Source organism: Helianthus annuus, chromosome 13 (genome assembly GCF_002127325.2).
Source record: "Helianthus annuus cultivar XRQ/B chromosome 13, HanXRQr2.0-SUNRISE, whole genome shotgun sequence".
NCBI classification, from domain to species: Eukaryota; Viridiplantae; Streptophyta; class Magnoliopsida; order Asterales; family Asteraceae; genus Helianthus; species Helianthus annuus.
In genome coordinates this window covers 88,937,979-89,010,067 of record NC_035445.2, presented here as the reverse complement: position 1 = coordinate 89,010,067, position 72,089 = coordinate 88,937,979, and the positions used below count along the sequence as shown (strand labels likewise).

Sequence of the window (72,089 nt, the reverse complement as noted above, 5' to 3'; positions counted from 1 at the left end):
AGTTACAAGTCTTATAAATTGACTAAAGGGTAAAATTGACTAGTAAGTCAAGAACACGTTAGAACAACTGATCTAAATTGAAAATTATTGACTTGATGAAGTCAAAAATAATTTTGGATCCAACAACCAGTGGGTTGATAAGAGATCAGGTTGTGGAATGAGACTGAAGTCCATGGAAAAAGGGACATGAGGGAAACCTAACCTAGTTGACTGGAGATCCCAAGATCTAGGTTCAATAGGACATCTTAATCATGAACCAAAGGGTAGTCACTGTGGGGGCATAGCTAATATATATGTTTATATATAAGCTAGTGTATATGTTCATATATCCCCCTAAAACTATAAAAGGGTGTTTAAATACGTCCTAGTCCATTCCTATAATATTCAGTGACATTGTTGTGAGGCTAAGCATAATATATGGTTAATTGATTTGTGAAAATCATAGTAAGCCATAATGCTTTTAATGATTCAAAGGAATCACCTATGCGAGAGAGAAGTCGGGTCGCTTCGAATGGCTTTATGGGGTGCGTAATCCTAGAGCTCTAGCAGAACCAGGCTAGTGTTCCAGGACCTTAATAGGACACGATAGTGAGGGGATGGCCCAGCTAGGGAAAGTATTGTGTGAATGTATATTGTCATTTACACAAATGGGGGGTTGTTCAAGGACATCACGTCTACAAAACCCTAGTAGGCTAAGTATGCTTCACAAAGGAAGGTTCAAAGGCAAAACCTACCTATCCTAAAATACTCGACTGTCGAGGTTTCATCGGGGAATTTTGTATGTTTATCGATCTCCATTCATGTGGGGGATTGTTGGAAATTTAGTGAAAATGAGTTTTTTACTAAATATTTGGACATCAATAATATTTATATATGTGTTGTATAAAATAATTATTTATGGGTTTGTGTTCAAACTATGTCCAAATAGAGCTAAGATGAATGAGATATCGAAGCTTGAAGTTGTATGTTTGGAACAAACAAAGATGAGAAAAATGGATTGAGATTTGTCACCTTGTCCCACATAGGTGGAATGACAAAACTTAAAGTGGTATATAAGGAGGAGCACTCCTTGAAGGCAAACACTAGTGCGGACCCAAAGGGTGCATCGCACCTGCACACATGCGTGCGTGACATGGGCTATAAGCCCAATGTGGTGCGTTTTGAACTTTGCACACCGCCTTTATATTTTTACCCATGTGCGCGTGGTCAGATACATGGCTGGTCCGCGTATGGCGCACCTTTGGGTGGCGTAGGCGGATGACATAGCCATGGCGCATGACGATTGGATTTGGCGAAGACTGCAAATGGCGTGCGAGTATGGATAGCGCATGACCAGGTGGCGTCCTGGTATGCGTAGTGGCGTCCTTGTGGTGCGCGACTCCATATTACGTGGCGTGAGATCCTTGAAGCGTGGCGCGCGGACTGACAGACCAGTTCAAGCGCACACAGGTCTGCTATAGTAACTAGGCGCACTGGTCTGCATACCGTGTGCATACGCGGGTTCCATAGAGTGTGGCGCACGGACTTAAGAGCCACTTCAGGCGCGCGTGCATGTCTACAACGGTAACAGAGCAATTGGTTGGACCTGGTCAAACTAGCTGTTACAACTCGTTTAATTCGTGTCATAAATGAAAATGACAGTTTTGACTGAACCACTAAAATCCATTTATGTAGAGATTTAAACCCGTTTATTACAAAATTAATGATCTTGTTTAATTGTCTAATTCACGACAATAATAATTGGGGTTTAATGGCTTCTTTATGTGTGTGGGTATAAGAAGAGGATGATGGTTCATTCTAGAGTTTATCGAAAAAGATAGAGAAACACACACACATGAAAGAACATTTGTTCCATGGAAATTTAGAGAAGAGTATTCTCAAAATTTTCCTTTTACATAACTCAATATTTTCCTACAAAATGATGAACACCAAAGTACCCGGTGTAACCTCGGGCACGAGTGCCATCTCCGGCAGTACAACTATTGCTTCGGTTGTTGTACCCTGGGAGACAGAACCGTCTAAGAGGAGGCGCAGAATCTGTTTTAAGGGAAGCGTGTTGAACACGTGCCTCAACCAAAACCGTCAACGATTTTGCTTGTCTTGCAGCGGAGTTTCGATCTGGAAGGTGTAGTTGAAGTTTCCAAAGACGTTTGCTTGAATCAAGATTGGTATATTTATATTGTATTTTATATTCGTTTATTTAGTTTTTGTAACCGGTATTGTACTAGTCGAATTTCCCACAAATAACGAGAGTCTCGTTATTATTTATTATTAGTTTTGTAATATTTTTTTTAATAAAAAGTGAACCTAGTTCCTACACCATGTATCATCTTCGACCTACAAGCGTCCTAATTCGTTAAGACACCTAGGTCTAATGGCATGTTTGGTGTACAAGTCTACCACCAATTCTTGTTAATATCGTTTGTTTCGTTTGGAAAACCCTTGTTCGTTTTAACTCGTTGGTGGGTGGTTATCCGAATGACCATATATGTATATTATAACATATACACGTATATTCCTATGCACACTTGTTTGTATAATATCCGGGGCCTAGCTCCTTTGTATAAACTCGTGTCCCACATGATTGTTTTTAGTGAAAATGATATATTTTGATGTCTAAAAACATATTCGTGTATTATCGTTTTACTAAATTGATGGTTAATCCATATATATTTATCCTTAAACATAAATATATTTCCCTGGTTAGATACTTGTTAGAAAAATAATATTCTTAACATTATCCTTGTTAACTTGTAGTAACTCGTTTGTTGTCACCATTGCTTGTTTACTTCCCTCGTATATGTGTAAATGTATACATACTTATGTATACTTTAGAATTCCTTCATGTGTCACGTATACATATACACGTGTACATGTATTCTACTCTTAACCACGTATTTTACTAAGTGTGTTAAGATATACATAGACATGTATATGTACGTGTGTATATACATACATTTATCCTTTAATTAGTTCACACTTAATATCTTGTCAGTTTTCCGGAAAATATATTTTAGGAAATTATATTCTTATGATTACATAAAAATAATATATTTTTGTGATGGGTTGTAATATATATAGGAGAAGGATCCTTAACGAACTACCCTTTATTACAAGAACCGCGACAAACAATGTGAACACAACCAAAAATACCTAAAAAATCTAAAGAACACAATTTTTTTAATATTTTGAAACAAAAATTGCTACTTATCGTTTACTAAATGTAGCGATTTTTGAAGACTAAAATTAGCGATTTTTGTTAAAAATATTTAATTTATTTTGTGTGTTTTTTAGATTTTTTAATGTTTTTTTAGGTTTTTTTTTAGGGTTTAGCTTTATGGTTTAGTTTTTAGCATTTAGCTTGGGTGGGGGGAGGGGGGTGTTTAGGTTTGTTTTGAGGGGGGGGGGGAGGGGTTTAGTTTTTTTTTTGGGTTGGGGGGGGGGAGGGGTTTGGTTTTTTTTGGGTGGTGTAGTGGGTTTATTTTATTGTGTTCACATTGGTTCTCGCAATATAAATGAGGTTCTCGCATGAACCCTTCCATATATATATATATATATATATATATATATATATATATATATATATATATATATATATATATATATATATATATATATATATATATATATATATATATATATATATGGGTGGGAGTTGGCTACAAAGTCCATTTTTCCTACAAAGTGTAAAAAGTAACACCATAATATCAACCATAAAACATACTCAAAACTCACAAATAACAAAGTGAAGATTACAAAAACACAGTTTTTGTGGGTTTTTGTGTTGTGTTTTGGATGACAAGGCTTTGATTATCGAATGACTAACATTAGTGTGTTTTATGTTAATTATCATGTTGTGTTTTATATTCATAGTTCTACAATGGTGTGTTTGAAGTTTTTATGGAATGTTAAGGTTTAGATATTGTGCTTTAGTGATTTTCACTCTGTTATTTGTAGGTTTTGAGTGTGTTTTATGGCTAAAATTGTGGTGTTTTATGACTTTGTACACTTCTTAGGAAAAATAGACTTTGTAGCCGAACCCCACCCATATATATATAGGAACATGATCAGGAGAAAACGCCTTAATAGTACGAGAACAGTGAGAACAACAATTCTCAGCCACAAGATCTTAGTGGTTTGTGGCTGAGATTGATGCGGTGACACTTTTGTAAATACTTGGGGTCTTGGAACTACCATGAGGGGTAAACTAGGAAGATACAAAAAATGGTGCACATGCTAATCACATGTCATTTCCCCCGATAATATTTAAACGCCAATAACATTTTTATACGTGATTATTTTTTCAAAAAAATCACACTATAAAATTCAGTGTTTTTTTATCTTTCCAACGAGTATATTATTGGTATATTTTTCGAAAAAAAATGAAGTGTGTTTTTTATGGCGTTTTAAACTTTGTTTTTTTACGGCGTTTTCAACTGGGTTTTTATGGCGTTTTTCTGAAGTGGTGTTTTTATAGTGTTTTTCAACCAGTTTTTTATAGCGTTTTCTGAACTAAGTGTTTTTATGGCAGTTTTTATGGCGTTTTCTGAACTAAGTGTTTTTTATGGTGTTTTTATGGTGGAATATGCATGTGAGTGGCATGTGCATGGTCTTTTTGACAATATTACCCTTAGTGTAAGTTAGCACCAACGACACATGTCAACACCAAAATCGTTCTCACACTTTTAGGCATTTTCCCTAAATCCTAACCCTATATATATATATATATATGTATATGATAAGGATACGTTAGGAACCATCCTTTATTGTGAGAACCGCGAGAACCAGTGTGAACACAAACAGTAATACCTAAAAAAAATCTAAAAAACACCCCAAATTTTTTTCTTTTACTATTTTTTTTTTTGGAAAAATCGCTATATTTCTTCAATAATAAAAAAAATTCAAATAAATATTTTTATTTTTGAGTAACAGTTATCCATGCACATGTGCATATGTATCATTTCTTTGACAAATTCCGTAATTCATTACAAATATTAGACAATTGCACTTTCATTTACATTAACACGTGTAATACACTACTCTTTACGTTAACAATATTAGAAATGCACATGTACATCTAGATGTATCAACATGAAATGTCACACCCCCAAAACCCACATGCGGAATGCCACCGCCTGGGGGCGTGACTGACCAGGATCAAGCCACCAATTATACTGAGCAATTTAATTAATACCATAAGTAGTATTCACCAACCACAGGGTTAGCAAATATCATAACCAAAGTTCAAAATATTTAGATTCAAATAGCAGTTTAGGTAAGTAGCGGAAGCATAGACAAAATAGTTTAAAACAAGGTTCTTAGTTCAAGTTTGTTTAGAACCCAACACACGGGTTAGACGACCACTACACATCCACAAGCTGCAAGCTCCTGAGTCACTGGGTACCTGCAGAGCACGCAGTAGGGTATCAACATAATCAGTGGCGGATCTTGCCCGTTGAACCTGCCAGGGCCGAAAGACACGGGCACTAAAATTAGTACTACGGCCGAAAAACTTGCCAGGGCCGAACATAGTATATATACAAAATTTGGATCGAAATGCGGAAAATTAGCACTACGGCCGAAAAACTTGCCAGGGCCGTGGCCCTGCCACTAGTCCACTAAGATCCGCCCTTGAACATAATGTTGGCGAGTTCACGAGGTGTCCAGTTTTAGTTTTCGAAAACGTAAGTTTTTTAGATAAAGCATTTATAATCACGTCATCGGGAGCTACCCCATCTGTAAGCTCACTAAACTGTCGATACCGAAACTGTTGACGTAAAGTTGTTGTGCCCCTAGTCAATGTCTATCATCATTGACCAAGATGCAAGGTCTACTAGTTCACGCCCGATCCCCCCAGTCACGGTGTGAGGTTGTCAAACCTAATAGCGCTATCAACTAATAACCCGTTCGCCCCCGGCGATTAATCGGTACAGTAAGCAGGGACTTAATGTGATAGAGTTTCGTTTAGTTTTGCTAGTTGTGATTTATAAATAGTATCCAAACGTATCTCCCCCGGAGATAGTGAATTAAAAGTACCCATTCATATTTTCCCCCAGAAGTATTAGTTTGGAAGTATTCTTCCCAAAGATGTCAGTTTGTCCGTGTCCCTCCCTGGGACGCATGCTTTTAGTGTGTGAACTCACCTTGGGTTGCTCGGCAGATTAGGTTACTTGGTCAAGCACGCTGGTCACCACGTCCTAGCATGGTTACCAGTATAGGTCAGGTTTGGGTACAAACAAGTCACGTATATCTTACACATTTCTAACACATAACATGCATATTGTACTAGCATTTCCTAGTGTTGGGTCGGTTCTGGATTAAGCAGTAGCAGTTAACACATAGCATGCAATTAACACACAATACATAATTCATTCAAGGTTATTGGGCCTGCCCTCTCGTGCTAGCAATTCATGCAGGAAACTATTAGTACTTAGTTAACACGAGAAGCAGCCCACTAAACCAAGTATGGCCCAATAGCAGCACAGCCCCACTCGAAACCACCTAGAAGTGGTCTCGAGTCGCAACCATGATGTAGAAATGGACAGGGGTTTCAAGTGCCTTCCACTGCTGACTGTGGTCTCGAGTTGCAACCGCTGGTCTCGAGTTATGCATATGTGTTGCAACCAGGCCGTGTCTCGACTCGCAACCACTAGCGATCTCGAGTCGCAACACTGATGGGCCACTAGCTGACTCAAGACCTCTAACGAAGCCACTGATGAAACAGTTGTTCTCGAGTCGCAACCGCTGATCTCGAGTTGTCTCCTTGATGGTCTCGAGTCGAAACCAGGAGTCTCGACTCCCATCACCTGTTGATTCTAGAACAACTGCAACAGGGTACTCATCCAATAGAATTTCGATTTCATGATGTTTATGTACTATCCAACCACAATGCTCAAACATGTTTCCTTGTCTAATATTGATTCAAAATAGATCAAACATACAATTTTTAAATGTTCAACACATATTCAAACAATTCATCATTTTAGGGTTTTCTCATTCGTCTCCATATTCATTCGGTTCATCAAGTATGATTTTTAAGACATAACAATAAGCCTACAATACCACCACACACACATGATGTACATTTCATAAGCAATCCATGTATTAATTCATAAGCCAAAATCATGTGATGTCTCATAAAAATCTTCATGTGTAGAGACTAGTAAAATATCATGATAGCATCATCATTTCATCTCATCATTGTACAAAGTGCACATTTTCGAGTATATATCTATAGCTTTTAAACTATACTACAACACTAACCTATATCATCACAAATCAACACCTTTATCATGTATGTCATTTACCAACCAAGCATTGTAATATCTAGAAACATAAAACACTAACCGGTGGTGTTTGGATTTGAAGAATCAATGAACCAACTGCCGATTGATGATCCCGAGCTTGATCCGACAGTTTTGGTGCTACCGGTTGAATCCGAGAGAGAGAGGAGAGGAGGTTTGTGGTGGTGTTCTAGGGTTTTAGTGAGAGAGAGAGAGAGAGAGAGAGAGAGAGAGAGAGTGAGTGTAAGGGAAATGTGGATGATGGCATGGGTTTATATATCAAGTGGTGCTCCCTAATGGGTTCCGAGTGGACCAAAGGAGGTCCATGGCCCAACCGGCCCACTGTTTTACTGTTCACTCGAGACCGGGTGGTCTCGAGTCGTGGTCTCGGTTCGCTACTAGTTATACACACACATATATATATTTATTACATACACATTATCAACACATAGCACATCAAGATAATTCACATCTTTCATTTAATATTTCATACGTACACACTGTTAATACAAGAGGGTTATTCGGGAAAACCTAGAGTGTCACATTATCCCCAAGTTTTGAGAACTTTCGTCCCGAAAGTTAAGGCAGCCACTGACAAGCTAGTGAGAACGTTTCAACGGGGTGTTACATCATCCCCCCGTTAGCTTGGAATTTCGTCCCGAAATTCTGTTGTAGCTTCAGTGCTGGGAGTTTCGTTTGGGAACAACTGGGGGTACTTGCGCTTCATCTGGTCTTCCCGTTCCCAGGTAAACTCCGGGCCGCGTCGCGAGTTCCAACGAACTCGCACGAGAGGTATTTGGCTACGTTTGAGGGTTTTGATTTCTCGATCCGTGATCTCAACCGGTTCCTCAGTAAAGTTTAGTCGTTCATCAATGGTGTGTTCCTTGAAAGGAATGATGAGTGTTTCATCTGACAGACACTTCTTCAGATTAGACACGTGGAAGACGTTGTGCACCGCACTCAGCTCTTCTGGCAGGTTCAACCTATAAGCAACCTTACCGATCCTCTCGGTAATTTCGAATGGTCCCACATATCGCGGATTCAGCTTGCCCCGTTTTCCAAAACGAACCACACCTTTCCAGGGTGAGACTTTAAGTAGAACCCGGTCCCCGACCTAGAATTCTAGCGGTTTCCTACGCTTATCAGCGTAGCTTTTCTGACGGTCTAGAGTTGCCGCCATGCGTTGTCTGATCTGGGCAATCCTTTCCGTTGTGTCTACCACCAATTCTGGGCCTGTGACCTGGCTGTCACCAACTTCCGCCCAACAAAGAGGTGATCGGCATTTACGACCGTATAATGCCTCGAAGGGTGCTGCCTGAATGCTGGTGTGGTAGCTGTTATTATACGAGAATTCCACTAGCGGTAGATGCTTCTCCTAATTCTTGCCAAAATCGATCACACATGCCCTAAGCATGTCTTCCAGGGTTTGGATGGTGCGTTCAGACTGCCCATCTGTTTGTGGGTGATAAGCGGTGCTCATGTCCAAACGTGAGCCAAAGGATTTGTGCATAGCTTGCCACAACTCAGAAGTAAACATGCGTCTCGATCTGAAATAATGGAGGTTGGCACCCCGTGCCTCGAAACCATTTCCTTTAAGTAAACGTCTGCCAAGGTAGAAAACTTGTCTGTTTCTTTAATAGCCAAAAAGTGTGCAGACTTGGTCAATTGATCTACTATCACCCAAATAGTGTCATTCACGCGTTGGGATCTAGGTAGGCCAGTGAAGAAATCCATGGAAATTTGCTCCCATTTCCATTTCGGGATTTCTGGTTGTTGGAGTAGGCTCGCTGGTTTCTGATACTCAGTCTTGACTCTCGCGCAAGTCAAACATTTGCTGACATATGTTGCTATGTGGGCTTTCATGCCAGGCCACCAATATGTAGTCCTTAAGTCGTGGTACATCTTATCCGAACTAGGATGTACTGAGTAACAGGACTTATGAGCTTCGTCCATTACAAGTTCACGTAGATCTCCATAGAGTGGAACCCAAATGCGCTCTGTCACATAGTAAGCGTCGTCTTCTTTTTGTTCTAATTGCTGCCTCGATCCTCGCAGGGACTCAGCCCTGATGTTCTCTGGTTTCAGTGCTTCAACCTGAGCATTTCGAATCTGAGTAGGGAGGTTAGACTGGATGGTAAGTTGTAGCGCTCGCACGCGCTTGGGTGTAGTGTCCTTTCGGCTGAGGGCGTCTGCCACAACATTGGCCTTGCCTGGATGGTACTTGATTGCACATTCGTAATCATTCAAGAGTTCGACCCATCGACGTTGTCGCATGTTTAATTCCTTTTGCTTGAAGATATGCTCGAGACTCCTGTGATCGGTGTAAATGGTACACTTGGTACCGTACAGGTAATGTCTCCATATCTTAAGAGCAAAAACCACTGCTCCCAGTTCCAAGTCGTGCGTAGTGTAGTTCCTTTCGTGAGTCTTAAGTTGTCGAGAAGCGTATGCAATAACTTTCTCGCGTTGCATTAAGACGCAACTGAGCCCATTAATAGACGCATCGCAGTAAACCACAAAGTCATCGGTACCTTCGGGTAACGTGAGAATAGGAGCACTACAGAGGTTATCCTTTAGCTTCTGGAATGCGGACTCCTGAGCTTCATTCCATTTGTAAGCAATGCCCTTCTGGGTGAGAGTCGTGAGGGGCTGAGCGATCTTCGAAAATCCCTTGACAAATCTACGATAGTATCCTGCCAATCCCAAGAATTGGCAAACTTCGGTCGGAGATTTAGGTGTAGGCCAGTTATTTACAGAGTCGATCTTAGCTGGGTCGACGTGAATTCCGTCCTTATTGACCACGTGCCCAAGGAAATGGACCTCTCGAAGCCAGAAGTCACATTTCGAGAACTTGGCGTATAGTTGTTCATTGCGAAGGAGTTCGAGAATAAGACGCAGGTGTTGTTCATGCTCCTCTTGACTTTTCGAGTAGATCAGGATGTCGTCAATAAACACAATTACGAATTTGCCGAGGTAAGGCTTGCACACTCGGTTCATGAGATCCATGAAAACCGCAGGTGTGTTAGTCATTCTAAAGGGCATGACAAGGAATTCGTAATGACCATAACGAGTTCTGAATGCAGTCTTGGAGATGTCTTCGTCGCAGACTCTTAGCTGATGATAACCTGATCGCAGGTCAATCTTGGAGTAGTAGCTTGATCCTTACAACTGATCGAATAGGTCGTCAATACGTGGGAGAGGGTAGTGATTCTTGATGGTAACCTTGTTCAGCTCACGATAGTCGATGCACATTCGGAATGTGCCATCCTTCTTCTTAACAAAGAGCACTGGTGCTCCCCAGGGTGACGAACTAGGACGGATAACTCCTTTATCCAATAATTCATGTAGTTGCGTAGAGAGTTCCGTCAGTTCTGCGGGGGCTAGTCGATAAGGCGCATGAGCTATAGGTGCTGCTCTGGGAGCTAGCTCGATTTGGAACTCGACCTGACGGTGGGGAGGGAGTCCAGGCAGTTCTTCAGGAAATACCTCGGGGTAGTCGCGTACCACTGGAAAATCTTCAATCCTCTTTTCCTGTTCCTGTGTGTTGGTGACAAGTGCTAAGATAGCGGTGTGCCCCTTTCGTAAACACTTCTGGGCTTTTAAGAACGAGATGATGCCTGTGACTTCTCTGCCTTTGTCACCTTGTACGATGAGGGGTTTGCCAGAACAGCGAGGGATGCGAACCTTTTTCTCTTGACAGAGGATTTCAGCGCGATGTTTGGATAACCAATCCATACCGATGACGACGTCGAAGCTTCCAAGAACGATAGGGAAAAGATCGATGCTATAGGTCTGACCAGACAGTACTAGTTTGCAGTTGCTGATAACATGTGAGGCCTCGATGTTTCTACCATTAGCTAACTCGACGATATGCTTAGAACTTAGTAACATAGGTGAGTGCTTAAGCTTCTTACTAATACGTAGGGATACACAACTAGCATCGGCTCCAGAATCAAATAATATGGAAACATAACGATCATCGAGTAGGAACTTACCCGCCACGACGTTGGGGTCATTCCTTGCTTCTCCAGCTCCAATCACAAAAGCCCTTCCTCTTGCACCATTCTCGGCATTGTTGTTGTTTTGATCGTTGTTTCCAGCTCCCTGATTGTTGTTGCGGTTCTGGTTCAGTTCAGGGCAATTCCTCTTAATGTGTCCCTCAGCTCCACACTGGAAACAACCCTTGACATTCCCATGATGTTGCTACTGCTGTTGTTGGTTCTGCCCTACGGGGCGTGGACTCCTGCAGTCCTTGGCCTCATGCCCCATCTTATTACATCGTTGACACTGACCTTTCCCACAAGGCCCGCTGTGGTGTCGGTTGCACTTGTTGCACTTGGGGTGGTTTCCGCGATAGCCACCCTGTTGTTGAGGGCCCTTCTTGTTTTCAGTTTTCCTTTGCTGGGTTGGAGCCTGAGTGGGGTTAGCATCCTTGCTTTGATTTCCTTCCCACTTACGCTTGTTGTCACTAGAAGTTCCAGCAGTAGCACTGATCCTTTTGGGCAGCTTGCCCTGTTCCACAGCCTGATTAGTGAGTTTGTGAGTAAGACGAACGACTGGCTGAATGGTATTGAGGTTGGTTGCGGTCACATGGCTCCGGATTTCCGGGGCCAAACCCTTGATGTACAATTCGATCCTTCGATACATAGGTCGAGACATGTTTGGGCAAATAGCAGCATAGTCGTTGGACTGTTTGGTGTATGTCTCGATCTCTGATCCAACCATCTTGAGCTCAAAGTACTCGTTTTCGAGCTTGTGTATGTCTTCCCTGTGACAATACTCTTCCTTAATCATGTCCTTGAAATCTTCCCACGCGGTAGCATTAGCAGTTTCCAAACCAAACATCTGAATTTGCGCCTTCCACCAGGAAAGCGCGTTCCCTTCGAGCGTACCAGTAGCAAACTTCACCCAATTCGCAGAGGGACACTCACAAACAGCAAAGACGGCTTCGACTTTCTCAATCCAGTGTAGGAGACCTATGGCACCCTCAGTGCCATTGAAAGGGAGAGGCTTGCAATCCATGAAGGTTTTGAAAGTACAAACATGTGGTTGCGCAGGCGCATGATGACCTGTTGTGAGAAGCGAAGCGAATAGGTTTAGAGGTGAAAAGACGAGGCGGCGGTAGGATCTAAACATCCTAAAATAATGAGTTTATCTCCAGGGTGAGCTGCGAAAGCTGCAGCCACCGTGTTAAGCAGGTTAGTGAATTGAGCCTGAGACATGTTGATGTTTCCTCTTCCACGTCCACTCATTGTCTTCATAATCATAAAACATAGTATGAGTGTGATGTTGTAATGTAGCGAGAATGAGATAGAAGAGGGAGGTGTATCTATCTAACTAGGCACACTAGTACGTATAGCAGAACAAAATGCATAAAGCAAGCAAGCAAGTAATACTAGTCCGAGCTATGAGGTCTAATGTGTTGAGTCTTGCACTTGGAGTGTAGTGTCGTCACGAGTCACGGGTTATAGTCTAGTTTTTCTCAAAAAGGTTTCCCCTTTTTAAAACAAAGTTCACTATAACCAATGGCTCTGATACCAATCTGTCACACCCTCAAAATCCACATGCGGAATGCAACCGCCTGGGGGCCTGACTGACCAGGATCCAGCCACCAATTATACTGAGCAATTTAATTAATACCATAAGTAGTATTCACCAACCACAGGGTTAGCAAATATCATAACCAAAGTTCAAAAGATTTAGATTCAAATAGTAGTTTAGGTAAGTAGCGGAAGCATAGACAAAATAGTTTAAAACAAGGTTCTTAGTTCAAGTTTGTTTAGAACCCAACACACGGGTTAGACGACCACTACACATCCACAAGCTGCAAGCTCCTGAGTCACTGGGTACCTGCAAAGCATGCAGTAGGGTATCAACATAATGTTGGCGAGTTCACGAGGTGTCCAGTTTTAGTTTTCGAAAACGTAAGTTGTTTAGATAAAGCATTTATAATCACGTCATGGGGAGCTACCCCATCTGTAAGCTCACTAAACTGTCGATACCGAAACTGTTGACGTAAAGTTGTTGTGCCCCGAGTCAATATCTATCCTCATTGACCAAGATGCAAGGTCTACTAGTTCACGCCCGATCCCCCCGGTCACGGTGTGAGGTTGTCAAACCTAATAGCGCTATCAACTAATAACCCGTTCGCCCCCGGCGATTAATCAGTACAGTAAGCAGGGACTTAATGTGATAGAGTTTCGTTTAGTTTTGCTAGTTGTGATTTATAAATAGTATCCAAACGTATCTCCCCCGGAGATAGTGAATTAAAAGTACCCGTTCGTATTTTCCCCCGGAAGTATTAGTTTGGAAGTATTCTTCCCAAAGATGTCAGTTTGTCCGTGTCCCTCCCTGGGATGCATGGTTTTAGTGTGTGAACTCACCTTGGGTTGCTCGGCAGATTAGGTTACTTGGTCAAGCACGCTGGTCACCACGTCCTAGCATGGTTACCAGTATAGGTCAGGTTTGGGTACAAACAAGTCACGTATATCTTACGCATTTCTAACACATAACATGCATATTGTACTAGCATTTCCTAGTGTCGGGTCGGTTCTGGATTAAGCAGTAGCAGTTAACACATAGCATGCAATTAACACACAATACATAATTCATTCAAGGTTATTGGGCCTGCCCTCTCGTGCTAGCAATTTATGCAGGAAACTATTAGTACTTAGTTAACACGACGGCAGCCCACTAAACCAAGTATGGCCCAATACCAGCACAGCCCCACTCGAAACCACCGAGAAGTGGTCTCGAGTCACAACCATGATGTAGACATGGACAGGGGTTTCAAGTGCCTTCCACTGCTGACTGTGGTCTCGAGTTGCAACCGCTGGTCTCGAGTTATGCATATGTGTTGCAACCAGGCCGTGTCTCGACTCGCAACCACTAGCGATCTCGAGTCGCAACACTGATGGGCCACTAGCTGAGTCGAGACCTCTAACGAAGCCACTGATGAAACAGTTGTTCTCGAGTCACAACCGCTGATCTCGAGTTGTCTTTTTGATTGTCTCGAGTCGAAACCAGGAGTCTCGACTCCCATCACCTGCTGATTCTAGAACAACTGCAACAACAGTGTACTCTTCCAATAGAATTTCGATTTCATGATGTTTATGTACTATCTAACCACAATGCTCAAACATGTTTCCTTGTCTAATATTGATTCAAAATAGATCAAACATACAATTTTCAAATGTTCAACACATATTCAAATAGTTCATCATTTTAGGGTTTTCTCATTCGTCTCCATATTCATTCGGTTCATCAAGTATGATTTTTAAGACATAACAATAAGCCTACACCACCACCACACACACATGATGTACATTTCATAAGCAATCCATGTATTAATTCGTAAGCCAAAATCATGTGATGTCTCATAAAAATCTTCATGTGTAGAGACTAGTAAAATATCATGATAGCATCATCATTTCATCTCATCATTGTACAAAGTGCACATTTTCGAGTATATATCTATAGCTTTTAAACTATACTACAACACTAACCTATATCATCACAAATCAACACCTTTATCATGTATGTCATTTACCAACCAAGCATTGTAATATCTAGAAACATAAAACACTAACCGGATGGTGTTCGGATTTGAAGAATCAATGAACCAACTGCCGATTGATGATCCTGAACTTGATCCGACAGTTTTGGTGCTACCGGTTGAATCCGAGAGAGAGAGGAGAGGAGGTTTGTGGTGGTGTTCTAGGCTTTTAGTGAGAGAAAGAGAGAGAGAGAGAGAGAGAGAGAGAGAGAGAGAGTGAGTGTAAGGGAAATGTGGATGATGGCATGGGTTTATATATCAAGTGGTGCTCCCTAATGGGTTCCGAGTGGACCAAAGGAGGTCCATGGCCCAACTGGCCCACTGTTTTACTGTTCGCTCGAGATCGGGTGGTCTCGAGTTGTGGTCTCGGTTCGCTACTACTTATACACACACACATATATATATATATATATATATATATATATATATATATATATATATATTTATTACATACACGTTATCAACACATAGCACATCAAGATAATTCACATCTTTTATTTAATATTTCATACGTACACACTGTTAATACAAGAGGGTTATTCGGGAAAACCTAGAGTGTCACATTAAATAAGGTGTTTTGGTACACAACATTGAATACACTTTCTCTTTCATCTATCATCCCATCCATAATACACAATTATGCACATGTGCATTTTTGTCATTTCTTTGACAAATTCCATAATTCATTACAAATATTAGACAATTGTACTTTCATTTACACTCCATATGTAATATACTACTTTTTACATTACCAATATTAGAAATGTACATGTGCATCTATATGTATCAACATGAAATAAGGTGTTTTGGTACACTACTTTGAATACACTTTCCCTTTCATCTATCATACCATCCATAATACACTACCATTACCTCCTACCATCCATAATACAATACCATTACCAATATTTTCACTTTATTACATGTATATAAACACCATTTAAACTATCCAATCAACATATTACATCATAAATTGACAACTATAACCAAACCATCAACCACTAGATATAACTAACCAAAAAACATGTATATGGGCCTGCTTCTCCATTCAAAATCACAAAGTTTTTGTACCAAAACACGTTATATCATGGTTATACATAATGATACACATGTGCATTTTGAATATTGGTAATGTAAAAAGTAGGGTATTACACGTTATATCATGGTCATACATAATGATACACATGTGCATTTTGTATTGGTTATGTAAAAAGTAGTGTATTACGGATGATATTGTAAATTAAAGTGCAATTGTCTATTACTGATAATGTATTACGGAATTTGTTGAAGTAATGATACATATGCATATGTGCATGGATAACTCTTACTCAAATTTTTTTTTTGTAACGAAATATAGCGATTTTTAAAAAAATATTAAAAAAAATTTTTGAGTGCTTTTTTTATTTTTTTTAGATTTTATTTTGTGTTCACATTGGTTCTCGCGGTTCTCACAATAAACGTGGTTCTCAAATTAAAACCTTACCCTAAATCCTGATCCTATATATATATATATATATATATATATATATATATATATATATATATATATATATATATATATATATATATATATATATATATATATATAGGGGGCTGCTAGAATGAGAACCACCTCGAGTTGTAAGAACCGCGAGAACTACACCCCACGGGTGGGCGTTCAGCATGATTTTTTTTTACAACTAGATGTGTGTATTATAAACACAGCCGTAAAAAAAAAAAAAAATTTAAACGCCGCGGCCGAGGGGGTAGTTTTTTACACCACAAGTTTGGTGTTTTTAATTTTTTTTCTTTTTTCTTTTTTTTTTCACCAAACTTGTGGTGTAAAAAACTACCCCCTCGGCCGCGACGTTTAAATTTTTTTTTTTTTACGGCTGTGTTTATAATACACACATCTAGTTGTAAAAAAAAATCATGGTGAACGCCCACCCGTGGGGTGTAGTTCTCGCGGTTCTTACAACTTGGGGTGGTTTTCATTCTAGCGGCTCTATATATATATGTATATATATAGGGGAGGGTTCAAGCGAAAACTCATTTTATTGTGAAAACTTGAAAACTAACTAAAAAAACCCCTAAAAACCATACCAATTTTTTTTTACAATTTCTTATAAATTTTCTCTATTTTTTATATATAAAAAACAAAAATTTTAAAAAAAATGTACTGCACTACACATATAATGTACATGTGCAGTAAAACTTTTTTTGAAGTTTATATATATATATATATATATATATATGGAGAGAGAGAAAGGTTAACATACAAAAGGGCTTATCATACTTCACGTACGCGACACTGGTAACCGTCAGATCAGGGCTATAATCACGCATGGAACAAATAATACGCATGGGATCAGTTATTTGGTGATAATCACGCATGGGACCATACCTAATCACGCATGGGAGCCTAATAACGCATGGAAATGTAATCACGCAAGTTGTTTTTCTGTCGCATACGTTAATGTATGTTAAGCCCTTTTGTACATTATACTTTCTCTCTCTCTCTCTCTCTCTCTCTATATATATATATATATAAGTTAGCGAAAATATGTAAAAAATTGGTTTGTTTTTAGGTTTTTTTTAGTTAGTTTTCAGGTTTTCACTTTAATTAGTGGTTTTTAATTGAACCGTCCCCTATATATATATATATATATATATATATATATATATATATATATATATATATATATATATATATATATATAAGGGAAGATTTAAATGAGAACGCTAAATATTGTGAGAACCGAGAGAACAAATAAAAAACGCGAGAACTTGGTCAAAAACAATTCAAATTCAAAATTCTTTTCTACACTTATTATTCGAATACAATGTTAGAAATTTAATTTACATGTTTAAATTTACGTGAATTCGTAAATAAAGAAAATTTACACAGGTGTAAGTTTGCCATTTACACATGTGTAAATCTGTTATATTTACACATGTGTAAAAAATATAAAAAGCGTGATCTTGAAAGGAGAAATGAATTACTTGATGTTGTAAATTCTTTTTTTTTTTATGTTGTATCTTAATTACAATGAGGTTTGTATTAAAAAAATTGGTTTTGGTTGGTTTTTTCATTTGTTCTCACGGTTCTCGCAATATTTAGCGTTCTCAAGATAACCCTCCCATATATATATGTATATATATATATTTATATATAGAAAAAGTATATCGTACATTATTGCTTAACGTACTTCACGTACAACAACGTGCGTGATTAATGTTTTCAATATGCGTGATTATTGTGTTTCAACATGTGTGATTTTGGATTTTTGAGTTATAACGTGCATGATTTTAAAATGAACGTGCAGTATATTTTTTTAAAGTTTATATATATAGGATAAGGATCATTACACAACACTAATTATTGCGAGAACAAAAAGAACAACTCTAAATCACTAAATATTGGGATTTAAGGTTTATATTTCTTAAATTTTATGTTTCTTACATTCATATGTGTATTATATATACATAAAAAATCATATATTTTTCCCTACACATAGTCTATATACATGTAGGTAATTTAGCCTATACAAAACCTACATGTATGTAGGTTATTTAAAAACTGAAGATTTTTCATATTTTGTTTTAAATTCTAGTGTGAGAAACTATAAATCTTATATTTATAACATTTTCATTTACTTTTTAGGTTTTTAGGATTGAAAAAATGAGTGATTCATTTTGTTCTGCGTGTTCTCGCAATATTTAGTGTTCTGCATAGAACCTTCCCCTATATATATATATATATATATATATATATATATAGGTTAACATACAAAAGGGCTTATCATACTTCACGTACGCGACACTGGTAACCGTCAGATCAGGGCTATAATCACGCATGGAACAAATAATAACGCATGGGATCAGTTATTTGGTGATAATCACGCATGGGAGCATACCTAATCACGCATGGGAGCCTAATAACGCATGGAAACGTAATCACGCAAGTTGTTTTTCTGTCGCGTACGTTAACGTATATATATATATATATATATATATATATATATATATATATATATATATATATATATATATATATATACTTTCTCTCTCTCTCTCTCTCTATATATATATATATATATATATATATATATATATATATATATATATATATATATATATATATATATATATATATATATAATTAGCGTACGTTAAGCCCTTTTATACATTATACTTTCTCTCTCTCTCTCTCTCTCTCTCTCTATATATATATATATATATATATATATATATATATATATATATATATATATATATATATATATATAATTAGCAAAAATTTGTAAAAAAATTGGTATGTTTTTAGGCTTTTTAGTTAGTTTTCAGGTTTTCACTTTAATTAGTGGTTTTTAATTGAACCGTCCCATATATATATATATATATATATATATATATATATATATATATATATATATATATATATATATATATATATATATATAGGGGAATGCTAAAATGAGAACCACCTCGAGTTGTAAGAACCGTGAGAACTACACCGTAGGGGGCGCGGTGGACCAATTTTTTTTTCATGGACGTAGATGCATGTATATAAACACCATTTGTAAAAAAAATTCAAAAAAAATGTCGTGTGTGTAGATTTGAGCGCCACAAGTTTGTGTTTACGGGACCCGTAAATCTGGTAGGAAAATTTACGGGTCCTGTAAACACAAACTTGTGTTGCTCAAAACTACACCCACGACATTTTTTTTGAATTTTTTTTTTACAAATGTTGTTTTTATACATGCATCTACGTTTCTGAAAAAAAAAATTTGGTCCACCAAGGCCCGGATCAAAAAGTTCTCGCGTTTCTTACAACTCGAGTTGGTTCTTATTTTAGCGCAATTCTATATATATATAGGACAAAGATCCGTTAGGAACCACCCCTTATTGCGAGAACCGCGAGAACCAGTGTGAACACAAACAGTAATTCCTAAAAAAATCTAAAAAAACACCCAAAAAAAATTTTTTAAATTTTTTTACTATTTTTTTTGAAAAAATCGCTATATTTTGTTAATAAAAAAAATAAAAAAAAATTTCAAAAAAAAAAAAAAAATTTCGAGTAACAGTTATCCATGCACATGTGCATATGTGTCGTTTCTTTGTCAAATTCCGTAATTCATTACAAATAATAGTCAATTGCACTTTCATTTACACTACTACGTGTAATACACTATCTTTTACATTACCAATGTTAGAAATGCACATGTGCATCTATATGTATCAACAGGAAATAAGGTGTTTTGGTACACTACTTTCTCTTTCATCTATCATTCCATCCATAATACACAAGCATGCACATGTGCATTTCTGTCATTTCTTTGACAAATTCCATAATTCATTACATATATTAGACAATTGCACTTTCATTTACACTACCATATGTAATACACTACTTTTGACATTACCAATATTAGAAATGCACATGTGCATTATATGTATCAACATGAAATAAGGTGTTTTGGTACACCACTTTGAATACACTTTCCCTTTCATCTATCATACCATCCATAATACACTACCATTACTTCCTACCATCCATAATACAATACCATTACCTCCTACCATCCATAATACAATACCATTAACAATATTTTCACTTTATTACATGTATGTAAACACCATTTATACCATCCAATCAACATATTACATAAAAAATTGACAACTATAACCAAACCATCAACCATTAGATATAACTAACCAAAAAATATGTATATGGGTCTACTTCTCTATTCAAAATCACAAACTTTTTGTATCAAAACACGTTATATCATGGTTATACCTAATTATGCACATGTGCATTTTGAATATTGGTAATGTAAAAAGTAGTGTATTACTAATGGTATTGTAAATTAAAGTGCAATTGTCTATTCCTGATAATGTATTACCGAATTTGTTGAAGTAATGATACATATGCACATGTGCATGGATAACTGTTACTCGAAAAAAAAAGTTTTTTTTTTTTTTTTTTTTTTTTTTTTTATGGAACGAAATATAGCGATTTTTTGTTAAAAAATATTAAAAAAAATAAAAAAAAATTTTTGAGTGCTTTTTTGATTTTTTTTAGATTTTATTTTGTGTTCACATTGGTTCTCGCGGTTCTCGCAATAAGGGTGGTTCTCGCATGAACCTTACCCTATATATATATATATATATATATAGGGGATGGTTATCTTGAGAACTCTAAATATTGTGAGAACCGTGAGAACGAATGAAAAAAACAATCAAAACCGAATTTTTTAATACAAACCTCAATTTAATTAAAATACAACATCAAAAAAGAATCCACAACATCAAATAATTCATTTCTCCTCTCAAAATCACTCTTACTAGATTTTTTACACATGTGTAAATATAACAAATTTACACGTGTAAATAAAAAACTTACACATGTGTAAATTTTTGTTATCTACGAATTCACGTAAATTTAAACGTGTAAATTAAATTTCTAACATTGTATTCGAATAATAATGATAAGTGTAGAAAAGAATTTTGAATTTGAATTGTTTTTGGCAATGTTCTCGTGGTTTTTTTATTCGTTCTCACGGTTCTCGTGATATTTAGCGTTCTCATTTAAACCCTTCCCTATATATATATATATATATATATATATATATATATATATATATATATATATACATATATATATATATATATACATATATATATATATATACATATATATATATATATATATATATATATAGGACAATGCTAGACAGAAAACCCTCATTTAGGTAGAAAACTCTGAAAACCCAAATCTCCACCCATTTTTACCCAACCTCCCGACATTTTTTTTTGAAAAAAATAACACATGTAATATACATGTTTTAGAGTGTTTTGGGCAAAAAAAAAAAAGCGACGAAGGGATTTTAAAAAAAAAATAAACAAATTTCAGTGCCTAACATGTGTTAGGCAAAAAAGACAGAAATTGCTGAAATTTTTTTTTTTAAATTATCCCTTCGGCGCTTTTTTGATTTTTTTGGCCCAAAAGTCTTAAAAACATGTATATTACATGTGTTATTTTTTTCCAAAAAAAAAATGTCGGGAGGTTGGGTTTTCTATGGTTTTTTATATAGATAGGGTTTTCTATATAGCCCAACCCTGTATATATATATATATATATATAGGGTAGGGTTCCAGCGTGAACAACCTCCCAAGAGTGAACTGCGTGAACAAATCTGGACCCTTCATTTCCTTTTTAGTTGTTAAGGGTAGGATTGTAATTATATAAAAAAATTAGATTTAAATCATTATTTTAATAATTGAATTTAGTTACCTCTTTCCTAATTTAAATTCATTATCTACATTATGTTTTATTTATTAAAAAGATAATTATCAAAACAAACAATAAATCACCATATTTCAATTTTAATTGTTATTTCAAATTTCATCATCAGAATTCAAATTTTGATTTTTAAGATCCACGTAACCTTCATATTTCAACGATATACGCATGTGTACTTGGATATAAATAGAACAGTACACATGTGTACTCAACATCGTACATATGTGTAATTAGCTACATAATACATACATAGAAACAATACCTGTAAAACTATTTTATATTTAACAAATTACAAGTTCCATAATGTTTTCCAAACCAAACAAAAAAACAAATAATTACAAGTTCCAGTTTCGTAAAAACAATAAACTCAACATAATCGAAAAAACAAAAGACATAATCTTTTACAACTATTCGTCACGTTGTATGCTGAAGCATCCTTATCAACCTCATACGTGAATCATCCTTATCGACCTTCAATCTTCACTTTTCTCGTTAACGACATCTCCTATAATAGCACAAAAAAATTCAGCAACTAATACTTTGCATAATTCACAAGTGTACATCAACAACTTCACACATTCAATACACAAAAAAAAAAATGAAATATCACAAACGCAGACGCTATACACATGTGTACATTAGGTTAAAATTAGAGCAAAATCAGAATACACATGTGTACATCGCAATAAAACAGAGCAAAATCAGAATACACATGTGTACATCGCGTTAAAAACAGAGCAAAATCAAAGAATTGAACAAAAAAACTCAGCAACTAATACTTTGCATAATTCACAAGTGTACATCAACTACTTTACACATTCAATACACAAATAAAAACTGAGATATCACAAAAAACAGACACTATACACATGTGTACCTCTTGGAGACGGGGGCACCATTTTACACACCTAAATACCGTCGTTCCGCTAGAGGGTCAAAAGGGTAAAATAAAAGAAAAAATAGCTTAAAAGAAAAGGCGTCGACAAGTTGAAAGTCACCTAAAGTTTATCTTTGATAAACAACACATCTTAAATCATCTTATAAAAAGGATTATTACTTAACTAAAACAATTTTGGTAATCATATTTGACACAGTATACTATATGTTTTATTTTAATTTTTTTAGAAAGAAAACATTTTGACCCTTTACTCAACTCACAAAACATTACCCGTTCTGACCCATTACTCAACCCACCCGGCCCGCTCAACCCTTTTTATTCTAATCTAAACTATAACCACATATGATATGCTCCAAAGTCTTTTTTTTTTCTTTGCAGTCATAGCACTTAAATAACTAAAGTTATTTTAGCCTTTCTAAAATTGTATTCTATTTAATATTTTGTAAAAGAAAGACCAAAAATGACCGCCATTGCATCTTCAGATTTTCTTATCCCTGTAATATTTGTGCACTGCATAGATTAAGATACTGGTACCAGATGTAAGAACCAGGCCCATACAGAAGGAACCCATAAGAAGCCATTTGCAGGGCTCGGAGCCAATTATGGTCCAGCAGACTCCATGTGACATCCTGATAATAATACATTACATCCACTTTTAAATCTCAAAAGCGAAAAAGTCAAATTACAAATTCAAACGTTCATGAGAGGTTGTTAATTTTTAATGTTGATAACAGATGGTCAATAAAAACAGATTGTAGAGTCTTTTCCTGGATAATATATTATATGTCTTCTTATGGTTTGACTAGATAGTCTGCTTTGTGTGTATAAATTTAAACTAGAAAAGCATAGCACGTAACACACAACTAACTCGAGTACTCGACTACAAATGTATTACGTGGCTTAATTATCTGAAAAAGTTTCTAAATCCAGTTGGAATTAAATTGTTAACAGTTCTTTGGATGATATAAACAAAGGCCGAACCATTATGAGAATAACAAATCAAGCATTTGACTTGAAAAAAGGTAGAAGATTTTGTTTGGTGGGTCCGTATCTCATTTTCTATTTCATTAAGAAACTTACATTTCTTATACAAAAGAATGCGGCATTTCATCGAGAACTTGGCGTACAAACTTACAGACAAGAAAAAACCCCAGGAGTGTATAAGAAAACTAAACACCATATAAAATTAATCATTAATTATTTTCAATCATCTTCTCTAAAGCATCTTATATCACAAAGGTCATTTATTTCAGGCCCTAACCTGATTCTATCACAAAGATCATCAAAAACAGTGAAACCCAATATACAATTATGACAAACAAATCATTGAACATACCTGTGGTAGGATGCGGCTGTTGATCTCCAGAAGAACCAACGACTGTGATCTTCTCTTGTTCATTCATTGTTTTTGAAAATTTGAACAGAAAATTGGAACCGGAAGAAGGTCGTTCGTCGTCAGATTCTTCAAAATTTCAAATTCGTTCGGGTATCCATCTGTGAAGATGGAGGTGGCCGGCGATGATGAAGATCGAAGTGGCCGGCGGCGCTGATATGTCGGCGGCGCTAGGGTTCCGATAAACATGAGCGGGGATGCTGCAAATTGAATTTGAAAACGTTTTAGAAGAAGTGGGTGTTGATGATATTAATTTTTTTTTTCAAGAGCAATGATAATGATTGTCGGCATAGTCTCCTCTACTTCCGACGGCATGCAGGTTGACGTCGGCGGCGATGATATGTGAGAGAGAAAGATATTTGTGATTGAATAGGAGGTGAATAAAACCTAAATGTAGATATAAACGGGATTTATGCAAACAATTTAATATGGAAAATTACACAAATACCCTTATTCACTTAATTAAATAGTAACAAATAACCAACTAATTACCATCATGCCATTCACTTAAAATCTCAAGATCATAAAAATCAAGGGCCCAGATCAGTTCACGCAGTTCACTCTTGGGATTTTGTTCACGTTTGAACCTAATCCTATATATATATATATATATATATATATATATATATATATATAAGGGAAGGTTTAAATGAGAACGCTAAGTATTGTGAGAATCGAGAGAACAAATGAAAAAACCGCGAGAACTTGGTCAAAAACAATTCAAATTCAAAATTCTTTTCTACACTTATCATTATTATTCGAATACAATGTTAGAAATTTAATTTACACGTTTAAATTTACGTGAATTCGTAAATAAAGAAAATTTACACACGTGTAAGTTTGCCATGTACACATGTGTAAATCTGTTATATTTACACCTGTGTAAAAAAATATAAAAAACGTGATTTTGAAAGGAGAAATGAATTACTTGATGTTGTAAATTCTTTTTTTTTTTTTTTTTTTTTGATGTTGTATCTTAATTACAATGAGGTTTGTATTAAAAAAATTGGTTTTGACTAGTTTTTTCATTTGTTCTCACGGTTCTCGCAATATTTAGCGATCTCAAGATAACCCTCCTATATATATATATATATATAGAAAAGTATATCATACATTACTGCTTAACGTACTTCACATACAACAACGTGCGTGATTTGTTATATAACATGGGTGATTAATGTTTTCAATATGCGTGATTATTGTGTTTCAACATGCGTGATTTTGGATTTTTTGAGTAATAACGTACGTGATTTTAAAATGAACGTGCGTAATTACCTGTCGTACGTGATGTATGTTAAGCCATAATGTACGTTAAATTTCCTCTATATATATATATATATATATATATATATTAAATCTAATTTAGATTATCACACTAACATACATGATACTAAAAAATAATTTCGATTATTGTAATAAATAAATAAATTTATACAATAAAAGAAATAAAAATGAAAGATTAGGAGTCACAGAATTGTTATATGTTATATTATATTATATTATATTATACTATACTATACTATACTATACTATACTATACTATACTATACTATACTATACTATACTATATACTATACTATACTATACTATACTATACTATACTATACTATACTATACTATACTATACTATACTATACTATACTATACTATACTATACTATACTATACTATACTATACTATACTATACTATACTATACTATACTATACTATACTATACTATACTATACTATACTATACTATACTATACTATAGTATACTATACTATACTATACTATACTATACTATATACAAACTATACTATACTATACTATACTATACTATACTATACTATACTATACTATACTATACTATACTATACTATACTATACTATACTATACTATACTATACTATACTATACTATACTATACTATACTATACTATACTATACTATACTATACTATACTATACTATACTATACTATACTATACTATACTATACTATACTATACTATACTATACTATACTATACTATACTATACTATACTATACTATACTATACTATACTATACTATACTATACTATACTATACTATACTATACTATACTATACTATACTATACTATACTATACTATACTATACTATACTATACTATACTATACTATACTATACTATACTATACTATACTATACTATACTATACTATACTATACTATACTATACTATACTATACTATACTATACTATACTATACTATACTATACTATACTATACTATACTATACTATACTATACTATACTATACTATACTATACTATACTATACTATACTATACTATACTATACTATACTATACTATACTATACTATACTATACTATACTATACTATACTATACTATACTATACTATACTATACTATACTATACTATACTATACTATACTATACTATACTATACTATACTATACTATACTATACTATACTATACTATACTATACTATACTATACTATACTATACTATACTATACTATACTATACTATACTATACTATACTATACTATACTATACTATACTATACTATATACAAACTATATTGAGTAGGAGCAGTAAATTACAATTCTAATCATAAGTCTCTAAAGCATCAAATTAAAGCCAATTATAACATTCTTTTTACGTTTCTTCAACTTTTTTTTTAAATTTACGTATCTCAGTCAACTTTGTTTACTCATGCTAATTCTTATTCTTTTTACATCCTGGATCCATTTTATAAAGTAAAGCGGTCAAATGAGTCAAACAAAAAAAATTCAACGCAATCTAAAAAGTAAAAGATTTGGAATAAAAAGTTAGAATAGTTTAGACGTCAAAACAAAAATTTTAATGGCCTCGTTGTTGATTGATATGTGTCCTAAAGAGGTTTTATTATATATATATATATATATGTATATATAGTATATATATATATACATTATTTAAAAGTGAGGAGACACTAAAGAATGACAATTCTGCAAATATAATTTCATTTAATACTATAGAAAGAACACATATAGTGTTAGTTTAGAAATGGGCTAAGCGTATTTTAGTCTTTCCATGAAAAATTAACATAAAATTTTGATGAAGTTAGGGGACTAGACCTAAAATGTTATAAAAACCAAACTATTGGATTAAAAAAGTCAGAAAATATTTTGGACTGAAATATTTTTGAGTAAATTAAAAGAACTAAAATATTATTTAACTCTTTAAACAACTAAAATTAACATTATTTTACATATGTAATATTTAGTAGATATGATTACGCATAAAAAATCTTGTTATAATAAACAGAAATTAATTAATTTGGAATTAAAACTAAAATGAGTGAGAAAAATGTAGAAAAAAAGTAAGAGAGACAAAGTAGGTGAGAGAAAATGTGAAGAGATAAAAGGTTGGTGAGAGAGAAAGTGAAAAGAGAAAGTTTATGAGATAAAAAAAGTAAAGAGAGATTGTTTGTGAAATAAAAGGTGGAGAGAATTTGGATAGTTTTTTATAATAATCCTACAATATATTTTAAAAGTATTTAAGTTAAATAAAAATAACACCAAAATAAGGATTAATATATCAAATTAGTCAACTTGGTAAAGATTAACTAATTAAGTTAATACATTATGTTACTTTAAAGTCAAAAGTAATAATTATATCTTAATTACTTTTGACTAGAGGTCCAATAAAATTCATTCTTTTTTTACTTTTTCCTCTTTAATTAATTATACTATTTTCACTTTTTATAATGCTAATATATACATTAGTGTATTTTAAATTAATATTAAAACCAAGTTAATTGTTTTATGACGCTGCTAATATATATACTAATATATTTTAGATTAATAATTAAACTTCCAACAAATAAATTTTTGCCTTGTATAATTTTTTTTTCTTATCAATGCTATTCATACAAAAATATTATTTTGTTTGTATTGATGTGTTATATAATGTAAAAATATTCTTACATTCATAAGAAAAAATACAAATATTCATAAAAGTTAATTGCTTGACAATATATAGAAATCAAAATAACAAGAAGGGCAATTATGGCTTTATAGCCTAGTGACATCTTGGTGGTGGGATAAGGCTTTGGGACCAATAGGTTCTGGGTTCGATTCCCACAAGGGGGGATTTTCCCATATTTATTGGGTTTCCTCCTGAATTGGTGTGGCATTATGCCTAGTGGAGATGGATATGATCGGGTGGTTCCTCTGGTGGCACGATGATACTCCAGTGGTCCGTCAGTGATCCAAATTTGTCGTTTAAAAAAAAAAGGCTTATGTATTAATGGTTGCATTTATTAAGAGGTAGATGTAGAGTAGGGTGTCATAGAAATTATTAAAAAAAAAGTCAATTGACTTTTAATTTATATGAAAAAAGTTGACTTGTGGGTTCATTTAACACAACCATAAACAAGAGTTATTGATAAAATATAATGGATGGTTAGGATAAGGTTTACTAGGTTTTCTCCGTAACTTAAAGTTTCCTATATATCCATTATATATATATATATATATATATATAGGATAAGGATCATTACAGAACACTAGTTATTTCGAGAACAAAAAAAACAACTTTAAATTACTAAATTTTGGAATTTAAGTTTCATATTTCTTAAATTTAATGTTTCTTATATTCATATGTGTATTATATATACATAAAAAATCATATATTTTTCCCTACATATAGTCTACATACATGTAGGCAATTTAGCCTACATATAACCTACATGTGTGTAGATTATTTAAAAACTAAAGATTTTTCATATTTTATTTTAAATTCTAGTGTGAGAAACAGCAAATCTTACATTTATAACATTTTCATTTTTTTTAGGTTTTTAGGATTGAAAAAAAATAGTAATTCATTTTGTTCTGCGTTTCTCGCAATATTTAGTGTTCTGCGACAAGTAGTACCAAGCAATATTTAGTGTTCTGCGACAAGTAGTACCAATATTTAGTGATTTACGACAGTGTAAATATTTAAGTTAACTAGTATTAAGCTAATGGGTTGCAGCGGTTGTTGTAAAACTGTGTCAAGTAGTACCAATGCTATATTACTGTCAGCGACCACCAAAACCGGAAAAGTTCGTAAAAACAAATTAAATAAAAACGAAAAAAATAACGCCGAGCGAAAAGCATACATGAAATCTTTGAATCACGAACGCTCGTTGCAGAGAAATTAAACCGAAACGTAAAATATAGAAAAAATAACTAAGTCAATCCAGGACCTGCGCGTTGGTCGAACTTGTTAGACGGAGAAAAATAGATGTGCTACGACGGGCCAGTCAAACAGGAAAATATACGAAAAAATGTTGAACCCCACACGCACATTACGGTGCATTAACTTACAAAATTTAGAATAAAACGAAAAAACTTGGAAAAGATGATAAGTATCGTGGACCAAAATTGAAAATAAAAAAGAGTTGAGATTAAATTGCAAAAGATGAAAAACTTTGGGTTAAAAGTAAAAAAAAAAAACAAAGGGTTTAAATGGTAAAATTGAAGTTATTTATTAGTCTTAGATAAAGATAAGGATAAAAATAAATGATATCTATATATTAGTTATTAATGTTAATATTAATATTAATATTAAAAGTAATTTATTAAATAATTATAAATAAAATTTATGAGGTTGAAATAAAGAATACCATGTGGCATGATTTGTAGTCTTTTATTCTAAATTAGATGTAAATATTTTGTTACATATTGTTCAAAAACTCTTCCCAAGTTTCTTATATATTTTTTTATCTAAATTTAATTGTTTTATGATTTATTAATAAAAAAATAGAGAGATAAGGTTTTTTGAGTTATTTTATGTCTAATCTTTAATAATAAAAATTGATTATTTTCAATTGTTTTTATGTAGAATTTATATGTGTGGTGGGTTTTTTTGATTTGATGATAATGAAAGACATGTTAGAGATGTTGGACATTCGTGGTGCCAAAAAGTTAATAAAGCATTGGTTAACAAAAGTTCTTTGTACCTCTTACAGTACAATATATTATTTATATACTATTAATTTAAAACATTTGTATGCATATTTAGTTGTAAGTTGTGCTTAAAGGTTTGTACCTTCATCAAATATTGGTTGTAACTTGTGCTTAAGTGGTTGCACCTTAATAATGTATGCATGTTTAGTTATAAGTTGTGCTTAATGTTTGTACCTTAATCAAATATTGGTTTCAAGTTGTGCTTAAATGGTTGTACCTTAATCAAATAATGGTTTCATTACCTTACCAAATTCAATCTGTTTTTATGCATGTATGGTTGTAAATTGTGCTTAAATGGTTGTACCCTAATCAAATAATGATTTCATTATCTTACCATATTCAATCGGTTTAATCCATTCAAAGTTGTGTTGTTTTATTTGTAAATTATTATTATTTATAATAATCTAATTAATTTAGTCAAAATCTTGTATAAATGTAATTTGCAACATATTGATGCAATGGTTATTGTAATTTTTGCTTTATGGTTTGTATAGTGGTAATGATATATATTATATATAGATTACGATGAACCTGTCAAACGGGAAAAAATAGACGAGGGTTCATCGTAACGCGCGGGTTTTAGATCAACTTAGTTATTTTATTCTGTGTTTTACGTTTCGGTTTAATTTTTTCGCATTAACACCGCAACTTCAACGTCGGTGGTCGCTGGCAGTAGTGTGGCATTAGTGCTCGCCGCCGCCGCAACGCGGGGTTGCTTAATACTAGTTTTTAAATAAAAAAAAATACAAATCCACATACTTTAATCACCAACAAATCTTAGCCTTACATCAATTGCAGATCAAAGGCTAGGATGATTCTGTTGGTTCCCTCAACTAGAGGTAGTTCTCATCTTAACAAATCCATATATATATATATATATATATACATACATACATAGAGGCCGGTTATTATACAATATGCCTAATCGTACATTATGTACGGTATAACCACAACCGTCCGATCTCGCAACCAATAAACACAGAGAAACTAATTAATTAAAAAAATAAATGAAATTAAAATACGTAATTAGAAGCGAGAAAGGTTAAAATCGACAATTTTCATCTCAAGAATCCTGGTAATTCAGTGGTGATTATTCAAAATTAAAAGACTTTTCGTAATATTCAAAATTAAAAGACTTTTCATAATTGATCATGTTTTGTATAATCATAGTTTATATTAGTTTATATTGTAGTTAAAAAACTTCTTTTGATATTGCAGAAGTTGAAAGTGATGATATTGCAAAAGTTGAAAGTGACAATGATTTTGAGTTATTCTATGCGAGTTCACTTTATTCTTCTCCCACACCATTTAATAACATGCGAATTGTTTGGCTCATGATATGCGAATTCTTTTTATTTCCATGCGAATTGTTTCCCATGCAAAAAACATGCGAAATTAATGTGAAAGTAATGTTCAGGTTCATATAATATGCGATTTCCCATGAGATATTCAATAAAAAATTAGAACAACATGCGTTTTTGTCTGTTGCGAAATTATTCAAATCATGAGATAATATGTGCGAAATTCATCATCTAGTGAATTATAATATGCGATTTCTCATGTGGCCATTTGTGCGAAATGTGATTTGTCTAGTGCATTGCGAAATGTGATTTGTCATCATCTATTGCATTATAATATGTGCGAAATGTGATTTGTCTGTTTGCGAATGTTAATACCATGTGGCCATTTGTCTGTTTGCGAAATTAATACCATGTGGCCTCACATATATAATTAAAAATATCACAACCATTACAATAAAAATAGTATGACTTTCATAATATGCGTAAATTTTAAAAGTATACATTTGCGGTTGTCATTTTTTGCGATTAGAGTTTTAATCGATTGCTATTTTCTATGGATTCACAGAGCAGCACCGGACGAAACCCAGATGTTGATTTTGAATATGTTGAATTCGCTAGTGATCATGGTGTTCACTGGTGAGGAGAGAGTTACAATTGAATGAATTGTCTGTTTAGCCCTTAACTATGAAAATTAAATCAGGGAAACGTGTTTTGATCCTGTAGTCGCGTACATAATGTACGATAAGGAGATTTGTACCCTACCCTTTACCTATATATATATATATACACACACACACGTGTGTGTGGGGGGGGGGTTTCAAAAGAAAACTCATTTTATTGCGAGAACTCGAAAATTCTTAAAAAACTTAAAAGACACCATTTTTTAACATTTTTTGTTGTAAATCTAGCATTTTTAAGATAGAAACTAATTTTTTTTTAATATTGCTAGAACCGTGAGAACGAATAAAAAAACCAAACAAAACCAATTTTTTAATACACATCGCATTGTAATTAAGATACAACATTAAAAAAAAATTACAACATCAAATAATTCATTTCTTATTTCAAAATCACTCTTATTAAATTTTTTACACACGTGTAAATGACAAACTTATACATGTTTAAATTTTCTTTATTTACGAATTCACGTAAATTTAGACGTGTAAATTAGATTTCTAAATTTTATTCGAATAATAATAATGAGTGTAAAAGAAAATTTGAATTTGAAATATATGTTCCCATAATAACTACTCAATTAATCAGATATCGTAAATCTGTAAACATATACACATAATCTGATATACTCTCAAAATATATATATACTAGAACTGAAGATAGAAGTGGTATTACAGATACTTTGATCACTTCAAGAAATGGTAAGATATGCTTCCAGCATCAACATATCCATTCCAAATTCACTACACTTACAACATACCTCCTTCTCTTTGCAGGGTCCCTTGATGGTAGTCATGTTGAGTTTTTTTTACATTTTGTTTGAACCGAAAACAGCGAGTGCAGCCACTTTTGATGTAACATCATATGGTGCAATTGGAGATGGTAATACATATGACACCGAGGTACGTAAATCATTTCTACAATCTCGAATCCAAAGAGAAATTTCTTTTTTCTAATTATGTTCATAAAATACAGGCTTTTGTTAAGGCGTGGGGGGATTTATGTGGAGATACTTCAGCAGATCCGACATTGATCATACCATCAGGCAAGACTTTTCTAATACAATGTGTGTCATTCGTCGGTCCGTGCAAATCTTCTAGCGTTCATATTCAGGTACAATCAGAGTCAAACCAATGATTATTTGTGATTTTGTGTTTTCTAGTGTCTATTATAATTTAATTTTTTTTGGTTGGTAGCTTTTGGGCGACATTACCGCACCAAAGACTCTAGATGGATGGAAAGGTTGCGATACTAAAGGCTATTTGATATACTTTGCATTGGTTCAAGGACTCATCGTCGATGGACCTGGCCAAATAGATGGTCAGGGTTCCATCTGGTGGCCGGGTGGAGGAGAAATTAAAACATTCGAAGTTAATCATCATTTTTTTTTTCTTTTTTGTTTATTTTACTTTAAAGCACTTTATTGGTTTTTAATTCATTTACTCGTTGTGTTTATTTATGCAGCCCAATGGTCCATCCTGCGATTGCCCATCAGTAAGATCATCTTTCGAAAAAAAACTTAATTGTCAATTAAAAGAAAAAAAATCTCACATTTATATGGTTATTTTTTAGATGTTACGTTTTGAAAAATGTGACGGGCTACAACTAAGGGGTACAAGACACATAAACAGTCCAAAGAGTCATGTCAGCCTCACTGGTTGTAAAGGTGCAGATATCGGAAGTCTTCATATTTCAGCACCTAAATACAGCCCTAATACTGATGGAATCGGCATTAGTTGGTCGTTGCACGTTAATATCCACGACTCTGTGATTCAAAGCGGTATGGCATCAAGAAAGTCCTAGTTTCTCAAATGGTAAACATTTTGATGTACTTGTTCTTCATAATATAATAAAAACAGGTGACGATTGTGTGGGTATTGGTGGGGGAGTATACGACATCAATGTAACCAGTGTCTCGTGTGGACCTGGTCATGGCATAAGGTAACATCTAATCATCAGGCTCAGAAATCCTATGGGATGGTGCCAAATTCAGAAACTTAAAAAATAAATTGTCCCATGATTTCGATTTACTCAATTGACTTGTTTTGGCAGCATAGGAAGCCTTGGGAAGAATGGTACTTATACAACGGTTGAGAAAGTACTAGTGCGAAATTGTAACTTCACTGAAACGCAAAATGGAGCACGAATCAAGACTGTACCGGTAAAATAAAAATTACATCAAATTTCACTAGGGTGATTGAATTTTTCCATCTTTTTAAACGATTCAAAACTAATTTTTTACTGGTTTCATGCTATGCAGTATGGAAAGGGGTATGCCAGGTCAATTGTATTTGAGGACATTCATCTCACAGATGTTAATAATCCTATTATAATTGATCAACATTATTGCACTAATATGAATAATGAGGATTGCCCAGCACCGGTAAGCCTTGTTACTCAATATTCAATAAAGATCTTATAGCTGATCAACAATATTGTATTTTAGCATCCAAAATCTCCGGACTAATTTTTTTCTCCATATTGGATTAGCCGAACGCATCATCTGTACATGTGAGCGATGTAACGTATAGAAATATACATGGGTCTTCAGCATCAAAGCAAGCAATTGCCTTTAATTGTGTTGGACGGTTTAACTGTACTGGAATCATAACGAATGAAGTCGAAATTACAGGAGAAGATGTATCTGCTTACTGCCATAATGTTGAAGGAGATTTTATCCAAACTACCCCTCAGATTACCTGTAATTAGGTTAGGTTGTCCACTCCCTACCCTAACCAAATTTTCAAAATTGTATTGCAATTTGTGTTCATTGAAGCTCAGTTATTAAATATGGAATGAGCAATAATATCTTAGCTGCTTTGGATTGGGAATAATGTATGAGGATTGTTACAACCTAGGCTTTTCTCTTTCATATCTACTTATGTAAACCTTATAGGTTGACGTCACATATTCCATCCCCAAACTTACCACCCTTCCATTGGAGAAATACTTTGTTGGCTCTATTGCCTTATATATTTATTATTTTTTTTGGTCTGGATGTGTGCAGCCATTTTAATGGTAAGGGATTACGATCCAACACTGCAAGAAATCTTAGTTTTAGTGACGACGGCAATAGGAACAACAACGAGCAATAGCGGCGACCTAAACAAAATATTATTGTTTGTTTTACTCGCAATAAGCGTTCTACAAGAGAACTCTGAAGTTCCGTTTCTCATACAAAATATTATTGTTTGTTTTACTCACAATAAGTTTATCTTCTTGTTTATGTTACCCGAATGAAAACATTCTAAAAAGTCAAACATTTTGGAATTACCTCAACCAAACACGTTTGACTGTAAAACTTACATCTTACAAACAATGAAGCCCAATGCATTATTATATAGTATTTTAGATTTAGGGCCACCCTTTTGTGAATCGGTAATGTACGATTTGCTATATGTTGAAAGATGATTCAAAGCACGTGGTTCAACGGTCATTGGTGAAGAGAACCTCCATTCCTTTGTCACACATCTGGGACATAATTGATGTCTGAAAAGGTGAGAACTCCATTTTTGACTGTTCCCTTCATGGTGATTCTTCTAGATTCTCCTCCCGCGAAGTTGACACATCCTCCGTCGAATATTTTTATGTCATTCAACTTGGATATGTCTTCCGTCATGTTCCTAGAACAACCACTATCAATAAACCAAAGTCTAAAGATAGCCCTCCATAGTCATTCCTGCACATTTAGCGGAATCAGTTAGAAACTGGAACCCAGGCCATACTGGACCTGAGTTGACCATCGCTATTTGTATAAGAGACCTCACGAAAGATCATGTGACTCTTAACGTCGCTTGTGGTTTTGGGCGATGAGGTAGATGTTGACGGTTGCGAACACGAAGATTGGGATCTAGCAGAAACTTTGGGTTTCCAACTCTTGGTGTCTGAATATTTTGAAACATTTCCTTTAAGAGGTGTGGCTTTTGACTTACTTTGAAACCTGTTTATATTTGCAAATTTTTTATTTTCCATATTTGCTAGATTCCAGTCTCTGTCAGAAGACTTTGCTTTAGGAGGTTGATTTTTGACAAAGCGAGAATGCATAGCCTTCTAATGATACATGTTCCCAGAGTGGTAGGGACGATGAACACAGTTTCTTGCATTGTGTCCCGGAATTCCACGTTTGCCTTTTTGAGAAAAAGACATTTAGTTCTGCTTGTGTTATTCTCGAGAACTGATCAAGTCTTTTCTTTTCATTTGACGTTGATTGCTTGTGTGCATGTTTGATCTTGGATGAACCCTGCTCACAGTTATCAGCACAAGAGTAAGTATCCGCAACTTTACCCTTAAGTTTTGGTTCAGTTTGCTTGAGAGTCGGGTTTTCCTTTTGAACTTTCTTTTTTCGTGGTCTTCTGTTTTTACGTGATCGTTTCTTCTTTGAAGGAATAGATTCAATAGATTTTGCTTCATTAGAAACACTTTCTTCAACATCTGATCCTTTGAGGCCAAGGGCTGAATTATTTGTTGAAGTGACTTCCACATATTCCCTTTCCTTACAGACTATGTTCTCAGAAGGAGTTTCCATAGAGAAAGTTTCCATAAAAATTTCTTCTTCAGTTTCATTAGCTGACTCAACTGCTGAAGTGGTTTTCATGGGTCCTTTCTCTTCAGGCTCCGAGATCTCATGAGTGTCTTCAGAGCTGGATTCTATGGATATCTCCTCTTCAGCTTCATCAACCTCTGAGACCTTGACATCAAACGATTCTGGTTTATCAGATGATGAGCAGTCTACGTCTGAAACCGTTTGACTCTCTTCTGTCGCAACGCTGTGAGATTCTAATTGTTCATCACAATCAGAATCCTTGGAAGAGCTATATTCATTATCTGATGTTCCTGAATCTTCAGTTTGGTTGTCAGGTTCGTCAGATGACCTTTGCTTATCAATTTCTTCATTATCGCAATCAAAAACATCAAGTTTTTCATCTTTATCATGAGTTTCGGATGTATCATTCGATGTTTCAGGCACACCAGAGCAGTTGCCCGAATCATCAGAATTGATTTCCGAGTCACTTGAAACAGATTTCTCAAGTTTATCAGTCGATACATCATATTTTCCTGTCAAAACATTTTCAACATTTTCAACACAACCATTTTTATCACAACCATAGTCTAAAATCACAGCACCAGATTCATTAGTTTTAGTGGGAACACCCCAAGTCTCAGCAAACCAAGAAAAAACATAGTTCCATGCATAAAGGTCAGTTTTATCGGAAATAACATTATCAGCAACATGTTGATGTGATTCATCATCCTCTTTAGACTTCTCCTCTGTTCTTACTAACTCTGCACATGAACTAGAACCGTTAGTATTGTCAACAGAATCGGAATTTAGCGAACTTTCTTCTGTCTCCTCTATGGATGTTTTACTGGTTCTGTTTTCCTTTCTGTTTTTGTTTTTGTTTCTGTCTGATTTACGTGTTCGGATTTACCAGCTGATTCATTTGAACAGTTTTCATTTGACCAATTTTCCTTTTCATTTGAACAATTTTTATTTTCATTTTTAACAAAAATTCATTGGTTTCTTGAAATCAGCTGGTTGCCCATTTTTAGATTTTGATGGTTCCCAGGGAACATAATCACTAGGTTTACCATAAATCATTTTATCATAGTTCTCTATTTCTTGCTCAGTAGTGGGCAGTCTAGAGTAATTACGATTATATGGTGGTGGAACCCGTGTATATCCCAAGCCCTTCCCTTGTTTTCTTTGAATGCAAGTTGCACATTGCACATATTACGAACAGTGTCACTGGAAGTATCAAATTTTTTAATGTTTAACTCATTTTGCTTGTACTTTCCAGTGAGAAGTTCCAGCACAGCTTTCACAGAGCCGCATTCTAGGGTTTTTACTGTGAGTCTATGTTTATAGTCGTGAACCCAACATTTCTATTGATTCACGTCTCTGTGAAGTTGAGCTATATCCTTCTTAAGTGTGTCAATCTTTTCATAGAGAATTTTGTTGTTCTCTAAGACTGATGCACTTTCCCATTGCACTGTCGTAATCAGTGATCAATGCGGAGTTTTGAGATCTCATAAATGCAACTTTCTTTCTACAGTGTTCAGTACATAAAAGGGAATTTACCGTCTCAGAGAGCGATTTCGGTTCCTCGGTCAGTGCCATCAAGCATTGATAGACCTATTCAGCAGTAGTAGCTTAAGACAACTTCATGGATTCCACTTGTGCAACTGCATCAGCCCAGTTGAATCCACGCTGTTCCTGCACAATCAAAGCCCTTTCAGCTCCAGAGTTTCTTTGTCCAGTCGAAGTCGCAGTTTCAGCAGGTGTTACAGGAACCATTGACCATTCCTTGTTCCGAGCTGCAGTTGCTTGAGTAGCCTCATATCCCACTGGTTCTGTCACACCCTCAAAATACCACCTAAGGAATGTCCCTGTTAGGCATGTGACGTACCAACAATGAGCCACTAATTACATTGAACCCATACATATTTCAAAATAAAGTTCTCGATTATAAATAAAAATACCATCAACAAGTTTAAGTGAAAACCAAAGTGTTCAGCGGAAGCAAAGTTAAACAGTTTCAAGCCAATAAATAGTATCAAGAAATCAATAACATAAATCCCTCCAGTCGACCCATGACCACTCCAGCTACTCCAGACAGCAAGTTCCAATGCAAGACATCTAACAACCTACAAGCATGCAAACAAGTGTGTTAGACAACGCTGGTGAGTTCAAAGTTTTGTTACCGAGTTTAGTTACCAGATACGTGTGTAAAACAGTGTAACAATTTGATTTGATGTTGTTATTAACTCGATTACCGTATGTGGCGACTAGATGTGAATGCCCAACCCCAATGCCTCCATTTAGGCATTGGTCATGAGGGCAAGGTATCAAACAACCTTGAATAGATGTAAGGGGTCTTATATGTACACGATGTGAATGCCCAACCCCAATGCCTCTAACTAGGCATTGGTCATGAAGTCCAGGTAATTAGTTCACGCCCGTCCTTTCGGCCCGGTGTGAGGGTGCCAAACCTAATAGCGCTATCAACTAAATACCTCGTTGCTTCTTCAGCAACACGGTAGATGTATGGGGTCTTACATGATTTATACTGTGTTCAATAACCAACATCCCAAATAAACAGTTTACCCAGTATTCCCTTTAGAAACGTTTACCAGATGTCCCAAACCACCGGGACGCATGCTTGGAAAAGTACAGTGAACTCACCTTTGGTTTGCTCGGTAAGAGTAAGACACGTATTCCAAGTTGGTCAATTAGTTCCGAGAGCACAAGTTAAGCAAGATAGAGTCTCGAAGAGGGGGGTGGGGTTTCGTCCACTGCCGTTGCGATTCGGGAGAGGTGAAGAGATTAGGGTTTGCAATTATTCCATTACACTTGCACAATTCTACGTAAACTAGATATTAAGAAGATAGGCCCAATATTAAGAGGATGGGCTCGGTTTAGTGGGCTTGCGAGACCGGGCCTAGGGTAACAAGGATATAAAGTGGGTTTACCAACTACAAGATTCTAACAAAACACATGCAAAGCCCAAGAGGAGTGGGCTCAATTCTAAGATTCGGTTGGGCTCTAGGCCCAATCATAAGTGATGTGATTTCATGTATACACCTGCGACCCAACACATGTTATTTTACCGAGTAATCACAAAAGTCTAGATTTTAACGGAGTTAAGATCACAATATAAAACGTCACTAACCTTGAAAGTTCGGGTTGTCACAGGTTCCCTTTTGCAATCCCTAGCAAAATGTCCAGGTTCATAGCACCCGTAGCACTTTAACCTATCCTTCAGCACTCAAGGACGAACATTCATCGGATGACACCCATACATCTTAGTAAATTTGTCTGCTTTAACGGCTGACATTGCAAGATTCCAAGCCACATCCAGTTCATCCAAGTCCTCTTCAACCACCTGATTCATTTCTGGAGTTATTTCACTTGAAGGCATGAGATCACCAGCTAAGAAAGCATTTAAGCTATTGATCATAGAAGCTGCGAGAGCCAGTTTTTCTTCATTTTGCTTAGTCAAGAAGGCCATATGTTCCATTGAAGGTGTGGATGAAGCATTTTGAGTTGTAGGCTGGGTGGTATAACCAAAGGCGACATTAGCATGTTGTGGCTGAGACTAGGGTTGCTGCTGAACACTAGCGGTATTGACAGTAGCCGCTTGAGAAGTAGGAGGTGACATCCCGTACACGTATTTAGATTTTGGTGCTGCTACAGGGCTGAACACAATGTTTGGATTGTTGTTCATAACTCCATGAACTGGGCTGAAAACGAGATTTGGATTACCTTGAGACATCAAAGCAGCATTGTTGGGGCTAGTCATACCAGCAACCATCAGTGAATTCTTGTGATTTATCTCTCTCTGTTGATTGTCAATCTCACATGACTTAATTGTGACAATCAACTCAGTAAGTGTCATTTCATTCAGATCCTTCGTATGCTTGATCATGGAAACCTCGGCATCCCACCCTTTTGGCAGCGAGTTTAGTAGGTTACGGTTCATTCCACTATTTGAGATGTTGATTCCAGCACTAACCATCTGTGACACCAGTTTGACAAATCTTCTAATATGGTTTTCAATAGTTTCTCCATAGATGTGATTAAAGGAACTAAACTGTTGATTCATCATGTTCACTCTGCTTGCCTTCATGTCAACATTTCCCTTAAATAAGTGCGCAGCTGATCCCAAATTTCCTCAGCACTCTTGCAGTTTCGGACGACAATTGAAATGTCTGGACCAGGTGCCATTGAGAGAGTTCCAAAAGCAGCTTCATCCTAAGCTATGACCTTTCTGTCCTCTTCGGTATATATGCCTTCGGGTTTCAGAATCTGGGTTTGAGGGTCATCTTCAGTAGAGTGCATGATAGTGCGTGATCCATTCTTAATGCTTCTCCAAACATGAGGTTCCTTCGCCTTACAATATTGCTCAAATCTAAACTTCCACTCGTAGTAGTCATCCCTGTACAGAAACCTTGGAACCTTAGTAGACGTGCTAATGACTTGATCGAGTTCTTGATGGAAAGCTTGAGACTGAGTCTAAATAGCAACAAGGGTAGCATTGGCGAGATCATCAATAGTCACAACGCTGTTCATAACATCGTTTGGGTTCAATATAGTGTCTGAGATGAAGCGTCTAAAATCTAAACAGTGATTTGAGATGGTCCGTTCGAGATAGTTGGTCCTAGATGAATGGTTGGTTCTAAATGAACAGTGGTCCGAGATGAAGGGTTCGAAATGAACATGGTCCGGGATGGTATGTTTGTCCGAGATGTGATGTTTATCCGAGATGAAAGACAAAGACAATCTTCAAATAGTTGATCCGAGATGACTTAAATGTTGTTCAAGATGCTTTGATGATTATCCAAGATGATGATTATCTTCAACAGATTCTATCCGAGATGACATGATGATTGTCCGAGATGATTTGATGATGGTCCGGGATGGCTTGATGTTTATCCGAGATGGTATGATGATGGTTCGAGATGGCTTGATGTTTATCCAAGATGGTATGATGATTGTCCGTGTCACAGCCCCAGACCCCAACCTGGGAGCAGGAGTCGCGCACCAGTCAGATGGTATCTGTGTTTATTAACTTGGCAGTGGAATGTTTCATCAGGACCATAGATAGGAAATATTTTTATCAGAGTTAAACACCAAAATGTTTAAACTAGATAAATGGGATAAAACCCGAGTTTTGTTGATAATACATTTATAGTAAACAGGTGGGACAAAACCCGGTTTTCATTTGTAATATATTTATATGGATAAACCCTAATTATTGAAAACACGATCTCCTTCTTTTTTAGGTAACTTTTATAGCCACTTTTCAAAACCTTAAGTGCTCTCAGCTGGCTTTTATTGGCTTTCACATTGTGTTACCTGAAACGCGTTTTAAAAACATTTTATCAGCAAGAAATACTGGCGAGTACATCTCATTTTATAAAACATCAGTTGTTATAACATTACATTATTAAGGGAGATTACAATGTTTATATCTACACAATTACTCGGTCAGTACGTGTCACTCAACGCATCTATGACTATGGTCATATCACACCTTGGATACCCGTGCCCAATTGTGAAGGTTATCAAGTACTGTATACATACTCCATAATACTGGCAGCAATTGATGACCTACAAAGACTTAATCACTATAGTTATAACTGATATATATATATATATATATAGTTTTAGAAAATATTTGAAATAAGGGCTCACAAACTGTGAGAAAAGAGAATGGACTCACATTCATTGGTATTTCTACAGGCTTCCTGGTAATATTATAGCTTCCTGGTAATATTATATCTCCTTGGTAATATTATAGCTTTATGTTATTTCTTCTGGTTATTATTTATTAAAATTAAACAATGCACACGTGTTAGTAAATAACCCAAATCACATTAACCTTACAACTCGAGACAGAACTCCAATGACTGAGTCAGGCAAAGCCTTGACATGCATTACGGAGCCCTAAATCAATCGGGTGTAACACGAGACAGAACTCCAACGACTGAGTCAGGCAGAGCCTTGACATGCGTTACGGAGCCCTAAATCGATCGTGTAGGGTAATAGCAGGGTTATAATACTTACAACGAGGCAGAGCTTCGCTGATTAGGGGGTATTAGGCTATGGCTTTAGCCTACAGAAGTTTTGAGAGAGAAATTAGATTTCTGAACAATTGAAATGGCCGATCCTGGCCCCTTTTATTGCTGGTCGAAGGGCGGCTCGCGCCCCACGAGAGCTTGCTCTCTATCCTTCGTGGCCTACGAGGAACCTGGAGTCAGTTTTAGGGTTGCTGAGTCATAGCGTAGGATTGACACGTGTCGGGACACGTGGCAGCAAGGGTGTCCGACAAGTAATAGGGCCTCGCGCCCCACGAAAACTTAGGCTAACTTGGTTACGGCCCGCGAGCGACCTAGTATATTTGTTTTTTCTTGATTTTTATTAATATTAATGTTATTCGGGTTCGTTTATCGCATACGGGATGTATCTGGGGGCGTTTAGGGGTGCTTCTCGAGGGTTGTTACAGTCCGAGATGATTTGATGATTATCTGAGATGAAGGCAATCTTCAAGTCCGAGATGATTGATGTCTATCCGAGATCGTCCGAGATGCGATGAAGATGATCCGAGATACACAGAAACAGATCCAAGATCAGCAGATTTCTAGCAGAACGAACAGAAACAATACCATGTCAAACAGTCCGAGATCAGAATCGTTGTGATATCAGATCTAAGCCTGGAAGGCTCTGATACCAATTGTAAGTCCCGTAACGAGATCACAATGATACCACACAAGCTTGATTGGTGGCGGAATCACACAAACAAGCAACGATTCAAAGAAAGGAGATGAAGTAGAAAGATTCTTGATTGATGATTATAAATCTTGCATACAAAGGCTTGTCCAATACAGTATATTCTTGATTTCACCAACACTAGTGATCTAATAATGACTTACTATTTATAGAAAGTGTCTAGGGAGGATGCTCCCTAAACCCTAGGCCCATTACCATAAAAACCCATTCTAATATCCACTAACCCACAAATCCATTAAACCACTTAGCTACTAATCCATAAACCTAATAAGGGTGTAACAATCTTGATGAGAGGAAAAGGGTGTTTTGGTCTACCAACAGGAGCGCGTCGAGCTTCTTTAACGCTGGAAGATTGATATAAATATCCGACCTTGGTCGGCTAGACATCACCTCTATGGCTTTTCCGTTTTGTAAACTATGTGACATTGGGATAAATTAAACGATGTAATCATAAACTGAGAGTAAGCAAGTTCATCTCCCGTTTCCACATCATCTTCTTCTCGGGATGCAACGGCTCTAACTTTGGATGTAGGCCAAACATAGAAGCTACAAAAATCGAAAACAAAACAACTTATAAACACATGAATACGTTATAACGCGTCGGAGTGTACAAATCATTAACACATCAGATAGAAAATGTGTACCGTAAAGATTTGTGATGGCATTAGAAACAGTAACCACAGTAGAAACTCCGTTGCCGCTACCAGACATGTCTTCTCCCAATAAAAGTTTTGCGAATCTTTCTTTCATCATTTCGAGCTCTGTTTCAAAAATATATCAAGAACAAAACCTTAAAAATGGATTTTGTTCTCATTTCAAATGGTTTTTGAATGTATGTTTGAGTTTTATTATAGTGATCTAAAGTTGCTATAGTAAGTAAACTAATAATTACATTAAATCAATGTGTAAGATTTGATGCTTTTAGTAGGTTTCTCTTTTCTTTGTGTGTGTGTGTTAAAATTGTTTTCATTTGGTTACAACTGAAGTATCTATTTTGTTACATTATTGAATTATTTGTTGTTATGATTAGATGTTATGTTTGTGATGATATGATAATAAGGCTTCTGTAGGCTAAGAATAATCTAGAATAGGAAGATTCTAGAATGCGGTTATTAGGAATGAAAGTAGGATAAGTAGGGTGGCCTTATTTGGTGATACACAACATGAAAATTAGCTAGAACAACATCCATCATAACAGAAACCTTAAACTAAAAAATGAATGACAATTAGCGTAAATTAGCATACGAATCGACATACATATAGTAGATATGCGATTGAAAACAGACCTAATGCAGAAATTGTTGTTGAACTTGAGGTTATCATAAGAACCCTTTATCACCGATATGAAATATTATGTGTGTGTGTGTATGTTTGCCCCTTTTTACTCTTGTTTTAACGCACCGTTGGATCTGAAATCCGACTGAAAGATAAAAGCAGAATGAGCTCTGATTACAAATTCCAAAAGATATAGACCTTCATTAACATCTATTCACACCCTTATAAATATGAAAACCATATAATAAAGAAAATCTGAAAACCTTACATGTTAAGATAGCAGAAATCGTATGTTGAAATGGAGGAGGATGTAGGAGACGAAGATACAATGAATCGCTAGAATAAGAAGAGTTGAGGCTTCAATGGAGAGAACACAGAGAATAGAGAGGTTGAATGAAGTACTGTCGGCAGAACAAAATTAGGGTTAAGTTAAAAACAGGTCGAGGTTGCTTATAAGAGTGACATGTGTCAAAATAATAGGTGAGTTTATGTATGGATGACACGTAAGTTAAAATGACTTTAATATATTAGAATAGATAGATATATAGATAGAGATTATGTAACTCAAACAAAGTTGAATGTATTTGATTAAAACAACTTTTTAGTAACGATAATTTAATATTTAAATTGGAAAGAACTTTCAAACTAAGACAACACTTAATATCACAAACTCTTATTTATTTAGTACCAAGTAGTTGGGAGAAAATGTATCTTTTTAAAGGCGATGTTGTACCTTTCTGAAACTATAACCCTAAATAATAATAATAATAATAATAATAATAATAATAATAATAATAATAATAATAATAATGGTTTACAATATTTGTTATTTAAAAATATATAAGATTAAACAGGCATATTATTATATTTTAAAAATTAAAAATGAATAGTTAAGTAAAAATCGGGGTAAAAGATAAATGTGAGAAAGTGATTCTAATAGTTACACGTGATATTTTTTAAAACCATTAATATAATAAGGAGAAGGATTATTATATATACTTTTATGATCTTCTATCTAATTAATAAAAAATAATTGTTCACATGACATGATTCAAGGACCCTTGTTCACATGAAATGTTTTAAGTAATCACTTTAATATTTTTGGAAAATAATGGGAGCCTAATATTTGAACATGTGTCATGCTGGGGTTTAAAATTTTATTCGTTAGAAAAAATTAGTTATTTGTTGTTAGGAAATTTAATAAAAATTCATCCATAATTGTAACATTGATTAAGAATTTGAGTTTTTTTAAGTTTCAAATAACAACATATATAAGGCATGTATATAAAAAATTAATCTAATTCTAATAAAAGATTTCAAATAATGGCAATGTCATTTTCTCCTTCAACCTCATAATTTTTATTTTAGTTTTCTTAATAACTAATATTATATAAATAAATATCATTTATCTTTATCCTTATCTAACTTCTAATAAATAATTTAATAAATGCCACATAATAACTCATTATTATTATTAATCTAAACTATTATATCAAACCCTATGACTTTAATAATTCATTAATTAATTAAAGAACATAAATATAATTATCTCATCAACAAATCAGATTTAACATATAAACTTCATAAATACAAAGATGTCAATAAAAAGTTACGTTGTTGCTATTAGGTTATTTGTCACACCCCGATATTTGCACGTATTACCGGTGGGTCCGGTGGAGAGTATCATGACATAGTTGATATCATCATAGAAAATTTATCACAGTTTTATACACAACGGAAGTCGAAAGGTAAATCACATTACAAACCGAACGAAAAGTAATATCAATGTATTACAAACGGACTGTAAAAGATCCACACGCGGATCAAAGATAAAAAGTACATTGTTCAACAGATTTTAACATCTAAGCTTGCAAGACTCTTTTATGGATGCCAGGAGTAGCCAGCCTATTCCGTCTAGTACCTGCACTTAGCCTTTTTGGAAAATACGTCAGTTTACACTGGTAAATACAATTAACTGACTCATTTTGAAAAGAGTTTAAGAAAAATTGATTTGAATGCACAAGGCACAAAAGTCCTTTTATAACTATGGACAATTATTTAGAAATAATCTTGTGTACAGTTTTACTTATTTGTCGTCCGTCAGGGCCAGTTAGAAGAGCCGGACAAGATTAACTGACATGCCACAGGTATAATGCCCACAAGGTTAATTCCTTAAAGTGGGTTACCAGTTTTTACATATGCAGCTGTCAGGTGTATGCTTCCACCCCGTGCTTAAGTCGTGGCTATTTCAATGAATGATGCCCAGGATATCCGGGACATGATCATTAACCCCCCAAGGTCCATATACCAATAAAACAGATTAAAACGGGTTATGTAAATATATTAATCACAATCCGATTTAAACAACTACATACCCGACCAAGCGGTATTATTATAATACCGTATCCCAAGCCCATTTAGGGAAAATAAGTTAAAAGTATTTACCTGAGCAAATTATACAAATTTATCCCAGCCGTACAAATCATCAAGTGCAAGTATCTTTTACTGGTCTCCTAAATCTGGAACGAAGGTTTTAATTAACCTATTAGATTCCTAACGGGTCTTACTTAAGTTTAAACTTAGACCGGTTAGTTTTAAAGAAATGTATACGGTTCAAAACGCATGATTAAGCGAAGACCAGAATAGAATGTGATTTAGACCCGACAAGTTTGAAGACTTGTATAATATGGGTAAACTAAACACATTCTGGAATTTGAGATAAAAATGATAAGGTTTGACCCGTTTCGGTTAATTTATGCAAACTAGTTACATAAACCGCACCGAACGCGAAAAATTCATAACGGGTAAACAAATGAGTCATGAACAGGTTTCCTAAGTTAATATGCCTTAAATATGTTGTGATATCAGTAGGATACCTTCCATTATGCCCAAAACGGATTTAAACTCAAATTAAGCCCCGTAGGGGTATTTTGGTCATTTTAGAGGTTATAAAAGAGATTAAATATAAATCTGAGGTTCAGGTCTGAAAAGATCAGTAAAAATATTTAATTTAATAAGTTACATTAGTAGGGTATTGCATAGATGTGAAATTTATCACTTATAAACCAACTATGCACCGAAGGGACATTTTGGTAATTTCACATAGGCTTTAAAAGGTCAAATCGAAAATCTGGGTTCAAGACTTTTGCTTACTGTTAAATTTTAAAAATTTACTTAAAAATATCAGTAGGTATTATGTCTTATATGTTAAAAATAGTTTTAACTCATACTATGCGTTTAAAACGCGTAAAAAGGCGGTTTTAAGCGATTTTCGGGTTTTATAAGAAAGGATGATATTTTTATTATTCCAGAAGGCTTAAAATATTTAATTATCATATAAAATCAGTGGCAAAAGGTTTGGTATCAAAGTGTTATGTAAAACTCATTTTATGAGCATAAAGGGTATAACCGACAATTACCGAATCAAAGCTAGAATCCTATGTTATGCTCAGCTTAAAAATAAATAAAAATCTTCAAAAATCCCAAAATATTATATTACATCAGTGGGTAAAAAGTTTGGTATAAAAATTTGGGTTTAAATAGGTTATATGCTAATTATGCCTTTTAATTAATAAAAAGCCTCTTAATTACGATATTGAGCATAACTCCTAATCTAGACCTCAAACTGATGTCAAAATTTTAGGACATATTTATATTTCAGTAACAAAGGTTTTGTCCTCTCACATTTTCAAAAATCTCGTTTTAAGGTCAAAAGGGCATAATAGTCAACATTTAGGCATATAACGGAAACATGCAAATGAATCGGATAACTAAGGAACCAAGTTATATAACCTCAGAGGGTTACATTAACCTATAACCTGGTCCTAATAGAGCTCTAAGGCATTCCTAAAATATGCTACATTGGGTCAGAACTGAAAGTCAAAGCAAAAGTCTACTTTTGCGACTTTCGGTTCCGAACCGAGCCTAAACTCAGAATTGTCGGGTTGAACATGCTTAAACTTGTTCTTATATTAATTACCAAGTTATTTAAGTGTTAAAACATGTTCCATAACTTCTGTATTATTAGTTATGAATTTATTAGTAAAAACTGACTCGTTTGACTTTTTATTAAGAAGTTTGACCCAATAATTGGCTGAGTAAACGTGGTAATTAGGAGGTGCCCTTTTGAGGGTTTAACACCTACCTAATTACGGTCACGTAGCCATGTTCGTTGTGAACCATGGCTCAACCTTTTAAAAGTCAAAGTGTTTATCGAAAACGCTTGACTTTTCGGCTATAAACGCTAAATAAAACAAACTAGTCACGAAAGGATACTTACAAAGGGTCCAATGTACTAAATGAAGGTTCCCAAAGGTTCAGGCTCCTCATATTTGAGAGTAATGAGCAGATTTTGGAAAGTGGTGTGCTTAAACAAAGAAAGCTACCTCCTATTTATAGTTTTCGGGACTTCGTAGGATCGTGACACGTGTCGGGAGGTTATAGCCAGATGATAACAAGCGTAAAACCACTTTTAAAATATGTTGGCAGCAACTAGAGTCTTATATGTGAGTATAGAACCCAGTTTTGATAAAAACCGGCAGCAAAACAGATTTCTGCAACTGATCTGCTCTTACACGGCCCGCGTAGGGAACCTAGGCGTGTTTACGCGGCCCGCCTGGCCCCTGGTTCTGATTCACAGTTTTGGCAGAAGTACAGAAACAATCCCTGTACTTGATAAATGTCATTTCTGACATGTATAAGGCCCGTTAACCTCATTTCAAGGCTCCACTATGATGCTTAAAAATAGGGGACATGAAACATGCCCAAAAATATGCCGGATGTCGGTTCATTTGATCGTACGGTCACGTTGTTCGGCTAATTACGACGAAACACGAACGGACACGAAAAACGATCCAAATTACGTGACGAATGGAATTTTATCATGCCGATCACTAAAATAAAATATTTTAATGATTACATAAATTTTTGGATGTCCGGATATATTCAGAACGTAAGATATGCGCGAAAATGCAAACTTGTGCACTTTTTGATACTTTTAGTCCCTGCTTGACTTAAAAGTTTATTTTTGTGCACCAAACACCTCTAATCCTATATCTAAGCTATACAATGGATATTTAGGGCATGTTTAACTTATGATCATATTACGGAAGGTTCGATATCCTTCGAATAGGTATACTTTTGTAGTTTGACGCAAATAGCCCTTTAATCGCGCAAATAGCCCTTTAATCGCGCAAAATAGCGCGATATGTCGTTTAATAATATCCAAGCCTTCCATGGCCCATAATGGGAATTCCCAAGCATGTGTTTAAATATTACTACGCTCTCGTTTGCTTAAATGGTCTCCAAAAGGCGTAGATTCAAATTTGACGCTTTTGGTCCCTCTAATGCGCAAACTTGCGTATATCATCGTTTAATAGCATCGAAGCCTTATCTAATCCATATTAGGCATTCTTGAGAGTATTATAAAATATCATGATGCTTCGGGTTCGTTAAAAGGTCATTCAGAGGTATATTTAAACATATTGACACTTTTAACCCTTTAAACTTTCAAAGTTGCGCGTAACGTCACATAAAGGCATAAAAACCTTAGGCGGCCAATACTTGCCATTTCCGATAGTATAATCAAATATCATGAAACTCTCGGTTTGTTAAAAGGTCACTCAGAGGTAAGAATTAACATGTTGACGCTTTTAACCCTACGGCGCGCAAACTTTCAATCAGTTATGCAAACGACCATTCTTGATCAACAAGTGGCCCATTTGTGAATATGATACCATGTAATGTTATTCAGAGGCTTATAATAAGTATGTTAACATTTCCAGTCCTTCTATAGTCAAATTTTTTTTTTGATTTTTTTTTTTTTGCAAAATTAGCCCCTCAAATTCAACGTTTGACTTTGTTAGGGCTTATTACACGTGTCAATACATCATTGGACGTGATTTTACGAGGTGTTACATTATTGTTTTCTAATATAATTTCTAATATTTGAGCTAATATTATTATTTTATTATCATTAATATATTATTTATAGTACTTAAATGATATGTTTATAATAATAATAACTTTTATATCTTCTAGCATATGTTTCTTTATTGTAATTTTAATCCTTTTTAAAATAAAAAAAATTAGTTAACTTATAACAATTTTTCTTGTCTTGTCTACAAATCAAATTTTAAATTTGCTACCTAATAAATTGTTACAAAAACTTTAAGACTTTAAGATATGTGATATCCCTCACATCTTTTTCCTGTCCATACCCTTATCATTATTTAGTTAAAGGAATGTATTTGTGAACTTTCCTAAAAACAAAACGACTGGTAAACCATGTTTTTGCATATATTGAAATTGATTTAGAAGATCTTTTATATAAGTATTAGTTTGTTAATTATTTAATTGCATTGCTATCTAAGTTTTTAAATTATGTAGTTCAAACATATACTGTTAATTGCCAATAACAATATATATTTATAATGATAAAATGATAAGAATATATAATCGTTGTCTTATCTCTAATATTCATGAAATTATAACCTTTCAAATTATAATATAAATCAGTATAATTTCAAAACATCAAAAACTTACTATATACAAATACATACATATGTGAGTGTCATATATTTTTATCCACATTGTTATACATGAAATTTACATACAAATATAAAAAAAAAGTAATGTGTATTGACATTTAGACATGACATTTAGTTCCGATCATGTTTTCCTGTATGGTGATTTGGATTTTACTCTTAATATGTGGCTTATTATAATTATTATTGTGATATTTTTGTTTTAAAACATGTATTTTTATCAATAGATTAAATGTTTTTATATTTATAAACTTGGTAAACTTCACATGTTTATCATGCACGACACAAAAAATTTATTCATAAGTGTCTCAAAAATATGGTTTTTATAATTCTAAAATCTTCATTACTAACTATTTAAATTTTTTATTTATTCATCTCGTATGATACACAGGGACTATAAACTAGTTTTAGAATATAAAGTTCAAACCTGAATTTTTTTAATGTATCATCTAAATAAAAAAAGGAAAATTGGTATTTAATAAACCAACCTTTAACCAGTTGGTAAATAATAATCCAACCTACAGAATTGGTATATAATAATCCTACCTATCAACATGTTGGTACTCAATGAACTTCTGTTAATTTTTTTTAACTGAAGTTAGTTTTTAAGTTTTATTTATTACATAAACAGTCCCTGTAGTTATAAGTTACTAGTTTTAAGTTTTATTTATTACACAAACAGTACCTGTAGTTATAAAAAAATCATAAGAAATCACAAAAATTCTAAAAAAATCTTAAAAAATAAAAAAAAATTCAAGTCCCTATAGTTATAAAAAAATCATAAAAATCCTAAAAATTCTAAAAAATCTTAAAAAATTAAAAAAATCAAAAAAATCTTACGGAAATTTTACGAAAACGGGCAGAGTTTCCTCTGTTTTTGGACGACCCCGACAACACAAGTTGTCGATATAATATTCAAAACGCAACAATCAATAAAGCATTGAATATCTATACGATTTATACAAAACTAAAATGAAACTTAAACAAACAAACCCAAATCAGATTCTTTTTTGAAATAAACTGAAGTTTTAAACGAATAATGTTCCAACTCTTACCGGAACCGAGACGACTACGTGACCAAACTGACCCGACTAGGACTGACCCGACTAGGACCTTGATTCGAACCAAGCCTGACTAGACCCGAAACCATGTAAACCCAAATCAAATTTGTAACAAACCGGACCTGAATCGAAGCTAACCAGAGAGAGATACGATAGGTGTGGGTGGGTGTTTAGCGGAGGAACAATCGAGAGGATATAACTCTAACTGACCCGACTAGGACCTGGATTCGAACCAAGCCTGCTGCCACCGCCATACGCTGGAGCTTATCGGAGAGGAGGGGGTAGAGATGAAGGGGAGTGGGTGTTGTTTCGTCGGAGATGGTGGCCGACACCACCGTAACAGCGCCGGCACCACTAATTCGCCGGTCGCCGGCCATGGAGAGGAATGAGGGTGCAGGAGTTTGAAGTGTGTGTGGTGATATGTGGTTTGAGTCTTGAAGATAAAGCTCAGATTAAAGGTTTTGAGGAGATTAGTTTTTTTTTTTTTTTTTTTGGTTTAGGAGGGAAACATAGAGAAGTAGTGGAAACGGCTGATTCTAAAAGGGGGATTAGGGTTCACAAGTCTTTTAGAATTTTTATAATTTTTTTTATTTTTTAGAACTTTTATGATTTTTTAGATTTTTTAATTTTTTAGAGTTTTATGATTTTTTAGATTTTTTTTGATTTTTTAGAATTTTTTTATTTTTTTGTTTTTTTATAATTTTTTTTGATTTTTTAAGATTTTTTTGTTGTTTTTAGAATTTTTATGATTTTTTAGGATTTTTATGATTTTTTATAACTACAGGGACTGTTAGTGTAATAAATAAACTTAAAACTAGTAACTTATAACTACAGGGACTGTTTGTGTAATAAATAAAACTTAAAAACTAACTTCAGTTAAAAAAAATTAATAGAAGTTCATTGAGTACCAACATGTTGATAGGTAGGATTATTATATACCAATTCTGTAGGTTGGATTATTATTTACCAACTGGTTAAAGGTTGGTTTATTAAATACCAATTTTTCATAAAAAAAGGTAAGAATATTCATATTTTTAATCTGTCATTTGAATAAGAAAAAAGGTAAGAATATTCATGTTATACTGCTTTGCACTTTTTAGGTAATAAATGATTTTAGGCAAATTAGATTTTTAATAATCTCAGCTTTCATAGTTTGGTCGATATAATCCTATCTCAGTTATTGGCCAATAATAATCCGAATTGGTCTATTTTTGGCCGATAATAGTTTGCGTTAAATATAGCTTAACGGAGTTAAGTTTTTTTTTCTGAATTACAAACTGATGTTTGAGGGCTTTTGATTAGAACGATGATACGAGTTAACTGATGTAAATTTACCTCAAAATACTGCCCTAAACGCGAAAACGGTGCTTCAATTCAGGTGTTTAAAAAATCATTTTATAAATATTTTTTTAAATCTTTTTAACTGTTTTAAAAGATTTTCATTTTTAGTTTTTTTAGTTTTTTGGGTTTATTTATTAAAAATGTTTTTATATGAATTTATATGCAAATGCTAAAAGTTAGTTTTTTTAATTCTATTTTTCGGAGCTTTGGTATATAAAGATGTGTATAAGCTATTTCCATAAAAAAAAAACATTTTTATAAATAATTTTTAAATCTTTTTGACTGTTTTAAAAGATTTTCATTTTTATTATTTTTAGTGTTTGGATTTTCTTATTAAAAATGTTTGTTTATGAATTTATATGCAAACATTCCGAAAAAAGTTTTGAAAAAAATAACTTTTAATATGTTAAATCGAATTTTTATGATTTATCTAAAATATTAAATGTACTAGGTTATAACCCCGTGTATTACACGGGTTGAATAAATGAATTTTAAATATCAAATAATAAAATATTATCTTTTTAAAAGCCTCCTTTATTGCACGGGTTGAAGAAATGTAATTTTATATATTAAATAATAAAATAAGTTATATCTATAAGAACCATATGTATTGTACGGGTTGAATAAATGTAATATTATATACCAAATAATAAAAAAAATATATCTTTAAAACTAGATTGTATTACACGGGTTGAATAAATGTAATATTGTCTACAAAATAATAAAAAAAGATATATTTTTAAAAACCCCCGTGTATTACATGGGTTGAATAAATATGATTTTATATACCAAATAATAAAAAAATATATTTAAAAAACTAACGGATTTTTTTATATTTAAAGTAGGATAAGATTGAATATTAATCTGAACTAACGGATTTTTTTATATTTAAAGTAGGATAAGATTGAATATTAATCTTTATTTATTTAGTTAATATAAGATTGAAAAATCATATGATTGAATAGGTGGGAGGTTGTATGATGATAAATCGGTTAACCGTACTGAATGATAAAGATAATAGTGATTGTTGAACAAATTAATTAATCGAATTTAACAGAAACATTTGTCATGTTAGGTGGATTTTTTTTAATTATTTGAAAGTTAATATCAACTTTGGAATTCGTATGAATTCTTATTGGATTTGATTAAATATTATTGATAATAAAAATTTGTATTAGATTAGATTTTAGATTTGATTAAATATTATTAATAATAAAAATTTATATTAATTTAGATTAAATATTATTATTAGTATTAGTATTATTAATAATTTTAATCAATTAAATGAATTAAATGAGATTATGACAAGTGTCCAAAAACAGGTTTCTTTTATTATATAAAAGTATAGATAGATTACCACCTCAACCTCTATTTATAATAAAATCTAATATATAATTGTACTGCATATAACTTGCTCCGAAGTACTTTATTTGATATAAAACTCTAATTCCTAATCTTTATCTAATTCAATAATCCATCTACTAATAAGAACTATACGACTTATTTTAAAACATAATAATAATAATAATAATAATAATAATAATAATAATAATAATAATTCTTCGTATGAAATCTTATTATAAAACTCTAATTCCTAATCTTTATCTAATTCAATATTCCATCTACTAATAAGAACTATACGACTTATTTTAAAACATAATAATAATAATAATAATAATAATAATAATAATAATAATAATAATAATAATTCGTATGAAATCTTATTATAAAACTCTAATTCCTAATCTTTATCTAATTCAATAGTCCATCTACTAATAAGAACTATACGAGTTATTTTAAAACATAATAATAATAATAATAATAATAATAATAATAATAATAATAATAATAATAATAATAATAATAATAATAATAATAATTCGTATGAATTCTTATTAGATTTGATTAAATATTATTGATAATAAAAATTTGTATTAGATTAGATTTTAGTTTTAATTAAATATTATTAATAATAAAAATTTGTATTAATTTAGATTAAATATTATTATTATTAGTATTATTAATAATTTTAATCAACTAAATGAGAGAATGACAAGTGTTCCAAAACAGGTTTCTTTTATTATATAGTATAGATTGTTCTTCTATTGCCTAATTTTTTTTTTGTGTTTCCCCGTTGAACCCAACCATATGTGTGTGTTATTAAAACCTTTTAATCAAACTATCTTATCAGATTTTAAATGCTTTAGGGTTTAAATCGAAAAAAAATCAAAAAACTATGGATTTTAATATAATTTTTTATTTAATTAACTAATTATTAAAATTAATTAGATTAGACATCTAAATTGTTTAGGGCATCTCGTTATATTTAGAATGTTATATATACGACATGATCAACTTTGTATAAAAATAACAAGCATATCATAAAATAAACACCCAGGTATTGATGATTCAAATCTCACATACAAAAACGATTATTGATTTAAAATTCGAAATACAAGGATGTACATGCCCCCTTGGTTTTCTCTTCTTTTCTTGGTGACTTGCATCATTTTGCATTCCAAATGCATTCTAGCTCTTGTATAGTTGTATATCTCCGAAAATGCATATTTATTAGCTCTGAATACTAGCGCAATTCATATCATTATCAAATAAACAACTTTTGTTCAATTAAACATTTAAGAGCACATAACTAGACAAGTTAAAACCAAGTAAAATACTCTCATATCACATTCCCAACATTCCCAAACATATCCTTTGCTTGTCCCAAGCAAAGCTCTCGTGCAACCATCATTAACAGACACACTTCACTAACACTACAAGAATTCTATACCTTTAGCGGCGACACCATTAGCGGCGACAGGTCAAATGTCGTCGCTATTGGTCGATCCGCGTCCCGGATGCTGAAACCAAACCCCAGCCGTTGATCAAAATCCTGATCTAACGGTTGGGGAATTAAAACATATTAGCGGCGACAAGGACATATCAATACCGCCGACATATGGTCTCCGCTAAAAGTATGTGTCAGAACTTTAAAGCCTAGCCACACAAACCTTATCTCTGGTCAACCCTTTTCCGGCGACGAATATCAATACCAGCGACAAGTCGGCGCCGCTAATGGTGAAACGATATTACACCCTTATCAGTGCCATTTTTTTCCCTCTTTCTTCACTTTTTCCCCAAAAAACTCGAGAGCACCGCCGGATTTCAGCGAATTTCGACCAAATCGGTAAGTAAAGCTTTGTTTTTGTTACATTTCTTCTTTATTTTGTTATATACATATGATAGGCTTTAATTTTTGTATATTTTTGTGTGTTTTTGTGTTTATGGTAGTGAAATCGGATCATCACCATCACTTCTCCGATCATCACCGTCACTTCTCCGGTCACTACCTCGTCTACGCGGTCTACATCTCTTCCAAAATTGAAAATACGGTTAGTTTTATATGTATTTTTTTTTCAAAGTTTAGATATTGAATAATTTTTTGTTTAGGTATTTAAATGTATAATGTAGGTATATGTTAGTATGTCAAATGTATAATGTAGGTGTATTTGGGGAAAATGTGTATATGAAAATCTATGTATTTTTGTATGTAGGTGTATGTAAGCATGTATGTGGGTATGTAAGTGTATGAATGAATGAATGTATGTAGGTGTATGTTTGTATAAAGTATGTAAATGTGTACGTAAGGATGAATGTTTGTATGTTTATGTAGGTGTATGTTTGTATAAAGTATGTAAATGTGTATGTAAGGATGAATGTTTGTATGTTTATGTAGGTGTATGTAAGCATGTATGTGGGTTTGTAAGTCTATAAATAAAGTATGTGTTAATGTGCATACATTATGTTTAAGTTTCATGATTTCTATGTTTATGGTCATGTTTGAAAAAAAAAATGTTTAAGTTGATAATTTCTATGTTTATGTTTTGGTTTGAGAAAAAATTATATTTGAGATGATAATTTGAATGTTGTTTATGTGTAGGTTTGAAAAATAAAAGTTTAAGTTTGATAATTTGTATGTTTGTGTTTAGGTTTGAAAACATTTATATTTAACTTTGACAAATATATATTAGTTAGGAAATACCCTCCTTGAATTAAAATTATTATTTAAAACATAACGAACATAGAACATACCCGCCAAAATTGAAATCACCATTTAAAACAAAAGGAGCTAAGAAAATACCCGCCCGAAATTTAAACCATCATGAAGAACATTACATATTTAAAAAATCGTGCCTGATATTGAATTCATCATTTCAAACATAACAAGCTAAGAAAATATCCAATCGAAATTGAAATCATGATTTAAAACATAACGTTCCGCCCAAAATTTAAAACAATCATTAAGAACATAATAAGCTTTAAAAACAGTGCCCGTGTTTGAATTAATCATTTTAAACATAACGAGCCTAGAAATACCCGCCCGAAATTGATTTAGAAATTAATTTTGGGTTGTCCCCGTTTATCTTGGGACTGCTTTTTGAATACTTTATCTCATTTAGGATGTGAATGTGTATTACATGATTGTTTGTTTAAGAAGGATTCGGTTATCATTTTCTCTTTGCTCCTCGGGTATATATATCATTACATATATACTTGGGAGCTAAGAGGAAATGCTGCCGATTTTTTCTTAAACAAACAATCATGTATTACACATTCACATATGAGATAAAGTGTTCAAAAAGTGGGTTTAGCAGCCTACCCTTGTCTTGTTAATCCTAAATTAGATTTTCTTTCAGTTGCCTAATGCCTATCGATAAAAGTTGGATTGATTCCCCACGTCATTCATCTCACTACAAGCAAGGACTTAAGTCATTTATCGAGATGTGTGAAAGAGTGATAAAAAACCACGATGAAGTTAGATGTCCGTGTACCCAATGTAAAAATTCCGGCATAAAAAATATGGCAGAAATGAAATACCATTTGCGTATTAACAGTTTTTGGAAGGAATACACAAAGTGGACCTATCACGGAGACACGGCTACAATTGCAGAAGTAAGCGATGTTACGCCACAAGACGGTATGGGAAACGTTATTGAAGACATTAGGGGGGAGCGTATGGAAGAAGATACATACCTTAACCAAGAGAACTCGAATGGAGATAGTAGCGGTGTTGTTGATGATTTTGAAGACCTGGTAAAGGAAGTTGAAACAGAATTATATCCTGGTTGTACCAAGTATTCTTCTATCGACTTTTTAGCAAAGCTTTTGAATATAAAGGATACGTACCATTTGCAAAATGAAGCAGTAGATCGAATCCTCTCGTTGTTGCGAGAGTCAATGCTAGAAGGCAACAAGATTCCCCCTTCGTATTATGTTGCTAAGAAGACATTTAAGAAGTTTGGTTTGGCATATGAGATGATAGATGTGTGCACAAATGATTGTGCTCTCTTTTGGAAAGAAAACGAATCCTTGCAAAATTGTCCCGTTTGTAATGAGAGTCGACGGGTCGATAAAGACACCAAAGGCACGAATGTGGCTCGTAAGGTGTTACGATACTTTCCTTTGACGCCTAGACTACGACGTTTGTATTGTTCAAGGAACACAACGAAAGATATGATATGGCATAGTACCGGACGATCGGAAGATGGGACTATGCGTCATCCAGTTGATGGATCTGCATGGCAAGACTTTGATAAAAAGTACCCAAACTTCGCGATGGAGCCACGAAATGTTCGCTTAGGGCTTGCAGCTGATGGTTTTAATCCCTTTAACAACGGTAGTGGATCCTCAACTCATAGCACGTGGCCGGTTATATTCACCACATATAATCTGCCTCCCTGGCTATGCATGCGAGAGTCCACATTCATGTTGACCTTGTTAATTCCTGGCCCTAAATCACCTAGGAAAGACATGGACGTTTTCCTTAGACCGTTAGTGGATGAGCTTAAGCAATTGTGGCAGACAGGTGTACGTACTAAAGACGCAGCAACAAACACATACTTCACAATGAAGGCGTTGTTGTTATGGACCATAAATGACTTTCCAGCACGTAGTAGTCTATCAGGTTGGAGCGGACAAGGCTACATGGCATGCCCAACTTGTAACCAAGACACTCCTTCAATACGTGTAACTAGTAAATGTGCTTATGTTGGTCATCGTCGGTTCTTAGATGCCAACCATCCTTGGAGAACAAGTCTCGACTTTAACGGGAGACCCGAGACACGAGACCCTCCGAGACAGTTTAGCCCAGCTGACATAGAAGCTCAACTCGATCGTTTAATTAATCGTCTACCAGGAAAGCATCCAGCTTTTGGAGGTGGGAGGATAACCCGGTCAGATTTCGAGTTGAACTGGTCTAGAAGAAGCATATTTTTTGACCTTGAGTATTGGTCTTCTCTACAGCTGAAACATAACTTAGATGTAATGCATATAGAGAAAAATGTGTGCGACAGCTTGCTCGATACTCTTCTAATGAACGATAAGGGCAAAGACACGCCAAATGATCGGTCTGACTTGGAAAAACTAAACATTCGGCCGACACAATGGCTGAAACAATCAGGTGGCAAGTTCTTAAGTCCCCACCCAAAGTACTCATTCAAGTCCGATGACCGAAAACTTTTTTGTGAGTTTATAAAAAATGTTAAATTACCAGATGGGTTTGGATCTAATATCAGTAAGAGGGTGATAGATAACAATGCTAACATTACCGGGTTGAAATCTCATGACTGTCATATCCTCATGCAATGTTTGATACCGATTGGGGTTAGAGGGCTTTTGACTAAGGATACATCTACACCAATAGTAGACCTTTGTATGTTCTTTTAGCAACTTTGCTCTAGAACACTATCGGTGGATGATATGAAGAAAGCAAAGGATGACATTGTTACCATCTTATGCAAGTTAGAGATGATCTATCCACCTGCGTTTTTTGACATTATGGTTCATTTACTTGTGCATTTACCTGATGAAGCGATTGCGGGAGGTCCAGTAGCTTTTAGATGGATGTATCCATTTGAAAGGTACATGAAAAAACTAAAGAACTATGTCAAAAACCCGGCAAGGCCTGAAGGTTGTATAGCTGAAGGTTATGTGTTTGAAGAAGCTCTAACATTTTGTTCAATGTACCTTAAAGATGTTCAGACTAAGTTCAATCGCCCAAATAGAAACGATGATGTTGTTGTTGAAAAAAGAAAGTTATGGGTGTTTGAGTCCAAATGTCGTCCTGTTGGCGCAACAAAGAACAAATATCTATCATTCATCGAAAAAAGCAAGATGGAATGGTTTGTCCTCGAAAACTGCACATAAGTTAGGGAGTACATGAAGTGAGTGTTTCTATCTTTAAGTTTTCATAATCTGTAAATTGGTATTTTTCATTCCTTTCTTATATTTGTGATCAATGTTGTGAATTCAAACATACACATCCCCAAGATGATCTTAAAACCAAATTTCCGGGATGGTTTCTCCATAAGGTATAATACATATATAACACACATTACTCTACACTTGCTAGGTAATACATATAACAAACATTATTACTCTATATTTGTTAGGTCCATTCGATGAAAACACAAAATTCTCCAGAATTCCACCCGAAGTTGTATGATCTTTTAATTTGTGCGAAAATGACTGCTTACACTTACACTGCTTACATAGTCAAGGGTGTTAGGTTTAAGACACTTGAACGTGATGCAAAATGCGTAACACAAAACTCTGGGGTGGAAGTGGTTGGAGAGAACGGTGTGAAATTTTATGGCCAACTAGAAGAAATTATTGAGTTGCGTTATACAAATGTTTATTCCACTGTCCTATTTCGGTGCAAGTGGTTTGATACTCGAAGGGTGTAAACCATGACAATAATATCACCAGTATAAGCACTGAACATGAATGGGACAAAGACGATCAACTCATATTTGCTTCGCAAGCCAAACAAGTGTTCTTCATCCAAGAAACGTCTCGAAACCAAAAAAAAAAAAATAATAAACATAGGTGGGTAGTCGAAAATGTTAATCATCGAAGAATTTGGGATCGGCCATTAAGTGATGACCGCGTCAATAAGGTTCAAAATGTTGACAAAGGCTTAGAAGATACTGACGTTGTCGACAACAACTCTTCATCTGACTAACCACTTGTCATTGACTTGACCTAATACTTTCAAATTGGATCTTCTCAAGTTACTTAGGGTGAGCCTTCAATTGAAGTTGATCCCCCAACGGCTACCGTCGATGAAGTGTTTGAGGTCGAGACTGATTGTAATGAGGTCGAGGCTAATTGTGATGAGGATGATCCTGATTATGTGGAGTGTGACTAAAAGAAAAGTTATTGTAATTTATATTGATTTGTATTTGATAAACACTTGTTTGAAATATTTATTTGAATTTGAGTTACACTTGTTGTACTTTCCCTTAATTTCTATTAGATACACATGTTGTAATATTTGTAACTTTATAGGGATTATGTTTTCGGTATTGCTTATATTCGCTTATCTGATGGCGGATGTCGCCCCCTGGGGACATGGGGGTGACGGAGCCGGTGATCCACCGCCTCCTGGTGGATTTCGTGGCACGCACAAGACTGACGGTAAGTCTTTTACTAAATTATTTTGTAGTCCTTATATTTTATATATTATAAATGTTGTTACTAATTATTTTTGTTTTAATTGCAGCGGTTCCCCCAAAGAGGGTTAGGGGGAAAGCCAAAAACGCGTGGCACACACAAGACTGATGGTAAGTCTTTTACTAAATTATTTTGTAGTCCTTATATTTTATATATTATAAATGTTGTTACTAATTATTTTTGTTTTAATTGCAGCGGTTCCCCCAACGAGGGTTGGGGGAAAGCCAAAAACGAGAAACTACGGCGTCTGGTAAAAGAGGGGGGCCTGTATCCCTTACGTTTGACAGGCAGGTCACATATACCCCTGTTGGTAAATCAAAAGATATGTTTTCAAGGGAGGCCGGCCTGTATGTGGCGGACCATCCCGTTCGATAAAATTGGATGGGATAACGTTGAACAACATTACAAGGATGCCCTCATGAACCACTTACGGGTAAATAAGTTATATGCATAGAATTTTATCAAATATTTAAGCACATGCAAATCTAATTTATATATGATATTTTAACTTTTTTATTTAATTTGTAGGAAAATTTCAATTTTGATGAAGTGGAACGTGATTATGAGGCGAGAAACTTGACGGGTGGTATTAGGGCTTTGCTTATGAAGCGGTACAGTGACCGCAAGTACGAAGCTAGAAAATTATTTGAGAGCGAGGGAGGTTACGATGATCTTGAGAATGCAAGGGCATACCATCCCGCGGATATGCCCTATAAAAACTGGTTGAGAACCATCGAAGGTTTCCGGAAAGAAAAATATATTAAAAGAAGCAAGGCCAACAAACTAGTACGCGAGAAACAACAATTCCCATACCGTGGGGGGACATCGTCAAACGATAGCACGGCCTATAAAAAGTAATATTTTATGTATGTGTGCGTGTGTGTAAGCTTTTGTTTATTTAATGTCTAATCTAAGTTTAATGTTAAATAGGATATGGATTGGGTACCTACGTATGCTAAAACGCACACGGACAATCAAGGGAATTGGGTTGATCCTGTTGCTGAACAAAATTACGTAAGTATTTCTTTTAAGTATTATTTTCTATAACAAATATATATATATATATACACATATATATTTAATCATCTTCGTAAAATACAACGGAACATACAACAGGCCACAAATGAATGGAGCGGTGATGGTCCTCCAATTGGCCCGTATCAGGAAGCATTGGGAGAGCGGCGAGGATGGTACCGCGGGATGGGGCCTAAACCTTCTTCCAACACGTCCTCAAACATGTCGTCTTTGTAAGCTCGCTCGGACGCAAGAACCCTTTTCCGAGGTAAACTACGCAATTTATAAAATGACAAACGAACGCATGTTTCCTTGTTAAATATATGTTGGTAGCCTTAATTAATATGCTAATATACGTTTTGATATCTATTACTGTAGATTTTGTTAACAGCTTGTTCCAAACCCCGTCCTTTTTGAACCAACTTAACAACTATCTTGCTTCACAAGGAAAAGGAAAAGGAAAGTCAAAATACTATGATTCTGATGACTTATTCGATAATGAATCCGACGATGAGTGACTTGTTGTTTTTAATGTATGATTTAATTAAACGTTGTAGGATTATAATGTACGACTTAAACATAGTTTTTAATCATATTACCTTTAGTATATGTCCATGGCGTATGTTTGCGTTGTTTGAAATAGGCAGGTTCTGTTTTTTCGGCCGAAAAAGTGGCTGGGTGCTGTATATAAAGCTGCTGTATTAAAAAAAAAAGAATTTTAGCGGCGACACGTGTTGCCGCTATTGCTTTAAAACCTTTACCGACCATGGTCAATACCGGCGACCCTTTAGCGACGACACATGTCGTCGCTAAAGGTTTAAGATCTATACCGGCGACGCTGACCTTTAGCGACGACAGGAGGCCAATAGCGGCCGACCAATACCGGCGACGTGTCGCCGCTAAAGGTCAATACCGGCGACAATTTCCACCAATACCGGCGACAACTGTCGCCGCTAAAGGTGGTCCATTCTTGTAGTGTAACTAACACCAATTCTCAATTAAGTTCAAGGTTATACCCAACTGAAACAACTCGCACATAATCACAAGATTTTGCATTTTTCATTGACATGACATTTAAACGAGCTTAGCACTCCTTCAAGCTTTCCCCAGGGATGCAGTCATACCTTCTCATAATCGTGGTTGAAGGAGTCAGTAGGCGCTCCAAGGTCAGTCGACTGGCGATTTACGAGTACTTGGTATAGGCAAAGAGTACCTAGGGGTACTCGGACATGTTAAAATATAAAGAGATTAGTTTTTGGGAAACTATATAATATGTTAAATATCATAAGTTTACTAATATTTATAACAAAATACGTAAATATCAATACAAATATAAAAACAGATGTTGAAATGGTAAAATATTTAAAAAATTTATTCATTCCTTGCAAAATGATATCCAATCTTTAATATGATAGACATATTAATTATGTTTTATTTTTTCTTTAATTCAACCTCGGCCCGAGTTGCCGAACTAGATCTGATTCTGGCTGAGGTTGACCCCGTTTGATCGCATCCGAGCAATTAGGCGAAGTTGACGAAAATCGTCTCGACAACCTATCTTGTAGCAATTACTCGACGAGTGCTCGGCCTTTTAGACCTTGTTTTAGACAGTGCATGAATCAAAAGGACTTTACAGGTTATACTTTTTGGCTTGGGTTAATGTGTGGAATAAGGTTTGTAACTGCCTTAAACGGTGAAATCCGAATCGGTAAGGCTACCTCGATTAAGGTCTATCAATGAAGCTTTGTTTCACACGTTTAGGGTATAAAATGTCCTATTTCAACTATTATCTATTGTGGGGCACACTAACATTTGTCATCTTTTTCTCGAATTTTCGAACAAGGTGACCTTTTCCACCATGTTTATATATGGTAAAAAAACGTCCGCGTTGGCGTACTGAAGAATAAGGCATGGCTCATTCGCCAAAGTTCTAGTAATCCAAGCACCTAATCACCTATCCAACCCTGATTGCTTAAGAAATAAGGCTAGAAGCAAAAAGGCTTAAATTGATAAGTTTGTCATAGGTATGGTTTATGGTTCATGATACTAATTTATCAATATGAGCACAAGAACAGTCTCATTTTGATGTATTACTTCTTCAGCTCAATGTTGTACATTGTGCACTAATATTTACACATACATCACTCAGATAAGGAAACACAACAGACAAATGGTATTGGTCCACGTATGCATGTCGTGTTTCCTTATCTGAGTGGTGTATGTATAAGCATTAATGTACAGTGTACACCATTGAGCTGAAGAAGTAATACATCAAAATGAAATCGTTCTTGTGCTCATATTCTATTGTTTAATATAGATAATATAATATTTTAAATTGTGATATTGACAAGTTACAAAAAAATTGATACATTTTAAGGACTCTTACTTTTTAACATATTTAACGTTATTTGTTTACTGCTTATCTATAAGGAACATTAGATTTTAATAATCTTAATGTTAACAATCCCAACTTTGAACATATTTTTCTTTTTTCAACCTCATAATAAATTAACCTATTTAGTTTTCTCTGACATGAACAACTTATGTGACAAAAGTAAAAAAATGACATGAACTTCTTATGTGACAACGTAGACTGGTTGTGTGACAAAGTTTAATTAGATGACGTCGACTGCTTATGTGACAATTCATGTCGGCAAAAACTAAGTTAACTTTGAGTTAGTTAGGATGAGATCGCTAAAAAAAATATATTAAAAGTTGAGATTGTATGTAATATTTTTCTGAGTTGAAATCAATCTTGGCTAATAGCTCAAAGTTGAAATTATTAAAATCCATTTTCCTATGTATAATTATTTATATGTGAATCAAACTGTTTAAATACTTTCTTGTAATAAAAACTTCAAACCAACGATAAAGGTTTGAGATTGCTTACTAGAACTTTATTTTATAAATGAGTTTCGATGTGATCATAATAGGTTATTTATAATTTATAATATACTTTATAATTATTTATTTATGTATTTGTTTTATTATAATTATTTGTAAGTCAATCGTAGTTCAAAAGACTTAATAAAAAAGTATAATATAAAGAGAAAAAACGTTCAAATTCAAAATAACACGTTTTAAATAATTATATTATCGTTTGTAGTAATTACATTAATTTTCCAAACCATTTAATTAACTTAATATAAACTTATTTATGTGTTAAGAAATCATTGATTTAATAATTCAAATTAACTATTAATAACTTATATATTTGTTAAGAAATCATTGATTTAATAACTAAATTAACTATTTATAAATAAATGCAATCTAATAATTAAATGGTTTCATTTTGTATCACATAAATGAAATATATAAAACACTATTCAATTTTATAAATAATCTTATTTCAACGTTTGTATTAATTGCATTCATTTTTCAAACAGTTTAATTGTATAGTTAATATAAACTTATATACTTGTTAAGAAATCATTGATTTAAAAATTCTATTAACTACTCTTTAAATACATGCAATCTAATAATTAAATGGTTTCATTTTGTATCATATAAATGGAATATATAACAATATTGAATTTTATATAAGCTACATTAGTACTGCAATTCTTTTACACCAACTAATTTTGAATTTATAAAAAACATGTTAAGAAAAGTAGTCATATGTATGTCTAATAACTATGTCTCAAAAGTATGTCTATTTCATTTGATACTTGATACAAGACTTACAAATGTTTTACTTTCTTTTTATTTTATCCAATGTATTGTAAGACTAAAGGGTGTGAAAACAGTTAAACACTAAACGGTATAACATACATGCATTTCAAAACTAAAAAAAAAAGAATTTATCTTGGAGATACTTTAGTTTCCAGTAAAATTTATATTAAAATAATGATAAAAGCCAAACTAAACTAAATGGTATATTTAAATGTATAATATATATATATATAATTATTAAAGCCTAAATTGTATACTAAATGTAAACTTTTATAAAGTGTCAACTGGAATTTAGAATTCAAGGTTAGCAGACTTGGAAACACTTGTTTTAAGCAAAAATATAAACATGTTAAATTTTTATAGATTATTTACTTTTTAGGTACAACATTTAAAAAAAATCTACAGTTCATGCATCATGTTAACGAACGCCATAATTAAATCACAGTTGGACAAAATAGTGAATGTACTTAATTACTTTTATAAAAGTTCTATATTAAAACAAATATCATTTCATGGGACAAGAAACACATATTTAATAGTCAAAAGATGCATTTAATTTATTTTTGAATTTTGATACGAAAAAATCTTAATCTCCATGCACGTACACATACACGTACACATACACTTAATCTAGTTACATTTCTCACAATATAAGTTGGGTGGAGGGGGCATTGCAGATTAAATCAAACAACAGCAGAAATACCACTTTTGATTGATCATAAAAAATGGTGAGAAATTTGATGATATTCTTCTCAAAATTTTGCTACATTTCACTTATAATGATCTGTCTTCTCCTCTTTGCAGGGTTTCTTGATGGTGCTCGTCTTCGGCTTGTGCTACATTTCTTCTAGCCCGCAAAGCGCAAGTGCAGCCATTTTCGACGTCATGGCTTATGGTGCAAAAGGAGATGGGAATACAGACGACACTATTGTAAACAACGTTTACAAGTTATATTAAAAGAGAATGTGGTTCCATTGCATGCTATAGAACCACAAGCCAGTTATCTGTTTTCTAATTAGGTTCATGTCCGCAGGCTTTTGTTCGAGCATGGGCTGGTTTATGTAGCGACACTTCGCGAAAACCGACAATGATCATACCACCAAGGAAGTTGTTTCTAATACGCCCTGTTACATTTAGTGGTCCGTGCAAATCCCCTGCAGTAAATGTTCAGGTAAAACGAGTCTATAACTAAGCTTATTAATGTGATTTTATTTTATAGAAATGAACGTGAAAACAAGCTTGTTCTTAGTGGTTCAAACATTTTTTTTTTAATATTAGTTTGCTTCTCATCAAACCCCAATTCTAATTTCATGGAGCTCTATTTATTATTATTATTATTATTATTATTATTATTATTATTATTATTATTATTATTATTATTATTATTATTATTATTATTATTACAATTACATGTCTAGATTGTTATTAAATGTGATGTACCATTACACAACTTACACATTTTCCATTGATATATCAGAAAATACCTCATAAACTTATTTTCAGTGACCATTATTAAATAAAAATATACAATTCATAGTTATATATTATTTGTTTTCTTATTTACATTGTGCTCTTTTCGTTAAAACGCATTGTGCCCTTTTCCTTATAACGAGTTAAGAGTAATGTTTATGCTTATAATTTTATTGGTAAAAAATAGTGTATATCTCTCTACCCATCCACATTTCTCATTCAAAATAAATTATATTCTTAAAACAAAGATAAAATCGAATTACATTTTTACGACTTTCTTTTTACATCTAAATTTACATTTAAATTATTTTAAATGTCATATATAAATATTGTTTTATATATTAGAGATCCCAAAACGCCCTGGTAGTCACTGAAAATTGTATAAACTACTTGTTTATATTTTAAGAGATCTCAAAAAACGCCCTAGTATTGACTGAAAATTGTATAAACTACTATTTTGTCATTTATTTTGAATAGCCTCCGTTTTATCCCTCCTAATTAAATTCTACCTAAAAAACCTATAGTGATGGTATATTGTGTTACATTGTGGGTACAATTTTGTAAGGGAAATAATTAATGCCATTTTTCTATCTTACAAAACATTACGTACCACTACAACACGCAAGGCTTTGACGAAAATATTCATCACTAATCAACGAGTGATCATATTGTCGTATGCCAGGTGTCATTGATCCGTAGGCGATTTTCGTCGACTGATGTCATGAAAACTTAATTTTTTCGTTGTATTTTAGTGATCCAGTGGAAATCTATATTTTATATTGGTTTGTTTAACTATATGTCGATGGTCTGTTGCTCATAGATACATCCGACGTTAATACTTTACCACGATAGTCATGTTTCTAGTATGCTAATCATACATTCCTAAATCAAATAATGTGAACTCTTAATTTGGTATGAAATTGAATATCATAATTTTAACTAATATTGTAACTTTTGTTTTGATGAGTAGCTTTTGGGCAGCATTGTTGCACCAAAGACACTGTATGGATGGAAAGGTTGGGCAAAGAACGGCTTTTGGTTAGGTTTCAATTCGATACAAGGACTCACGATTAAAGGGCCTGGCCAAATTAATGGTCGGGGCTCAATGTGGTGGGGAAACAAGGTAATATCCGAATCTTGCTCAAGTACAATATCAAACATCATAAAGATGTTACTAATTCAATTGTTTTTTTATGCAGAAGGCAAGACGCCCAACGGTAAGATGTCTAATCTTTATAGATTGATGATGAGTTTCAGAAAATAATTAATATGTGATTGTGAATTGTTTTAGGCTTTACATTTTAATGATTGTGAAGGCCTCCGGTTGAGTGGCACAACTCATGTTGACAGCCCAAGCCTTCATATTAGCATTGTTAATTGCCGAAATGTAGATATTGGATTTCTTCGAATTTTAGCACCAGCAGACAGCCCCAATACTGATGGGATCGACCTCAGTGTTTCATCACAGATAAATATCCACGACTCTAATATTCGCACTGGTATGACATTAGTACTTCTTGGGTCGTATATAGTAAGTATTATATTCTATAATGTAATGTGTAATTCGCTTTGATGCCATAAAAATAGGTGATGATTGTGTGGCTATCAATGGTGGTATATACGACATCAATGTCACGAGGGTGAATTGTGGACCTGGCCATGGCATAAGGTATCAAATGATCATTGCTTTTTATTTTGGTTGTCATATGCACACATATTCCCCCTCACTCATCACTAGTGCGTTTCTACAGTATTGGAAGCCTCGGAGAAAACCATCGTCATGACACAGTCGAAAAAGTGCGCGTGCGAAATTGTAATATGACTGGAACCACAAATGGATTACGAATCAAGACAGTGCCAGTAAAATTAAATAAAAACTCCCTATATATATGTATCCTTTTAAAATAATATCAAATATAAATATTGTGTTCTTGTACCGCAGGGAGGATCCGGGTATGCTAGGGGGATTGTATTTCAGGACATCCATATGGTGAACGTAGAAAATCCAATTATAATCGATCAGCATTACTGTACGAATAATGCAAATGGTTTTTGCCCAGCACCAGTAAGTATCATTTTTACCATATTATAGTCGTAAATCCTACAACCTAAATGTACTCATATGGTTCTTTTATATAGCCAACCCTTTCGGCGGTACAAGTGAGCGATGTGATGTATCTAAACATACATGGGTCTTCGGTGTCAAAGCAAGCGATTACGTTTGATTGTAGCGGAAAATATAAATGTACTGGAATCATTACAAAGCAAGTGGGAATCACTGGTCAAGACAATTTTTCTTACTGTAAAAATACTCGAGGGAAATTTTTTTCAACCAACCCAATTGTTAGATGCAGTTAGACTAATGTAACCCTTCATATTTGAGGACAATATCCGTATACTGTAACGAGTTACTCATAATTTAATGACTTCCCTTTCTCCTTGATCACTAGCAGGTTTTATGCATATATAATAGGGAACTCTGAGTAGTTCTTTCTGGTTACATGGATCCACCATATTTAAATATGCCTAAGAAAAAATGTCATTACACGCCTATGCATTTATCAAATACGTGAACTACGCCATTATACTACCTACGTATTTGGTTTCTAACTTACACTCATTTCTAATACATTTTCGTAATCATATAATTGCGACATGATGTATGATGTTTTTTCTTTGTGCTTAAATCTGATGTTTTATATAGACCCGTGACACAAGGTCAGAAGGACTTGGTGATAGTGGTCATTGACCGCTTTTCGAATAAGGTCGATTATATAGCTTGTGCTCCGTGCTCATACTTATGATGCAAGCAAGTGCTCGGTTTTTTTATGTGTTGGGCTAACAAGGAGCTTAATGTTAATTTTATCACTAAGTGTGGTTAATTATGAGAAACAAGATTCCTAGTTTTGATATGATTGAAATTAATGTCTTGTGTTTGTTTGTTGTTGATTAAGGATGGACATATGTTGTATACATGTCCCTACACACTTAATGTTAGCACGAATATATGAAGATGAAGCTACAAACATGAATTAGTTAATAACTGAAGATTGGGAACTACATGTCATCATTTGATTGCATATTAATGAAGAACAAGGGCATACACATCAATAGAATGAAGATCAATGCTCAATCCCCCCCCCCCCCTCTAGTTTTCTAAATGTTTAAATCATGATATTGCAAGGGATTCACAAAACTATCACAATAGATGAAGGTGTTATGTTTGTAGGGTTTTTTGGCGAACGTTGTCGGCCCATCTTGGATCTAAGCTATAATTTATAGTTCTCACATCTTTAAATGAGTTGACAAATGGCGATCGTTAATCGAAGTTTGAGGAATCTGCCACAGAATTTAGTGAATGTAGGTCCCTTTTCTCGGAGGATCGAGAACAAACCTAAACCTTGTTATACTAACCCACTAGCAAGTGCGGAATCCAAGCTAGTAGGCAAACCGAGATGAAGCAAGTAGAGAAACAAACACACAAGATTTCACCGATTAACACCACTGTATTAATACGTATGAAGGTTCCGGTTACAAGC

General features: G+C 34.1%; 2 protein-coding genes across 2 annotated transcripts; both read left to right on the top strand.

The window, feature by feature from the left end:
* Window positions 1–33,940: 33,940 nt before the first annotated feature.
* LOC118485805 (probable polygalacturonase At3g15720) lies at window positions 33,941–35,077 on the top strand. Its single transcript, XM_035982269.1, has 5 exons — window positions 33,941–34,148; window positions 34,228–34,309; window positions 34,421–34,529; window positions 34,629–34,751; window positions 34,859–35,077. Exons 1-5 carry the CDS (start codon window positions 33,941–33,943, stop codon window positions 35,075–35,077), a joined length of 741 nt encoding a protein of 246 aa, XP_035838162.1.
* A 23,663-nt stretch (window positions 35,078–58,740) lies between these two features.
* LOC110901234 lies at window positions 58,741–61,086 on the top strand. Its single transcript, XM_022148073.1, has 2 exons — window positions 58,741–60,543; window positions 60,607–61,086. Exons 1-2 carry the CDS (start codon window positions 58,741–58,743, stop codon window positions 61,084–61,086), a joined length of 2,283 nt encoding a protein of 760 aa, XP_022003765.1.
* Window positions 61,087–72,089: the final 11,003 nt, after the last annotated feature.

Excerpts from the sequence above, each read along its gene's own strand:
- LOC118485805 (XM_035982269.1), top strand. The coding sequence starts at position 33,941 with ATGTTACGTTTTGAAAAATGTGACGGGCTACAACTAAGGGGTACAAGA. Across the intron at positions 34,310-34,420 it reads GGACCTGGTCATGGCATAAG|CATAGGAAGCCTTGGGAAGA; the intron begins GTAACATCTAAT and ends TTGTTTTGGCAG. Across the intron at positions 34,752-34,858 it reads ATGAGGATTGCCCAGCACCG|CCGAACGCATCATCTGTACA; the intron begins GTAAGCCTTGTT and ends ATATTGGATTAG.
- LOC110901234 (XM_022148073.1), top strand. The coding sequence starts at position 58,741 with ATGGCAGAAATGAAATACCATTTGCGTATTAACAGTTTTTGGAAGGAA. Across the intron at positions 60,544-60,606 it reads AATGTTTGATACCGATTGGG|CAACTTTGCTCTAGAACACT; the intron begins GTTAGAGGGCTT and ends ATGTTCTTTTAG.